This window comes from Homo sapiens, chromosome 20 (genome assembly GCF_000001405.40).
Source record: "Homo sapiens chromosome 20, GRCh38.p14 Primary Assembly".
Taxonomy (NCBI): domain Eukaryota; kingdom Metazoa; phylum Chordata; class Mammalia; order Primates; family Hominidae; genus Homo; species Homo sapiens.
Window position 1 is genome coordinate 11,224,930 of NC_000020.11, and position 72,089 is coordinate 11,297,018.

A 72,089-nucleotide genomic window follows, 5' to 3' on the forward strand; every position below is an offset into this window, starting at 1 on the left:
GCATAAAAAAAAAATATGTGACATTTAAGACATACAGGAGAGGCTACGGTGGAAGGGATTTTGCATGTGGAAAGTGTTGAGTGATAAGAATTGATCAAAAATGAAATTTAGAGTGGGCGTCTATTGTGTCGTATCAAAGAAAAGGTATTATATGTAGTTAGAAGGCAGAAAGAAGTGGCATTAGGAAACTCTGAAGAAATGCTGTCAGACTTTGTGGAGACAGAGGGCACCCACAAAAGAAGAAAAAGGAAGCAGAACTGAGGACTACTTTGCATTTGTTTAGACACAATTGTAAAGGGTGCCAAGAACATGGTGTGAATCTGAACAAACAGAGTGGGGTGCCCAAGTCAGTGATGAACTGGATGCACCTTCACTGATGATAATGATGATAATGGCTGGAGAATGAGAGAACCACAGGCAGAGGAAAGAAGCAGCAATCAGAGGTGCTGTGACCAGCCTGGAGGTTGGTGGGGAACTCACAACCCCATGGCTCTCCACAAATAATTCTTTTCACTGGTCGCTCCCTTTCTACTCCCTGATTCATCTCATCTCTTTCATGAAAGTGAGGGGTCCCATGATGTGAAACGATCTCTTGTAGCCATTTCTTTTGAAACTCTGCACATTCAAGTTTGGCTTCTAACTAACCAGCCTCTGAGCACCTTCGTGGCTTTGCCACCAAGCAGCTTTTCAGCCACCAGAGGGATTTCATCTACTTAGGCCTTGTCTAATCTACAAATAAGGGTAGACTAATATAACGCAGGAAGGTTAGACTTCCTTCACCATAAAATATGTGATGAGTTTCACAGGTTCTGATGTTTAAAAATAAAAATACTTGAGAGATATTTGAAAACCAAAGATCTGGAGCAACCAAAACAAACCTTTAGGTGGTCCCAGTCATTCTGCTTCTGTTAATGAAATTGTTCTTGGCCATAAATAATTTCTGATTTATTGAAGATCTCTTTCCTATAATAATCAGGCTGAACCCTCATCTCTTGATATGTTGCTGCTATGATGGCATAGAAAGGACCAGAAGTATCAGCCAAAGGGAGAGAGAAATGATGTCCATGATAAAGGTTTTATCTTGATTTTACAATAAGTTTGTGGGGGAAGGAAAGAGGTTTCAGTTCACACTAGCAAGCAGTAATAGTAAATGGTAACCTTTTAACATAGCACTTACAATGTGCCAAGCACCAGGCATACAAGAATTCATTCCATTCTCACAGCAAATTCTATAAAATAGGTATTAGAGCCCCATTTTACAGATAAGGAGACTGAAGCACAGAGTAGTCAAGTAGGTTGACCAAGATTATGCAACTATTAAGAGATAAACCTAGGATTTAAAACCAGGAATCTGTGACTTGATTCAATGGGCATAAGATGATGGTAGGATCATTCACTTTTAAATGTCTTGGTAAATATATTATTAGGACAGAGAAATTTCTCCTGCATGTCAGTTCCCTTAAGATCAGGCTACTAAACATTCAGATTACATTCCCAAACGACACTGCAGAAGATCTGGATTGCTAATTAATCTAAGAGTTGGCACTGTATGGGAAACTAATAAAAAGAGTTCTGGTAAATTCTGTTTTACTTTTTCTGATCTTGTAATTACTCTGGCATGAGAAGTGCCTATAGAAAAAACTATTTTAGAAATCACTAATATATTACATTTAGTATTACTTTTAACTTTAACAAGCACCATCCTTCAAAGAACTCCCTCTGGACAGAGATGGAAAGTGAAGCCAGAGGGTTATAGTAAAGTGACTTCTTCAAGCTCCAAAGTAAATGATGTCACAGAAAGATCAACACTCAGATTTTCTGACTCCAGATGAAAGATTTTTTTATGAACTACATTGCTTCTGTATTTCAATCTCTGTCTCTCTGTCTGTTTGTCTTTGTATCTATATTTCTCCCTCCCTCTCTCCCCCCACTTTCAAATCAATGATCTTAGCATCTGTATAACTCAGAATTTCCATGGGAGTCGAAGCAGAATGCTTGAAGGCATTGCCTAGAGAGGCAGAAGACTGAGCAACCGTGTCCTGCAGATTCTTTTCCTAAAGCTTCCAAGCAGCTCCTGACTGCCTCTCAATCTCATGGTCACTATCTCAACTCAGGACTTCATGAAGTCAGCCCTAGACCTCCACTTCGGGTTCACCTGCCTCTATGCTTCCCCTTTGCCCAGTCCATATCCCTGCCGCTTGCAGTTTTATTTTAACACTCCTCATTTAAAATCTTCATGGATTTTTGTTGTCCTGAGGCTTATTCCATAGGTCTTTGTTGTGCGGAAAGGCACTTGGGGTTTACAGGTAAGGCTAATTTCTGCCTCTGTTTCCCTGTATGCCAGGCTGTCTATATAGATACTTTAACAGCTGTTAGTTTCATCAGTATTCTGAGGAACAGTACACATTTGTGAGAAGTGAGCACAGTGTTCTTATTAAAAACATAAACTTAAAATGTAACAGCCTGAGCTTCACTTCCAGCTCTTCTCCCAATAGCATGGGATGGCTGAAGGGTTAGTTGGAGGATGCTTGGTCACTCTTATGTCTGGCAGCTGACAGGTATCAGCCAAGGGCTGGCTGACTCTCAGCTGGTCCACCTTGGATCTCTGCCACAAGGCCTTCCATTTCTAGCAGGATAGCTTGGGCTCATTAACGTGGTGGTCCTAGGGTCTCAAGTATGCAAGAGAGCAAGCCCCAATGCACAAATGTGTTTTAATCCTCTGCCTGCATCACATTTAGTAATGGCTCATGGACCAACACAAGTCACATGGCTGAGCCAAGATTTAAGGGACATGAAATTGACTGTACCTCTTGATCAACAGGGAGGAATCTTGCACAATCTACCATGCATTCTAAGTTTTAGTATCCTTACATGAATAATGAGGTTGCTAATGTTTGTTTCTGAATCATAAATTTGGAGTGAGAATTAGATGGCATGAAATACGTTAAGTGCTCTGTACAGTACTTGACAACTAAACCGTACTTAATTGATATTATTCACTGCTTACGTACAAATGTGAATCCTGCAGCAATTAAGAAACAAAGAACATTCTTTAGCATCTTGGAAAACCTGTTTTCACTCCATTTTTGCTATACAGTTTTAATTCAGATGGCTTCTCCTTCTCTTTTACTACCTTTATTCCAGAATATTGATGTGTGAGTCTAAAGGATTTACTTGATTTCTAGTGGGGGCCAGGTTTAAACAACCTAGGAGGCAACATTAATATATGCAGACATCACAATGGACCACAATAGGTTAAGAAACTATGGTTGAATTGTGATGATAAAAAGTACTTCAGAATGTCCTTTGGATTTATTGGTTTCATTATAGATGAATTATTTGGATAGGATTTTCGGTTAAATTCACACAGCCCATGTTTTTATTTAAGTCAATTTATCAGAGTTGTGAGAGGCTACATCTGGCTGTGTTCTAAATAGTATGGAAGATATCCACGAATTGGTCTTATGTTAGAATAAAAAAATGGCTGCAGTTATTCCCCTCTCTGTATCCAGACTCTCAGTGTGATTTTGCAGTTCATCCAGTCAAGAGAGGTAATGTCCATTTCCCTACTCCTTGAATCTTGGCTGGTCTTGCAACTTGCTTTGGCCAACAGAATGCAATGGAAGCAATGTTCTGTGAGTTCTGAACCTAGATACTGAGAAGCCTTGCACACTATTGCTCTTGAAGTGAGTGAAGCAGCATCTGAGTGAACAAACCTGATTTTGCCTGCTGGAGAATAAGAAGTCATGTGGAAGAGGAGCAAGGCTTACCAGCCGACAATCAGCCAGCCCTTGGCAAATGGCCTGCCAACTAGGAGGTATGTGAATGAGGCCATCCTAAACCAGTCAGTTCCTAGCCAAAGCAGCAGCTCAACACAGGCTGATGAGTGAGCACAGCCGAGATCAGGATAGCCTGCTGAGCCTAGGAAAATTGCCCAGGCAACTGTGTTTTGGGATGGTTTTGCACATCAGAATCTAATTGACATAGGACTGATGGCTGCAACTCTCAGCATTCTCCTTGGCAGGCTTCATGAGTAACCTGATACCTCATGAGACCCAGATGACCGAATATTCTAACTCGACTTAGTGTATGGATGTGACTTGGTAGAAGAAGAATTAAAACATGTGACAGATAACACGGCGAAACCCCATCTCTACAAAAAATACAAAAAAATTTAGCTGGGCTTGGTGGCGGGAGCCTGTAGCTCCAGCTTCCCGGAAGGCTGAGAGGCAGGAGAATGACGTGAACCCGGGAGGTGGAGCTTGCTGTGAGCCGAGATCGAGCCACTGCACTCCAGCCTGGGCGACAGAGCGAGATTTTGTCTCAAAAAAAAAAAAAAAAAAAGTGCCAGAAAATTCTGTCATCTTTTTTTGTCACAAGCACGGCAGAGGGAGTTTCTATCTGCATTCCTTTTTGTGCATGTATAATACACCCATGGACTCAATACACAGATGCTTCCAATGTGCAAACATACCACAAAATGTTTCTCTATGGACAATGTGCCACAAAATAAATAGCATAATTTTCAGTTAGAACAAACTAGGTTTCTACCTATATTATTATTGTGTGACCTTGAGAAAAATTATTCCATCTCTTTGAGGCTCAATTTTTTTCCAAATGCAAAATGAGAAAAATAATACTTGCTTTACCATATTAACCGGCACCTTGGGATTACTAAGTTAAAGCACAATATTTGTATCCTGGTTTGAAGTTGGTCTCAAGCTTTTTGAGCCTCCTGCTATTGAGAAGGGTAGTCTATGTCCTGTTCCCTTGAATCTGGGCAGGTTCTGTGTTTGCTTTTACCAACAGAATAAGGTGGAAGGGATGCTGTGCCAGTTTTCAGGCCCAGATGTTAAGGCACTGGCAGCTTCCACCTCCTTTCCATCAGCTTTCACTTCCTGTCTGTTGGAACTCACTTTCAGAGCCCTGAGATCAGCCTTTCAGAAATCCCCACTAATGAGCCAGGCATGGGAGGGAAGCCACCCTGGACCTTCCAAGCTGGTCCAGCTGCCTGCCAAATACCAAGAGTGACCCCAGGTGACGTCACATAGAGCAGCAAAATCAGCCAGAGAAACCCTGCTTGAATTCCTGACTACGAGTCATTACATATAATAAGACAAGTATTGTTTTGAGCCACTCAGATCTGCGGTAGTTTGTTACACAACCATAGATAAGGAGAACAATTTGGTGCAGGGCAGGCCCTTGGGACACAGAGTGACTGAGCCTGAGGAGTTTTCCATACCTAGTGCAGGACTTTCAGTGCTCAAACCTATGAAGTCCCAGGTAAAAGGGAATGAGTTGGTCTCCTTAATATGCTAGAGATTATCATTGTGTTGTACAAAAGCGAAATTAAACAACTTTGTGGTAATTTCATTTCTAGCAAAACTGCACAACGGCCACCGTGAAATTTGATACCTTCATAGGAGATGAGAAATATTTCCTGATGGAAATACTGCATGATGCCGTGTTTCATAGAAGGCAATCTCCTGAAAATCAGTTCTACTTGATTTTCTTATCTATGAGAGGCAACTTTTTGTTTAATAGAGGCTTTCTTTAAAACCCTTATACATGAATAAAAAACAGCAGTGTGAGTCCCCAACAGCATTTCAAATTTAAGTATCAGCAAAGCATTTTTACTGAACATTTGAAATAACTTTTACTGATAACTATCTCCCAGGTCCTGCTAAAATTAGTATCTTTTTGATTGTTATTTGGGAAAGGCTTTTATAATGTGTATAATTACTACCTTATTTTTTCCTAATATAAATTGTAAATTTATTTATATCATTAAATAGTTTAGATTCTATTTGTATAACTGCCAAAATAATGCTCTGTGTTGAAAATTTAGAAATATCCAGAAAAGAATAACAATATGAAAATATTTTAAATAGACAAAGGCATTTTACCTTTAACTGCTCTCCAGTCATCGTTAAAGAAAAGAAAAACAAAAGAAATAAAAAATAAAGGAATCTGCATTGCCAATGACATTGGGAGTTCTTTAAGTCTAAAATGAAGAAAAAGTGTGAAAAAAAATTGATGAGAAGAATGATACTTTGATACTTGGGCAAAATCTAGGGAGGATAAAGGACACCAGTATGTGTCCCTCCCTGCACAGCCCCATGCAATGTCAAGATTTCTACAGAAGCAAGCGAGAGGCTCCTGAATTACATACCAGTGTCTTTTAACTAAATGATGGAAGCCCAAGATTGTGAGTGGTTCATTCATGAAACAGAGGGTTTCCCTATAGACTTAGTCCTACACTGCCCAATGGCAGGAGGCCAAGAGACTCAAGGGGAAACTCATCTTTGCAGTAGACATACTAGACAAAAGTATGCCAATATTTTGAACACTTTTGACTTCTCCTGCCAAATTGCTTCCCAGATGGTTTGTAGTGATATAGATTTACATAAACCATGTTTAATGAGTTGCATTAAGTATTATCATTCTTTACATCTTTGCTGATTAGGGCAAAAAATACAGCTTTGCTTTTTGTATTTACAAGTGTATTTTAAAATTAGGAGTGAATTTAATTCATTTTCCACATTACTAAGAGATTTATATAACTTTTTTGTTTCTGATTTGTCTACTTATAACCTATACTTATTTGTGTTTTCAGTGTCTTAATTAAGTTTATATTTATTCACATGTTATTTGCCAAAATTATTCTCGGGTGGCTTTTTTCTCTAATAGTTGTATTTATTTATATTTTTAAACCCTGATTGCTTCTTCTTTGGGGTGATTGGAGAATTTAGCAGAGTAGAGAACTGGCATGATTTCCAGAATGTTAAGGGATTCTGCAGTCTAGGCCTCAGCTCAAATGTACTAGTGATGCCTGTCTGTATCCAAAAACCCCCATAATAGAAAACCTCTCTTGAAATTTCTATTGTTCTATTCAATTCTATTATCTCAAATTGCATAAGGTTTTCACTTATGCAAATATAAAGACACTAACTTTCATCTCCAGTACTTTGTGAAAATGCTTCACACAGGGGCAGCCAGCCCGGCCTACTGGCCAGTTAAGAGTCTGCAACTAACTGGCAGCCACGTGCCCAGGATGCTACTGCAATGGTAGAATACTTGCTTTTAGTTTGACCAGTTTCTCTTTGTTCTTTTGTGGATGCGTATACTAAATGCCACAAAGGAGGGTGCAGGGACTTTGGGTCTGAGGAACCCCTCCTGTGGATGGATTGGGCGTCAGGGGTCTGTGAGACTCAAGCTGGTGTCTGGCTTTATCACTCCTGGAGTCTAGGACTGCACATAAATACCACCCTGTGTTCCCAAGAAACAGTCTGCCCAGTCTGCCCAGCCTGCCCAACCCTCAGGGAGTCTGGCGAAACTGAACCAGCTCATGGTTGCTAGAGAATTGCCTGCTTTCCCATCTGAACTCCCCACCCTCAGCTGGTAGGGTTTTAGGGTGGGTGTGTATTTCAGTTTGTCAGAAAGAGATCAGTTCCTGTGCTGAAAGGCAAGCTCGGGGCAGTATTTGACAGAGCTGGGGACACCAGGAGGGACAATGACCATGTAAGTGGTTCTCACGCCGGACCTGGCATTGGGTGCCAGCTTGCACATTAACTCCTTTGACAGTACTTTCGCCAGTTTACTCAACATTCTCAAGGGATGGCTTTGTCAATTGTTTCTCTGGCTGCTATTTTGACAGTCGATAGCCCCTTGATGCCAGCTTAGGCTGTCTAGTAAGAAAGAGGCCAACGTGAAATTTTAAACCCAACAACTGCTGGATGTGGTGTGGGGTGGCTCCGGCTCTGTTCTCTCCCTTTTTTCCCCTCTCCTGAATGGTAATGGGTCTTTATCAGTGCACTTTTTTCCTCATTCCCCCTGGCTTTTGGGAAGGGGAATCATGCATTACCCTAGGTGGGTCAGCATCAGAGGGGTGTTGAAATTTCCAGTGGAAACTGACAGAGGATGGTAAACAGATGCAATTTATGATATTAAGAGGATTCCAGACAAATGTCTATGTTTGGGTTATTCTTTATGTCAATTTCCAATAAGCAGCAACAATAGACTGGATAAGAATCAGGCTCTGACATAAACAGCATGGCTCCTGGAGAGGGAATTTATGAACGAAATCTCTTTCCTGTAGTCGCATCGACAAGACACACAGACGTCACACCTCCATGTTATTTGTAAACAGTGGCAAAAGAAAGGAACAGAAATAAGAATGTCTTCCTTCTCTAAATCCCCTAGTTACGCATGTATCTTAGCATTCCAGCAAAAGCACGTTCCTGGCATCCCTCTTGTGTCTATTTACGAGTCAGATCCTCTTTCTAAGAACAAATCTACAGTCTGAAACTAGCTACCTTAATATTGCCTTGATCTTTCTAAACTGCTCATATTGCAAATTATCGATACAAGTTATAATTTTGACCCATTGAATCTGTTTTCATTTTAGCTACCACACTAAGCACCATTTTGTATTTTACCAACTGAAACAGTTTGGAAGAAATAAGATGTTCATTTTTCTTTCACTGACTCTTTAGCCCAAATTAAAATGCAAAAAATTGAATGTTTTTACTTATTTTAAAAACATGTTTTTGCTCTTTCAAAATCAAATGTAGTAATTTTTCTATGCTTCTATTTTACAACATAACTTCTGAAAAAATTTTTAGTTCTATAGAAGTATTAATTTAAATTTTTAATTCAAATTAATGCAGATTTTTAAGTATGTGATTGCTAATATTTCAGGGTTTATCATAGTCTACTATTTCAATTAGTAAGAGTAGTAATTGATGTATAATTTTTTATTAGCTTAGAGGTCCCAGAGTTAACATATTTCTGATCAACCTGAAAGCCACAGAAAAGCGAAGGTGCAGAGGTAACTCATTCCAGAATTTAAAATGTCCCTCTTAGTTACTCTCCTTAATTGCCCTGACCACACCCTCTTTTTGGGAAGTAAAGAGAATAACACACAAACCGGAGATTAAGTTATAGTCATCTGATATTAAAGGGGAAGAACATTTTAAAAATGCATTTGCTGATCATTGCCACTTGCTTTGCAGAACCTAATACATCCCTCTCTGATAACATCAAAGGAATTAAGGCCCTCTTTATGTAGCAAATGCTTTTCACAGTTCAATAACCATTCCTGTTGCTGCTATAATATTTCACTCACATTTCCCCATGCTCAGAGTAGGCCTCGGAACTGGAACTGTTTCATTGCTATTGAAAGCACCTTCATCTCTCCTTACCACATCGTACCGCCTTTCTCCAAATATTTGCCAGCCATAATCATTATATTCCTCAGTAAAGTGGAAAAATAATTCCTCTGTTTTGGAGTCTATTTTCTGAGATATGGAGAATAAAAATGACGTGCTCTGGAGTTATCACCCTTTTTCCTCTGTCTGTCTAGAGAGCCAAACCAAGAGGCAGTGGTGAGTGGCTTGACACATGAACCAGAAACAAACAGCAAAAGACAGGAATCAAAAGCCCCAATGTGACTGCAATAGAAACCATTGTTCAAGGCACTTCCTGGGAATTATTTAGGGATTATAGTGTCAAAATTGCTTAATCTGTAGGAAATACCCCAGGCCTTCAATTCACATCAGCAAATATGTATTAAGTGCTTACTCTGTGCCCAGGACTGAGTGAAGCACTTAGGGGAACAAAGAGAAAATATAAGTGCATTGCTGTATAAGCAAAAAGTGTGAGTGGACTCTACTGAAGGAAGTAAAAAGGGAGGTGTGTGCCTCTGTGCATACATTATCTTCTTCATATCTTATTAATATTGAAGGTAGGCCTTCTCAGCTCCACCCTAGATCCCCCTTAGACAAAAACCAAGCAAGAGTTTTTCTGCAGATTGGTTGTTTCAATTATTAGTTTCAGGAACAGACACACTGAAGGTTTTGAAACCTAAGAAGGAGGAATCATTAAAAATCAACATCTGTCAGAGAGAGCAAAAACGAGAGGAGGCAGGACTGAAAAAGAATCTCAGATCCTTAAAAGGACTGTTATGAAGACCTAAGGGGAAAAAAAAAGAAGAATGGGAAAGTAAACTAAATGGGATGTAGTTTGTATGTTTTATTTTAGCAACACCAGAGAGGAAAAAAAAAAAAGACTGATGGATACTCTCGAGTCTCTAACATTTAGAAATGTCTTACCCATGTTTAGTTTTCATTTTTTTATTCTACAAAATCGAAAGACCCCAATCTAATTGTTTTCATTAAATCACCTAGATAACTCTCAGGTTTCTAGACCCATTCCCACCCCCCTCGCAAGGAAAGATTCAGCCAAGCTTGTTGTTTTAAAAGGTTTCTAATCACAGGAGAACCACACTCAACTTTGCTCATTTCCTGTGCCAATTAACAGCCAGGAGTGGTTGTCTCCCCACTGTTACCACAAGGAATTCCAGGGACTGACCCTTTCAAACTTGACTCCCGGTCCCTGGGAAAGTGGCATCAGTTTTGGAAAGAGGCAGGAAGTTGGAAATCCTGAGGAGTTACAGCCCAAGAGCCTGAGAACCAGAGGGGCAGGGCCCCAGGAGTGAAGGAAGCTTTATTTTTATTTCTGAATTTTATTCTGTAATGAAAGTCTGGGTCCTGGGAATAAAACAACAGCAAAAATACCTTGTTTTATTGGGCACTCAAGGAGATTCCTGGGTCTGGTGAGCACTATATAAATCTGCCAAAAAGGCCCAAGTGTCTTGATCCCCAGAATTTAGATGAAGGGAAAGAAAGCTCCCAAGTTTGGCTCAGCAGAGCTGGAGCAGAGAGAGCAAGAGGCCCAGGATTCTCATTCAGGCCTAGGCTCCACACTTACAGCCTCTCTGACTTCCTCAGAACCAAGAGGAACAAAGTGAGAAAAGCAGGCTAGAAGAGAAAGAGAGACAATCTAAAAGAGCCAGTATTCTGATTGATAAATTGGAATGGCTGACGCCAAGTCAGGAAAAGCTATTTTCCCTGCTTGGAATGATTACCCTAGTTCTCTCTGCTTGACTAAAGCTTTGAAGCCCTTCCTCCTGCAGGAAGATGTCTCTGACTATTCCAGTGTATCAATTATCTATTGATTCAGTGATCCTGTGTGATAAACTACCAAAAACTTAGTGTTTTAAAACAACCACCATCTATGAGGTTTCCAAGTCTATGATTGGTCTGGGAAGTTCTGCTGACTTGGGCCAGGCTGGGATGATTACACTGGGGCTCAGAACATGATTAAGGTCAGTAGGTAGGTGCCAGCTGGTCCAGGATGGCCTGGTAGAGAGCCACTCAGCTCTGCTCCATGTGGTCTCTCATCCTCCAGTGGGCTAGCCCAGTGTTGTTCTCATGGTGATGATACAGTTCTCTGGGAGAGAGAGGAGGGCGCAACCTCTTGAAGCCAGATTCAGAAAGACACAACATCACCTCCACTGTATTCTAGTTGTTAAAAGGAGTTGGAATGCCAGCCCAGATAGGGCAGGTATTGAAATAGACCCTACACCTTGATGGGAACAGATGCAAAGTCACATTGCAAATTGTATGGATATATGAAGGTTCTGAAGATTGGGATTGTTTTTGCAATCAGTCTATTACAACCAACCTCTGCAAATTTGTTGAGGCCAGAAATCCTGCATCATGTTTACCACACTGTCCCTTGCTTTCAGTAGCTCTCTAATTAAGGATTACTAATGTTGCGGGACTTTTCCTTAGTTCAGCTAAAGACAAGGTCCTTGTCACACAGCCATGAAAATGTAGGCTAACAGACCATTTGAAGAGTGAGAAAAATGGGATTTATTGGACAAAAAGGAAGAAAGGGGGAACAGAGACTCTTAGTGAAGTGAGAGAGTGTTTCCTGCCTGTGGGCTTCCCACATTGTAGACTGAATTCCAGGTTTCACCCAGGAAGAGAAGGGGCCAGGGTCTTCCCCACTGCAAATGGCGAGGACGTCTGTGGCTCCACCCTAGTGCACAGGCTGGTTGGAATTTCTCTGGGGACCCCTTCCCACCTGGCTATCTCACTAATAAGAGCACTGACTGTATCTCCAAATTAACAATAAATACCTGGAGGATAACAGTTTTCTTTATTCCTGTACCACTTACAAGGTTTAACGTTGGGCTAATCATTTTCTTGCTAATTTTTTTCCGTTGTTGTTTGAATAGGAGTGAAAAATGACATCCAGAAACTCAAGACCTTTTGTTTCCAGAGACACTATTTTTCTAGTATTATGTTCATTTTACTTACTGCCTGGTACTTAGGATTAAGAAATGTACTGAGCCAAGCCCAGTGGCTCATGCCTGTAATCCCAGCACTTTGGGAGGCCGAGATGGGTGGATCACTTGAGGTCAGGAGTTCAAGCCAGCCTGGCCAACATGGTGAAACCCCGTCTCTAATAAAAATAGAAAAATTAGCTGAGCACAATAGCAGGTGCCTGTAATCTCAGCTACTTGGGAGGCTGAGGCAGGAGAATCTCTTGAACGTAGGAGGCAGAGGTTGCAGCGACCTGAGATCGCAGCATTTTTCACTCCAGCCTGGGTGAGAGAGCTTTTTTTCTTAAAAAAAAAAAAAAAGAAAGAAAGAAAAAGAAATGTACTGCCTGGGTTCGTGCACTTAAGAAACCATGAAGACATTTTGGCGTGTAAAATTCAGCAACACATTTCTTTATAATTTTTTTAAATAATCTCAATCCCAATTGGCTAATTGTTTAAATTTATTCACAGATATTTTGGAGGTTCTGATATCCTCCCATAAAAATTAAAATATCTATAGAAAGTAGAGGAATTCTGGGTTCTATTTTGTCACTATTAAATCCCATGTGGTCCCTTGGAGTTTAACAGAGCTCAACTTCTCAGCCAGATATGGGAAGTGGATATCTAAACAGCATCCCCGGGGCACCCACAGCCCTGCCTCTTAGAAGCGTAAGCCTTCACCAGGGCATTGTCAGGAAGAACAGTGTGAGTGCCTCCGCTCATGTGGGTAAAACCTGTGGACACCTATTCCTCTTTGGGGAAGAAAAACTCATATTTCTGTTTCCCCCTTTGTTATCCTCAAAGGCCTGCATCCTCTTCCAACACCCCTACCTCAAGGACACCAAGCTCAAAGACAGAAGAACCACAATCTTCCCATAAATTCTGCCTTCAGGCTGCCAGAAGCTCTTGAGGCATGCTTCGACACAGCTCAGCCACCTGCTTTGATTGTGGGAAGGAAAAAATCTAGGGAGACAAATATCCAAATTTCTATCCCAAATCACCCCGCCATGGCTTGTATTTTCAAAGAAGCGTGTGGTATTCTTCAAAGTGTGCACTAGATCTAGATCTTGTTCTCATCTCCTCCTTCCTAACTTCCTTCCTCCCTTGCTGTTGCTCAGAAAGAAGCAGGTGAATTCCAATCAGCACTGTTAGCTCGCAAAGGGAAGGTCACGGTAGGTAATAATATAGGCAGGCTCATAACAAGTTGTTTGAAATACACCCTAGAACTATCAGATGAAGTAGTGGATACTAAAGTGTATTCTCAATCCCAGCTCTTTGTTTAACTTCAAGTACAGGCCAGCTGTTCAGCAGCCTTGGGGAACAAATGCAGGAATAACTAATTAAAGGAAGATGTTTCCAGGCTGAGTGAGAGGAGGATGGTGTTTTGAGGAGAATGGTGTTTTGATGCACAAATAGTTGGCCTCTGTCATAAAACCTTTCTTCCTCTCTCTGTACCACAACCATTGTGAGCACCACAATCCAAGTGGAATCTCTATAGTCACTCAAGATGTTATAAAGGGTGGTTATGACTCCATTGTTTGGGAGTCCACACAACAGACCTGGCTAGGGGCATGTGCTTCTAAGAGATCTCTTGCACGATGGGACTGTGACTCTCAGGCCTCCCAAAACACGTCTACTGAGGGTCTCCCATATGCCATGGACTTACCCCTGAGTGAACACTGGTGAATAAAAGACACTTGGCTCTTGCCCTCAAGAGCTTACATTCTATGGAGACTGAACCCTTTGCCTGAAACTTTCTTTTGCCAAAATAGCTTGAAAATTTATTACCTAGATGATAGGGTTTGGATCTGTGTCCCCACCCAAATCTTATCTTGAATTGCACTCCCGTAATTCCCACGTGTTGTGTGAGGAACCCAGTGGGGGATAATTTGATCACGGGGGCAGTTTCCCCCGTACTGTTATTGTGGTAGTGAATAAGTCTCACGAGGTCTGATGGTTTTATCAGGGGTTTCCGCTTTTGCGTCTTTCTCATTCTCTTTTTTCCTGCTGCCACCCGTGTAAGACAGGACTTGCTCCTCCTTGTTTTCTGTCATGATAGTGAGGCTTCCCCAGCCACATGGAACTGTAAGTCCAATTAAACCTTTTTCTTTTGTAAATTGCCCAGTTTCAGGTATGTCTTTATCAGCAGTGTGAAAACATACTAATACACTAGAGTAGACATGAAACTGGTGCCCCCTTTTGTTAGACTCTCAAATATGGAGAAAGTCTCCTCTGTTCTCTTCTCCAGGATAGTTTGTCTCCCCTTCTAAGACCCACATCATCTTACATTTCCTACCACTCTTGACTAATTTATGCTTTTACGCCTATTATCACTCTATCAAATTTCTATGATGTTATGGTAAAGAAACAGGAAAGCCTTTGCCTCACTTTTACTTTAAGGCATCGGATTGCAGTAGTCACTGGATATATCCACCATGATGATTTCATTCCCTTTGCTGTTCTCAACGTTTGGAGTAAAGGAATTGTGTGATAAGATTACTATAATGTATTGAAGGAGGAGACATAAGAATCAATGCCTACAGAGGCCAAGCAGGAGATGAAATGATGTGATATGAAGTGAAATTTAATAGGAGTTGGTGGGCACTAAGGTGAAATGAAGGTCAAATGCCCCACATAAGAGGTTTAGCTGTTAATCCCAGCCAGTTATCTCCATGAAGGATTGTGGTCCTATTATAGCCAGCACTTTCAAATTTTTCAAAGGCATACAAAAATCTAGATTTCATGTAAGCTCCCTCAAGTTTTTTAATCTTGAGGAATAATTAAATGTGTTTTTCTTTCCCTTATAAACAATGTGTAGGCCACACAAAACATGTCACTGGATGAGATATGGCTTTGGGACAGCCAACTGTGTCTCCAGAACAAGGAATCTAATGCTGTGCTGAGATAAAGCCTCTATATCTTCTCTTGCATGGAGATGCAGGCCAGTTGAGTAAAATGTGAACCAGAAGGTCCTTTCTCCAGCATGTAAAATCCAGAGAAGGGCCCTATAGCTCTACCAGTCCATATGAATCTGTGTAGGAGGAGGCAAAATATCCCTGAGGCATGGATGTCAATATGCCAAAAATCTGAAGCATGGATGTCAATATGCCAAAATCTTGCTTTGCTCCATCTTTGTGTTATGATTTTCATTGAGGCATTTGAGTTTGATGAGATCACATGTGCACCTTGCTGTGTCTGGATGGACTACCTGTGTACTTTGGGTTGAGCCACCTCAATGTGCATCTGGAAATGGTAAGTTCCTGGGTTTGCCTTCTGTAAGGGAGGCAAAAAAATTAGTCTCACCAGAGGTGAGCTAGGGTTGTTGGCTGTACTCCAAGGAGTAAGACTTCAAGCTGGCTTCGAATTGTTTCCCAAAGCAATAGATCTATTCAGAGACTCTTTTTGGTTCAGTTTAATGAAACCACAGAAAAATTTGCAAACTAATCTCACCAAGACAAGATGATAATAGAAAGCAGACTTTTCTTCTTTGGATGTCACAGCTGATGGGAGCATCTTCAAGGCGGTACTGGAGCAAACCTTGCTTTGTATCCTAAAGGTCTGGGGGAATGTGGAGCTGGCAGGACTCTGCTTTGAGGAGTACACATTACGCATGCTCCAGAGCCTTGGTACTTTATATTCTTCACTGCCTAAAATGCTCTTTGGCTCTCATAATTATAAAGACCTGCTCCTTTAAGTTTTTTATGCCCCTGCACAACCTCCTCACACAGCGCTCCCTTTATGAACTTATCTGCAATAGCACCTGCCACTACACTTCTTTCTCCCATCTGGCTTGAGTTTACTTCATGAAACCTCTCACTACCTTCTGCTGACATTTCTTTGCATATTGCTTGTCTTCTCCACTAGAATATAAACTCAATGAGGGTAGGTATTTATTCATAGATTCACTCCTGTTTTCTAATGCCTAGAAAGTGTGCAGAACTATGTAAATACTCAAAATATGTGGTCATTGAATGAATCAATAGCTTGTTGTGTATATAGTAAGGCGGCATGTATTTTGAGCTAAGCAGATTATGGCTGGGTCTTCCCAAGCATCTTTTTTTCCTGTGTCACATTAGGTGTCAGTAGTGAACACATGTACTTTCCCATATCTGTATCGCACTGAAAAGCTCTCATATATTCTTTCATTTACCTTAAATTTTGTCAGTTTGATTCAACTACTTTTGGTAAAATGATGCTTCTGATATAAAAAAAGGAAGACTTGGCCAGGCCCGATGGCTCACACCTATAATCCCAGCACTTCGGAAAACGCTGAGGTAAGTGGGTCACTTGAGGTCAGGAGTTCAAGGCCAGCCTGGCCAACATGGAAAAAACTCATCCGTACTAAAAATACAAATAAATTAGCTGGGCATGGTGGCATATACCTGTAATCCCAGCTACTGGGGACAATGAGGCAGGAGAATTGCTTGAATCCAGGAGGCAGAGGTTGCAGTAAGTTGAGATTTTGCCACTGCCCTCCAGCCTGGGTGAGAGTGAGAGACTTTCTCAAAAAAATTAAAAAATAAATAATAAATAATAAAAAAGAAGACTTAAAATACTTTTATCTAAGTTGTTCAAAATATACTTGGGCCCTCAAAAGGCCTTTCTTAAATTAATTTGATGGTTTAAGTGTGCATGGATGGAATAACATTTCTTTTCACAGATGAGTAGATCTAAAATTGAAGGAAGATAAATTTGTAGGCTTTAGTGATTATTTGGAAAATAATAGCTTTGGCCATTGGATCAGCTTCCTATCTGTACAACTCACCAATTTCTAATACCAGCATTTCAAGTTTTTGTATCCTTTATTTTACCCATTCATTTCCCTGTCTTCAACACGAATTCCAATTACTTTTCTTTCTTTTTGATAACTGAGGTAATTTTTAAAGCATGTTAATGAACCAAGAAGAAATACTGTTTCTAGGCATTTTCCAAAGCTAGAGTTCCAAGATTTAATGTTACTCTAAAACAAGCAGGCAATGTGAAAAGAAAAATCGAACATATCATCCCCTTCATTTTATTTCCCACACAAATATAAATGTTTTTGAAAGTCAACATTGCATTCCAATACATGCAGGGAGGTAGTGGTAGAAAGAGGGAATTAGAGGATAGCTGGAGCTGGGCAATCACTTGAATGCTGGTTTATGGCAACTCTTTGTCAAATGATATTGATCTTTGGTTCCAATCTCCAATTACTAAATAACGAAATTAGGCACATATTCTTTAAATGACTCTCTCTGTGCTTGTATGAAAAGAAGGACTGGAAAATATACCAAGAAAATTACCATCCCAAATGTGTTTGGCTCCAGCATTCCACTAAAAGAGCTCTTGTTTTTGTGGCAAAAGACTTCCTTACTAAATCCAAAGACTATTTCCCAGTCATTACCTTTCTTCTCTTCTCAGCAATGTTTGCACTGTGACTCCTCTTCCTTTCTCGGTACACGGCCAACTTGTAGCTTCCATAATTCAATGGTCTAGTTTTCCTCCTACCTTCATGAAATCCTTTCTCTGCCTTTGGTACTGGCATCTCTTCTACCCACTCACTGGATGTTGGCTTTTCCAAGTCACAGGTCTAGCTCTCTTCTTTCAATCAATAATCTCTTTTCAGGAGGTCTTAGCTACACGCTTCCTTTCAATTACCCACTTATTATGAGCTAGAGTCTTATCTCCAGCCCATATCTTTCAACTTTTAGACATTTACCCACGTGTTAACTTTTATTAAAAGTCTCAAAGACAATCCAAATCTAACTAGTCCAAAACCAAACTTACAAGCTCATAACCTGAACTTCCTCTAGTCTTTACATTCCAGGTTATGATGCTCACATTTATCCTGTAATGCAAATCACAATTGAATCCTCTCTCTTCTTTATCCCTTCTCCAAACCAACTCCAAGTTTATTTATTAATAAATCTCCATTTTGTTCACTTCTCTCCAAAAGTATAACCACTACTCTAACCTAAGCTATCACTTTATTTTTATGGAAAACTGCAACACACCAAATGGGTCTAACCTCACCTATTTTAGCTCCTACCTTCCCCCAATCTACTCCCTTGGGGAAACTCAAAGTAGACTCGTTACCACCAGCTTCAAATACATGCATGACCTCTCACTGCATTCTGGATAAACAGCACACATTTAGACCCCACAGAGGCCTTCTCCGCCAGGTCTCTGCCCACTCCTCAGGCTTTGTAGTGTACAGTGAACTCTCTCTTCCCCCATGTTAGCCATACCAATTTTTTTTTCTTTTTTTTGAGACAGAGTCTTGCTCTGTCACCCAGGCTGGAGTGCAGTGGCACAATCTCAGCTCACTGCAACCTCCGCCTCCCGAGTTCACGCCATTCTCCTACCTCAGCCTCCCGAGTAGCTGGGACTACAGGCGTCCGCCACCATGGCTGGCTAATTTTTTTTTGTATTTTTAGTAGCGACGGGGTTTCACCGTGTTAGTCAGGATGGTCTCGATCTCCTGACCTCATGATCCACCCGCCTCAGCCTCCCAAAGTGCTGGGATTACAGGCGTGAGCCACCATGCCCGGCCAGCCATACCAATCTTTATTTCCTTTTTCTTAGTACTCCTTTCCAATACAGGGTCTTCCACGTGGTCTGGTGTTCCATCCTTCCTAGGTTTTCTCCCCTATACCTAGTTAACTCTTAGTTTGTTCCTCAGATTTCACCTTAATGCCTACGTTCTGAATTAAATGTCCCTTACTTACCTGACCAAATCAAATCCCACAGCACCTCTTCTTTGAGTAGTTAACTCAAACACTGTTTTATTTTTATTTGTGATAGTATTTATTATTTTTTTGCTTTTTAATGTCTCATTAATTATTTATTAATGTCTGCTCTTCTCATAGGCTGCCAGTTTCATAAAGACAGAAGCCATATCTAGTTTTCCCAGTATTCTATGTTTACTGTGTAGCAGGCACATCACTCATAGTTGTTGAGTGAAGGAATAGCGGGAATGGCAAAGTAGTGTTTACGTTTAAACTTCTTGTCAAAATTATAGGCAGATTTAGGGTCTGTGTATCTCTGGGTCCCTAGAAGAGAATAAAAACCAAGGCAGTGGTTGTGGCCTGGATTTAATGCCTCTGATCCTCAAATGTGAAGATGTTCTGGAACTGCAGTCAGTAGACTCAAGCTGAGAACGGAATGGAGGATCCATCAGAAGTCACAGGAAGTGAAGAGGGATGTTGCCCAATTCTTTTCCTCCTCTACTTTATGAGGAACAGATAATTGTCTATCAGCCTGGTGGATTAAATACATTCTCTCTAAAAGTTTCTTTTCCCCTGATAACAATCACTAGAGATTCAAAACAGGAAACACAGTTTTGTTGATAGGAGTGGAAAGGGGAAGGACACTGAATTTTACTGAGAAAATTGGTCCTAATATCTAAAAACTGGAAGATGAAAAGCATTTACCAAAGGCAAATGTGAAAAGTGGTCTCTACAAAATCTTAGTAACTAACTGCATAAACTTCCTGTGAGCTGTACACATACAGCCACTCCGATCCTGGATTTCAAATAACCTCTCTGCCCTTCCTATAAATCCACTCCAAAATCCTTACACTATTGGCATCCAAATGAGTTCTCTCAGGGTATTTCTTACATTCAGAAGTGATACAAGAAACCTCTGGTGGACTATGTGCAGAGATTTCTGCTTCAAAATATAAAGTCACTGTATACATACTGTTTTTTCAGGGTTAGATAAATAACTGCCCTGATGTTCTTATTTGGAACAAATTGAGAGCAGCCCAATGTAATACATAGGGACATGTCAGTAAACAGAAGACATTTTTTAAATGTAGAAATATAGTGAACCCTTGTACTAGGACTAAACTCAGAATGCAATCTTTCTTCAGAACAACACATCTTGAAAGGTTTTCCCAGTTCTGCAGGATACAGACTCATCCAAGCTCTAGCACTGGTCTTTGTGAATGCCTCTTCATTTCATGTTTTTGCTTTTGACCTGCTGGGGTGACTGGGATGAGAGGGACTGGCTCAGATAAAAATTGCACTGTCCAAGGTCATTTTTATTTAACATATGCAATATTTCTAAAGCATTGTTTTTAGTTGCCAATGTCTAAAAGTTAAAAAAAATTATATAAAATTCCAGATTCTCAATCTCTTTTAAAACATTGGCCTGATGACAAGAATTGTCTATGCGTGTGTTGCACATTTTACTAAGGTATGTGTCCCCAGGGTGCCACAGTCTTCACCACACCGTATTTCCTTCATTGATTTGTCTGTGCTACCAAAATCTATCACCGACAATAGAGATATTTATGACTTTTTTTCCCTCAAATGATAAACAGCCCAAAGTTTAAGCCATAAGGAGTGTATTTGAGAATTCTTAGTTGGCTTCACAGTAGTTTTTGAGGTCTTTTTAGCATATAGCCACTAATGAAGCTCTTTAATGGCCTATGGCTACATCATGTCTTTGTCACACTTTGTATTCCTGGGACTCTACTCTGAACATGTGTCAGCAGCAAACAATTCTCTTGTTCTACCCATTACTAAAGTTAGGAAATAACTTTTAGGGATGACCTTCAAGACAATAACCACTTGTTGGAAGTGGAAGTCATGAGCTTGTCCAGTGGTACAGAACATTTTTCTCTCATTGAGAGTTTTGAAAATCTGTTGCCTTTATGTACAATAGAGATTATAGGTACAATAGAGAGAAGAATGGCATGCATCTCAAGCTTCAATCTCAAGAATTTATCTGGCATTAGTGAGCAGTACAATCTTATCTTCTCTTTAATTTTGTCTTTTTTGAACTAACTTCTCTCATTGTTTGATAAATTATATGGTTTGATTGTGTATGTCACATGAAAATATATTTGAAAGATATTTAGATTCCTCTTTGGAATTAAGTAAAAGAAGCATTTGGCTATAAACATGTGGTAACTGGGTCTGAGGTCATGTACATACATTCTTTTCTAGTTGCAGCCAAAATCAGGTTTGGGGGTTTCTGATGAGCTCTTTTGTGGTTATTGTTATTAAAGAAAAATGGATCTTTCTGCTGCATGCTTAGAAAACCAGATATTATCACCACTTGATTATTTACTTACTGGTACAGCTTGTTTCACTTATTAAAGAAAAGACAAGGTTGAAATTGGATCTATTCAATGCATGTTCGTGGCTTTATGTGTCTGTAGATAATAAGCAGCCTTGGGTGTTTGTTCAGGGTTGACTTTCTAGGCTATAATTGGCATCATTTTGATTTTTCTTTGGATGAGCCCACATCGTTATGGAGTCTGTAGCTTTAAATAAGAAAACACCTACAAAAATGAGAGGGGCAAAATGTTCCCTTTGGAAGCAGTAGGGGAGGGGGCAGGAAGGGGAGGCTTTTGTTCACTCATGGAAAATGGACGTGTGTCTCATGGTAGCCGCAGTTTAAGTAAACATAAACTCTGAACCAGAGATCATACCCGCCATTTCCTCAGCACTAGCAATACCAAACCAAAATATAGTTTTATTTGGCTAACCCCAAAGTAGGATGTGGGTGCCAGCCTTGAAAACCACATGATCGGGTTTCCAGCAGACACCACCAGGGCTATGCTTTTGTCTTAAGCAAGAAAGTCACAAAGGCAATACTCCTTGTAGTACCATCATTATGTTTAGCAAACAGATGCAACCATAACAACAGTTAACTTCAGAGACAACAGTTCACTACAGAAAAAGGTCAAGAGGGTCTTTTACTCTTCATGCGTAGAATCTGAGCTATCCCATATTACAACTCTATTGAGAGAAGAGGCATTAAAAGAGAGACAATGAGAACCTAGGGCATAGGCTCAGGTAGTGGGGCTGGGTGGGGAAAGAATCCTCCCATCTTCTTATGAGTTCTAGAGTCGGCCAATCTGGAATCCATGTTTAGAAGCATCACCTTGACTTCTGTGGAAAGTCGTTTTTTCCAAACAGTAATCCAGCAATGAGCAAAGCATTAAATTGTGATTTTGACATGTCCTCATTTTGTCTTTTCTCTTATAAAGAAGATTCTTCAGGGCCCAGGGTCATTCCAGTCATCCCAAGTTCGGTAAGCATCCAGTCAGGGCTTGCTGTTTCAGAGGTTTTCATGGTGTGGTTTCATTTATTTATTTACCATGAAGCTGTTGTTTTTCTCCCTTCTCTGGAGCCAGGGAGGGAGGGGCAGATGATAGAGTTGGGTGCCCTGAGTTAATGACTAGCCCTATATTCACAAGCTCATTTACTTTTGTCCTCACCTGGCGCCTCAATGCTGCCAATGAGTGGGAATTAATTTTATTGAGGGCCACTCAGTTCCTTAAAAGAAAACTGCTCACTTGGCTGGAAATGCTTTGACAGAAGGTAGAGCAGCCGGTCACATTTGAACACTGTGTCTTCTAGATTTGGGGGCAGAGGGGGAGTGGCAGATTCAGAGGGAGAGGGGACCAAGCAGTCATTTCACATGAGCTATTATGGGGTGGCCGGAATCCCAGCAGAGTCCATCAACAGACTCTCGTGCTAAAGACACAGCCTGTTGTCTCTTTATCTGCCACTCCCCACTAAATCTGTGCATGACCCCCCAGCACCCTTCTCAACAATCAGCTGCCCGTAAGAAGGTAATCATCTTATGGTGAATTGGAGAAGAAGAAAAGACACTCTAGGAAAATGTTATGATAATAGAAAACTCTTCAGTGTTGTAACCATCTGGTGTGCTACGGTGACAAAGAAGCCGATAATTGAGTGCCCAATAACTTCTTTTGGCCTGAGATAATGGGCACTCACCCTGATTTGTGTTCTTCACAAGAGTAATTCGCCATCATTTCACACCACATCTGCACCCCATTTCCTCCATCAATACAGCCTTACACATAAGTTACCACACTTAATTAAGTCCACATCATTCTCCTCCAAAGAACAGAAAAGTTTGAGCAGATCCCCGAGTGGCCGAGAGGCACAAATGAGGTTTTAGTGACTCTTGTTTGGTGGGAGAAATGGAGATTGATGAAGAGCTCATGCCACCAAGGTTTGGCTCCCGGGTGGGGCAGGGTAGGGCTGCGTCTCCACAGCTCTTGGCTGGGCAACAGCTGTGGATAAGCTTAGGCAGGCAGCCCTGTGGCCAGGCATGCTAGGGGAGGGGATGCAGACCCCATTGTCACATAATCTTGCTTTTGAAATTGTGCTACAATTCATTCCATTTGATTTCTAAGGTGCTGTCACCAGAGCATCATTAAAAGTCCTTTAAGAAACTGGAGAATAGACTAGATCACCAAAGGCGGCTTTGTCAGCCCCTTCTCTCTTTCTTTAGTGTGTGTTCCCTTCCAGCTGACAGAAAAGGCAAAGCCTGTAAGCTCAGGACAATTAACAAGGATAATTTCATTTTTCTTTAAACAACAATGCAAAGTTACTGGGAGAATCAAAGCAATTACTGGGAGAATCAAAGCAATGCTCGCTGTAAGAGAGAGTTTTAAAAAATCTTTATTTCACCATCTTCTTGAAGTGAGAAGAATCATTCCACATTCTTATGGTTGGCGCTAAGATTCTCTTTACTAAAAGGTTTATTAGGGGGGTGTGTGTGTGCATGTGTGAGTTTTCTCCTACAAACCACTCCTAGAGGCTTAAAAGTTTCCTCTTCCTAAGAGGCTTGTAAGCAGCAGACAACAAGGAAGACTGAGCCTAATGAGAAGGGCATTAATCAACCACCCAAGTACCAATGGATGAAAGCAGAGATTCCTCCAGTCTCCCAACTACCTTAGCCATAAGTAAATTAGCAACTCTTTATCCTCCCTTTAAAAGATAAGGAGGGATCCGGTGCAGGGATCTTTAAGATATTTCCCACAACAAGTGTCAAAATACGCTGAAAGCTCCCAGGGGTCCAACTCCCACACACAGTATGCCCTTCATTTGTTTATCTAAATGCTGACAAATTGCAGTATTTTAACAGCCTATCTGTGGGCTTGGCTTCATTTGCATGGCGTGCCCTCTATCTTTGAGCCGATAATGAGGCTCAACATAAAGCCCTCATTGAGGGCTCTGCAGAGGCTGACAGTGATGAATACAGAGCAGGAGAATTAGGTGGTTTAGAGAAGAATATGCTATTGTGTACAGCCCTTATCCCTTTCTCTTCCCTGCTGCTCATTTTCAGGTCTTTCAAGGAAACTGCCTCTATACCCTTTCTAGCTAGTGTCTTTTACCTTCCTTTCACTCTGAAAGGGGACCATCTTCCAAATCGTCAGCTCAGCCTTATGCTATTTTAGTCACTATAATTATGTTCCCATTTTATCCTATGAAATGCTAGAGGTTTCCTTTCACTATGCAAACCACTGAGAAAAGCTGGAAAGCATTGTCCTGGGAACATGCGGCCCCTCCACCCACTGAATTCTCAGATACTCTATTTTACAATGCAGAATCCAGCCACCTTCTGTCGGAAACATTCGGCCACTGTTGCTAGACAGAGCTGTCACTGAGTACGCTGTTGAGATGTGGCTGATGGTTGGGGAAGTTACAGAAATTTAGCAATTCAATTTCCTTCAGAAATGTAGCAGTCTGAAGGTATGTGCTCAAACAGCTAATTTTGGTTAATGGTGTTTATGTTTTTAAATTGAACACAGAGAGGATTTAGCTTGGTCAGAATGAGTGATGTTACATAGGGATTTTCTCTAGGGAAGAGTGAATTTCCTGTCTTGGAAGGCAATCCTCCATGTGATGTGTGACAAAAGAAGCTTTTGGTATAAAACAATGGGCTTATGGCATAATATGTTTGGAAAAGATCTTATGGATAGATGGATCTGACTGATCACTTCATTTCTTCTAAGGGAAGAAACACAGAAGGGGAAGTGGTTTGTCCAAAGTCACACAGCAAGTCTGTGAACTAACCCTTTCTCATGCAAAGGTCCAGGAAAGAACATGATCTTGCTGAATGAGCTCGCAGAAAGATTCACATACGGGTGCACTCTACTGCATCTCAGTTTCTGTTATCCATGGCTCTCAACTTGTTCCATTTTGATATGCTTTGGCTCATAAAATCACTTCTTTTACTAGAATCTTTTAAAAGGATCATCTGTAATTCTCAGACCTCTGCCTCCCCTGACTCTGATTCTGGGATCCAGGATTCATTCTCCCTAATTCTCTAATAATGAAGTGGGTTATCCTCATTTAATCTGCTTTCTTCCTGTTTTTCTGGTTAGTTGACCTTTTAGGTACACACTGAAATCCTAGCTTTTTGGACTTCCCTGCTCTCCCTTACACACTGTCTAATGGGATGCACAAGACCTTGAATTTACTAGAAGTCATACATGGTCAGCAAAATTATGATGCTGATGGCAAAGGGCCTACTTTGCCTAAGAAATGGCTGAGATTCCATCCTACTCTCTTTTTTGATGATGCTGTGGAACTATAAAAGTTTCTTAGAGCCTGTAATCCTTAAATGTCTGTAACAAATTTGTGTCTACGTCCGCTTCTTTTAAAATAATGCCTTTTATTTTCTCTAATTATTAATTTAAATACATGCTCATCCTAGAACGTGTGGAAATTAGAAAACTGTATTTTAGTCCTCACCGTCTCTAGTTCATCAATCTGATCATTATTAATGTATTGCTATGTATGTCTCTTCCCTTTTTCAAATATACCAACATTCTATTCTTACTATAATTGTCAGGTCTACATATTTCTTTCCATTGACATAACTTTAAAAAAAAAACACAAACACTATATAGTACATATTATGGGCCTAAGAAGTACTGTTTACATAAACTGATAATAAATGGCTAGCAGGTCCCATGAAAGAAGGTGAACAACAATAATTTAACATGTAATGATTGGTTTGTATGCAAAGGAAAATGGAGAATTGTTATTACAGAAAAGAACACAGTTATATAATTGCTTTAGTTATAAAGTCAAATGGTTTCTTGTCTTGCATTTTCTGTATGTAAGAATCCTTAAGATATATAGCATAGGGTCAAACAGAATAAAGAGCACATGCTTTCAAATCTTTGCTCCATTCCTTATTATTTAGGAAATTTTCTTAGTTTTTCTGTGATATCATTTCTTCAAGATGGATAACAATGCCTTCCAAGATTTTCATAATAATTTACCATAATGCATTTTAGCCATTTAGCATAGTGCCATTTGCAGAAACAAGGAAGAGTTTCTGCAAAGATAGGAGTTTGATAAACGTGCTTGTGAAATCTTCTGAAATTCATATCTGTGATGGATTCTCATACCTCCAGGATAGTGTTGGTGTAGTCTAAGTCTTCCTGATGCCCTGGGAGGAGACCAGCTGATCAACTTCCATTGTAAGGATGTATTTGCCACCCCTCTTCCGGGGGTCCACCCCCGGAGCTGCTTCAAGGGCCACTGGGAGAATGGTGGTGAAAACCATCTGCCCTACTATGATGGAGAGGTGATTGATAAAATTTTTGCACATGTCCCTTGTAAGTCAATGACTGGGGTCTATCTGTGACTGGATATGTTGCTCCTACAGGCATTCAAGCGGGCATATGTAGGGGTATTTAAGTGCTAATTTTTGCTTCGAAAAGATAGGGAAATTTGCATTGGAAACATTATTAAAAACACAGATTGAGGACGTAACATATGGAAACTAGATAGTAATCCTCACGGTTCAGCATAATAGCACCACTCTCAATGTGGAACTCACGAGAGCATATACATTTACTGATCCCACTTTAAAAAAAATCAAAGAAAAAATCCAAATCATTTGAAAGTGTATAATGCATTCCAACAATGCATTAGTGCATATATAATAATGTGTAGCAGAATGCCTTCCTATGATGGTTAAAAACCTAGTGTTAAACTGATCGAGGGTTCAGTTTATTTCCTTGGAAACTTGGTGACCATGGACTACTTTGAAAATTGATTTTTGTAGTTGTTGACTTAAATATCATATTTTCAAATGTATCTTGCTATGAAGTAAAGCAAAGATCAACATAATACTAAGAGTAGATTCAATGACAAAACTTAGGAGGAGACCTAGGATATAGTTTCTGTTTCATTTTGATCATGTTTGTATGAGACAAATCTATATCTTTCAGATGGCAAATGACACTGTTAGCTTTGAACAAAAAGAGATCTTTACCTGCTGAATCAAAACCCCACAAGTTTTCCTCTATATCTGTTTTCACCTTCCTTAGTAATATAATTTCCAATTCAGCTAGGCAAATGGCTTCCTAAATAAAGACTATATTTTCTAGCATTCCCTGTGATTAAGTGACTATATAATTAACTTCTGCCAATAGATGTAATTGGAAGAAATATATGCCCATCACTGAAAGTGTATTTTGACTTATCTTCTCCTTTTCTAGTTGGAATGTGATAGGAAAAGCAGGCGCTCCCACTCCGCATAGCCATCTTCAACCATGACATACCTCACCAATGATATCTACATGCAGCAGAATGACACAACAGAAAAACATTGAGTTCCCAACACCATGGAACATCGTACCATAATTCTAGGACTAAGTTATATTCAGAATTTTTTAATGTCAAGGACAATATACACCTGTATTTTCTGTTATTAGAATTGTTTGCTTTTATTTTTCAGATTGAACTTAAGCTTGACTAAAATATCCACACTCAGCATTCCCTTCTGAAATTCAATGATTATCAGGTTTTCTGGAATCTTCCTGCAGCAGCATATCAAGCAGTGATCTGTATTATGAGAGTGTATCTGCTGCCTCTTTGTGTGAAACCCAGGGACCCACTTCCAACATTACTTTGAGGAAGATGGGGAGGGGGTGCAAAGCCCATTACCATGTGTTTTCCAGCTTGCACAAAACTCCACTGTGACTCTACACAATTCTTCTGTGCAAGGATAAAATATTTATTATTGGATGTTACCCCATACAAAAATGGCAGAAGGTCCAGTTACTCCTCACTCATTGCTCAATTAGCAGGCACTGTTTGGAACCCCTGGTTTCTGGTGAGCACTGGGATAACAGTATTCAAAATATTCAGGAGACTTTTTTTTTTAATTAAATGAGCTTCATTGGGAAAGTCAGATAAAGATGAAAACCAGGAGTAATGGAAACTTAAACTGAAAAATAGGAATGTAAATTGTAGCACAAGTTTCTGAGGTGGGAAGATCTGGGTGAGTCACAGTGTTAAGAGTAGTCTTACATAGAGAAGCAGAGATGGTAGTGGGCTGTAGAGGTTTCATACAATAAATGGGAAAGAAGATATCAAAAATATATAGCCACAGGAATCCTTTCATTTACTTAACAGCCTTGAGTTTGCAGGGCTGTGCTAGTTGTTTGGATGAAAACGTTAACCTCAAGCAAGTAAACTTACCTTACTAGAGCTTAGTTACCTTATCTGCAAAATAGAGATAATAATAGAGTTCTATCCAGGATTAAATATGTCAATACACGACAAGCACTTAGAATAGTGCCTAGTATGTAGTACATACTGAATAATTACAAGTTATCATTATTGTTGTTATTATTTGCAGAGGAGCTCAATGTCTAATGGAGGTGACACCCTATAAATATTAATGGTAGCGGATTGTAATGAGTTTTATCATAGAAATGTAGATGCAGCACTCCGGAAAACACAGGAGGGGGGAACTAAGAGTTGGGAGGAAGCATTTGTGACTCCTCCCCAGTTAAGTCATATTAGAACTTAGACTTGCAGAGGGGTTCATGTTATAGTTTGACTTGCAAAGGGGTTTCTCCAGATGACGAAGAGCATTGCAGGCTGGTGCGCAGCTTGTGTAAAGGTGAGGAGAGGTTGGCAAGTTAAAAGTTTGGAAAACTAAAGTTTGGTGTATTGGGAAAGGCTGATGATGTTGGGGTAGACAGACAGAATGATGTAGTGGTACACGCTGGTATAAACATAGCAAATGCCAACAGCCAGCATCCATTTTGATAGGGTCACATCTGTTCTGACTGGCTGGTACCCGTGCTGAACTGAGCAAAAATAATGTGGAGGATAATGTGGAGAATGTCAACACAGGCTTTGTAAATCTTGGTTTAAAAAAAATCAGAAATAAGCCCCAATTGTCAGTTCACCACTCTGCAGAGAGACATCACTTCACAAAGACATTTGCTACATTTTTTTGGCCTCTTTATTATCAGTAATGTTCTTGTGTAAAATTTCTTAATATTGTCTAATTAATATTAGATAAGCAATTTGTACTAAAACAAATGAACAAAAGAAAACATAGATGGTGTGCTGTGGCAGAGTCTACACTGTACCTTTTGTTGTCTGAATGATGAGAATGTGCCTCATGGAAAAGTGGTAATGGAAGTGGAGCTGCTCATGGAATTGCCATCTACACTTCCCTACCTTTCCCAGCCAACAAATAATTTTTCTTTCCAATGATGAGTGAGTAGAGACCATGAGTATCATTTCTGGTCATTTACTAAGCTGGTCTATGGTACCTATGTATTCTGTTCCCCTGCTATGCCACCATGGAGTATTATGAGAACACCTTTGTTGGACATGTGGAATGAGTAATGTTTGTCACCTTGATCAACTTTGTTTGCAAGGTTAATTTGTAATCCAGACATCATCTAGCACTACCCTAACTAATGACAGAACTGTTACCAGGAGTGGGGTGTTAGATATCCAAACCCTAAAATATGTAGCTTTGGCTTTGTGACTTTCAGCAGACAGTGATAAAGCTTACCTCACAGGCTGAAACATGGCAATCCATGTTTTGCAGGAACAAAATATTTGGTAAAATTGTCATCTGAGGAACTTTACTTGGAACCAGATGCTGTGGGTTCTGAGCCAGAAACTCTCAGGAAATAAGTCAAAAAAATAGAACCTTAGCATTGCTGTTGCTTTCCTTTGGCTAGAGTTGACAAGGAATCACTGATTTGAAGGGGGTGATTTTAGAGAGAATTTAAAGGTTCATAGAAAAACTTAAATGAAATAGAAATAGCACAGAAATGTGGGGCCTTGTACTGTGGGAAAAACTCTCAAGCCATAGAGGTTGAGATTTAAAAGGGGTTTTAATGCCGATTTACCAATAAGATCTTTCACAGAAAATGTATTTTTTAATGTGACTTTTTCACTACAGCCAAGTCTCTAAATAGCCTCCATTAAATTAAAAGCTAGATACTCATGCTAAGAAGGTGAGGAAATGGGCATTTTAGATTACATATAAAGTGACTTTCAGTGTGATTATTAATATATGGAACTTACTAGAAGTGAATTGGAAGCCTATTGAGTTTTTGAGAAAATTGTATTGCCAAAGAAGCAGTAAACCCTGTCTAAAAACATCTGTGACTACTGAGGTTTTAAACAATTCTTGGTCCCCCAACCATGCATGGTCAGGAAATAGGCTGAGAAAGTTGGGTAGTCTCAAAGGAGGGCATATTCCCTAGTTCCATTACATGTGACCAAGGAATATAATAGACAAAGAATAATTTCCTGGAAAGAGACCCAGGGACACTGAAGAACAATGGGCAAGGGGTCTCCTTCCAGAAAAGAGAATCAGGATCTAATCAAGAAAAATTCTGCATCTTCAGGTTCTCAAACATCTGCCCAGAAAGAATGAGTAGACAAATGGTGAATTTGTGTCTTCCATTATTCCTGTTTTGTGGTTAATTGTGTTCTTCTCCATTATATAATGGAGAGTCAGCAGAAAATGTGTTTATAGGTCATACATTTCTGAACTAAGAGAAACTGCATTCAGACATGATAGAGATATTATTATCTCATGGATATTCTGGATTTTGAACCAGATACCGTAATAAGATGTATCATTTCTTGTGAGGAGGGATTGAGTGATTTCTACATCTAAGCCTATCAGGCAGAATTCCTATAGGAAACAGGAGGCACTCCCAAATTAGGATAAACTGAGGAATACTTACTGACAAAGAGATTAGTTAAAAAAAAATGTAGGTAGAGTGTTGAGGAAACAACAAGGTATACTACAGAAACCTAGGCCATTGTCATCCATAGGCCCAAAGGAGGGTGTGAATGATTACCAGGACCTGGAAGGGGAGAAGACTGAGTCATTTTGTCATGTCAAGAGGCTCAGAAAGCCAAGGTGTCCTCACAGGGAAAGAACCAGGGCATAAATACCCTGACCTCATTCTCCTCCTCCCCATAGGTCTCCTGGGTCTTTCCTTTTAGTAGTCCCAGCTGTAAGCCAGTGGGCATTGAAGCCTTTTTTTTTTTTTCAAGATAAATAATTTATTTTATGTTTTAATATTTTTTATTTCAATAGTTTTTTGGGGAACAGGTGGTGTTGGTTACATGAATAAATTCTTTAGTGGTGATTTCTGAGATTTTGATGCACCCATCACCTGAGCAGTGCACACTGAACCCAATGTGTAGTCTTTTATCCCTTACCACACAACCCTTTCCCCTGAGTCCCCACAGTCCAATGTATCATTCTTATGCCTTTGTGTCCTCATAGCTTAGCTCCCACATATGAGTGAGAACATATGATGTTTGGTTTTTCCATTCCTGAGTTACTTCACTTAGAATAATACTCTCCAGTTCCATCCAGGTTGCTGCAAATGCCATCATTTCATTCCTTTTTATGTCTGAGTAGTATTCCATGGTGTATATATATATATATATATATATGTGTGTGTGTGTGTGTGTGTGTGTGTATATATATATATATATATATATATATATATATATATATATATCACATTTTCTTTACCCACTCATTGATTGATGGGCATTTGGGCTCTCCATATTTTTGCAATTGCAAATTGTGCTGCTATAAACATGCGTGGGCACTAAAAACAAAAATCACATGATCATCTCAATAAATGCAGAAAAAGCATTTGACGAAATCCAGCATTCCTTTGTGATTAAAACCCACAGCAAAATTGGCATAGAAGGGACATACCTTAAGATAATAAAAGCCATCTACAACAACCCATAGCCAACAATATACTGAATGGGAAAAAGTTGAAAGCATTCCCCCTGAGAACTGGAACAAGACAAAGATGACCATGTTCACTTATATTCAACATAGTACTGGAAGTCTTAGCCAGAGCAATCAGACAAGAGAAAGAAATAAAGGGCAACCAAACCAGTAAACAGGAAGTCAAATTGTTGCTGTTTGCTGATGATAGAATCCTATACCTAGAAAACACTAAAGACACATCCTAAAAGTTCTTAGAACTGGTAAAAGATTCAGCAAAGCTTCAGAATACAAAATTAATGTACACAAATCAGGAGCTCTGCTATACACCAACAGCAACCAAGCTGAGAATCAAATCAAGAAGAACTAAACCTCTTTCACAGTAGCTGCAAAATAAAATAAAATACTTAGGAATATACCTAACCAAGGATGTGAAATACTGCTACAAGGAAAACTACAAAATACTGCTGAAAGAAATCATAGATGACACAAGCAAATGGAAGCACATCCCATGCTCATGGATAGGTAGAATCAATATTGTGAAAATGACCATACTGCCAAAAGCAATCTACAAATTCAAGGCAATTCCCACCAAAATACCACCATCATTCTTCACAGAACTAGCAAAAACAATCCTAAAATTTATATGGAACTAAAAAAGGGCCCACAAAGCAAAACTAAGCAAAAAGAACAAATCTGGAGGCATCGCATTACCTAACTTCAAACTATACTTTAAGGCCATAGTCACCAAAACAGCATGGTACTGGTATGAAAATAGGCACATAGACCAGTGGAAATGAACAGAGAACCAAGAAATAAAGCCAAATACTTACAGCCAACTGATTTTTGACAAAGCAAACAAAAACACAAAGTGGGGAAAGGACCCGCTATTCAACAAATGGTGCTGGGATAATTGGCAAGCTCACATAGAAGAATGAAACTGGATCCTCATCTCTCACCCTATACAAAAATCAAGTCAAGATGGATCAAAGACTTAAATCTAAGGCCTGAAACCATAAGATTCTAGAAGATAACATCAGAAAAACCCTTCTAGACATTGGTTTAGGCAAAGAGTTCATGACCAAGAACCCAAAAGCAAATGCAGCAAAAACAAAGATAAATAGATGGGACTTAATTAAACAAAAAGCTTCTGCACAGCAAAACAAATAATCGGCAGAGTTAACAGACAAGCCACAGAGAAGGAGAAAATCTTCACAATCTACACATCTGCGATTGAAACCTTTTGATGCGTTCTATAAATAACTATTCTATGCACAGAGAGCTGGATACAGAATAGGGACAGCAAGTCCGCCGGGGCAAAGAGAAAATATATGAATAACATGGGAAAGAAGGAAAACAAGGGTGCTTCACTGACCAGAATAAAGAAATCAGGCATGTAGTCTTCTACTTACACCTTCTTCCATACATTGACAATTCAATTTTCAGTGGGGAATAAATATATACTATGAGCAACAGACATTACAATATATGTTACAGATTGGTAGGGTTCAAAGCCTCAGCATGGGATAATTGACCTCTGCATTCAGTTAATGAGTGGTTGATCTTCGCCAGGACTCAAAGTTCATAACTTCTTTCAGGTTATCATGTGGCTGCCCCAAGACTAGTCATAGACTTTTCAAAAGTGAGTAGCAGGGAGTAGAGTATATCGAGTTGACTGTGTATAACTACTTGAAGGTGATCACTCCACGTTCTTCACTGCTCCCACTTTGATTTATCATTACATTAATGGTGCCAATTCTTTACCCCTCTCTATATCCATGCCCTTTACCATGTGACTTTATAGTTCTTTTCACTAACAAGATAAAGCCTGTTTTACCAACCCTTGAAAATAGGCCACCTTGCAATTTGCTTTGGCTACATAGGAGGAGGTAAAAGTGATAGTAAGCCACTTCAAGCCTCAAGAACCATGAGAGCATTCCCTAGTTAACCTGCTGGAGGATAAAAAATACCTAAAGCAGAGCCAAGTCATCCTTGTCACTCCAGCTAGAGTCATTATAGCTTCAGCCTGCTAAACTCTACATGTGGGAGCAATAACGGGCAAAATCATTGGAATCTAACCTGCCTGAAGTTTATTCAAGATATTTGACTATATACAGTTATTTTGTATCCATTGAAGTTTTTGTGATCGTTTGTTACACAGTACTGTTGTTGTAGATAACTGATACACTCTCATGTCCCTTAGCCACATAAAATTACAGCTTCATAGGGCTATTGTACTTTAATGACAGCTTTGACTGCAAAATGATTTTCAATTCAATTCTCATGAATAGCAATATCAACAATGCTTTTTTTCTGCTGCCTTTACGAGAGGTGTTTAGACTCTTATTCACACTCAGATTTTTAATCACTTTTTTTCTCTTTTTTTGAGAGGGAGTCTCACTCTGCCACCCAGGTTGGAGTGCAGTGGCGCAATCTTGGCTCACTGCCACCTCTGCCTCCTAGGTTCAAGTGATTCTCCTGCCCCAGTGTCCCCAGTAGCTGGGATTACAGGGGTCCGCCCCCCCACCACTCCTAATTTTTATATTTTTAGTGGTGGAAATGGGGGTTTCGCCATGTTGGCCAGGCTAGTCTCAAACTCCTAACTCAGATGATCCACCCACCTCGGCCTCCCAAAGTGCTGGGAATACAGACGTGAGCCACCACACCCGACCCTTAATCACTTTTTAGCTTTAATTAAACCCTGGCCGAGAATGCATTAGCCCTGGGCTTCAGTTCCAGATCTGCCTTTTAACAGCTTCAATTGTGGGTCAACTAATTCAACTTGCTAGGCCTCAAACTTCTCTTCTATAAAATGGGAACAAACTGTTCTGAGAACTAAATGCAGCAATGTGTGTAAAGCTTTTAGCCTAGTCCTTTATGGTTTCACAAGTTGATGAGACTGAATCACAAGATAAAAGATTGTATCTACTTCTTGCTATCTCACTTGGAGATGAAGTACAGTGTGTAAATTACCATACTAAATGAAAGAAATAAGATAGACTGTACTTACAGTCACAATTTTTATTTCTGCCTATTGTTTGTTGCATTGTTTTCAGGGGAGAACAGTTTTAATGAGAACCAGTAACCCTAAAAATAAAAATAAAGAGGACAAGAGTCCTTAGTTCATTTATGGTTAGTGTTTACATATTCCCATGAGGGCGGGATTGCAGTCTGCTTCATTAAATCAACAAAGTTTGGGGCAAGCAGTGTGCTGAAGCCAGCCTGTACCTGCTGGTAAGAGTCAATTATTCAATTTTCAGTATTTTTTTAAAAGCCAGTTGTTACATGCAATTGCTATTAAAAATTTAATTTTTAAATTTAAAATGAAATAAGTTATATTAAAAACAAAGATAGTAAATCCTCAAAGCTTATTGCTTCCTAATTATTTTACTATGTTTTGCTATTACCCATGCTCTTGAGCTTATTTACATCAATTGTATCTGCATGGTGGAAACACTACATAACAGTATGTAAACAGGGAATCTTTTCCCCACTCAACCTTCAGTGTTGCCACACTGGTTGATTACAAGGGCCATAGAGGGAGTATACACCAGAGAATTCATCAAATTCTACAAATCATGTTTTTTTGTTGTTGTTATGACAAACAATTCATCAATGTGTCCAAGAATACCTTTGGGTGATTCTGCCAGTTGCACTTAGAAAGACATTACTGATTTTGCACTTGTTTAGAAATGACATTATCTCCTATCTACTTTTGCTATGATATTGGGAAGTTGGCTATAACTATACACACTTCTTCAAGAAAAAATAGTCTTCTCCAACAATCTACTGATGAGTCAAACACACTTAAGAAAAAGCCATCAGATTTAACTACAGAATGGGGTCATTGTAATTCTTAGCTACGTCATGGTCTGGCAAGGGATGGAATGAGAACACTATAGCGGGAATGAGGCAACCTTGGAAACCTGGTACAAATATTTTCTGAGGAGGCTTCCTTTAATCTGACTTGTTGGCGGACTGTGCTGTGATGGAGGCAGAAAACTAGAAGGCCAAGCCCAGCTCAATTGCCTGCTGTCTGGTGACCTTGTTCAAGTCACTTTCACTCTCCTGCACCTCAATTTTACTTACCTAGAAAATACAAGGATCATATAGGTAATATGTAGGATCTTATATAGCTCTCAAATTTCATGACCTCCAGCTCATAGACGAAGAAATCCAAGAGAAAAGAAACACTTCTGAAAGACAGTCCATTGTATCTTCTCCATTATCTTTGTTGACAAAGAGAATTTCAGGGGGATGTGGCCAGTCTGAGAGGTGCTGTACTTTAAAGGAAGAGAATTTAATATAAGGCAAAAGATTTTTCATGGGGAGATTATGACCCATGCCTTGTAGCTTCTTACTTTGTTACAGATCACGTTGAAAAGAAAATGTTGGCACTTTAAGTTCCTGTACAATTTTAAAGAATGCACACACAAATTGTGCTTCAGCAGGTGACCAGAAACAAGCTGTTTTGTTCAAGTGTAGAGATTGTTGATCTCTGGAAAAACATCCCAGCAGGGGGTAGGAGTGGCAGAGATGAGAGAAAAGGGGCCTCAGCTCTTGTTGGGTAAACAGTTACCTGGCCTGGTCAGTCCTGGCAGTCTCCTGCTTGCCTCCCCTACACTGCCCACCCTCCTGCTCCGAGGCCAGAAGCTACCACTGCCTCTGCCTCCACTTGGCTGAACTGGGGCTGGGCTCTCACCTCCTCAGAGCAGACCAGGGGGCACTCATCACCCTGAGTCAGATACAAGCTGCAGGGGATGACCGATCCTACCACAGAACTCTCACCACACACACTTTAGAGTCTGACTCAGGCCCACCAAAGCAGGACAGTCAGAATTCTGCGGCCAAGGTTCCCTCACCTCCTCAGTTCCCAAACCCCCTTGGGGGATCAGTCCGCCCACCTTGTGAGCACTCCTGCTGGTGGGAAACCCCAGGGCTTTGGGAGGATTTGAGCAGAGAAAGAAGCAGTTTTAGCCAGAGGGAAACGGGTTTTAAGATCAAGCTGGGAGTTGGCACTAAGCCTTCAGATGAAAATTGCTTCACACTTTGCAAACAATTCCTAGCATCCCTGGGCTTTGACTTCTCATAATTTTGTGTCTCAACTTTATTGTAGGGCCCAGTAGCCTCCTTTTTCTTTTGTTTCTATCAGTGCCAGTCACAAAGGGGCTCTGGTGGGTCCCTATGACTTAATAAATCTTTCACTGTGAGGCCCTACTGTTCCAATGTGTGACCCCTCTGGGAGATGGTCATTGCCTGTCTAGTGATGTGGCTGGGGCTGCGTCGGTCAGTGATGCTGGCTCAATCCTACACTACAAGTGAGATCTGCTCTTCTGTAAACTCACTTGATAATATAATATGCTTCAGTGGTCAAGATAACTGTGTTTCGTCATTTCCTTTTCCTCTATGTGCTTTAGCTCCATGGTGGAACCTATGTTTTAATATATAATTTTGTCGACATCTCTAGAGTTTTGCACAAAACCTATCTAGTTATGTAAGTCATTATCAGCTAATCTGTTAGCTCTGATATGTGGGGCCATTTTGAGGATTTCTTCTAATCTGAGACTCTTTTTTTTCTCCAAGTCATTCTTATATTTGTTTTGTAGTTCTTTGTTAATTGATTCATCAACCCAGATTAGAGAGTTAATTGCTACTATTTGATCTTGGCAATGTTAGTATTCCCTATCATGGGATTTAAGAGCCAATGTATTCCACTCCTAAGTGTATACCAAAGAAAAACGAAAACATATTTCCCACAAACATTTGCACATAAATGTTCACTGCAACATTATTTATGATAACAAAAACTGGTTAAAAATAGTACATCAACTGATGAGTAGCTAACTAAATTATGATATATCTGTAAATGGGATATTATTTATCTATAAAAATATGTGAAGTACGAATACATACTACATGGATGAATCTTGAAAACACTGTGTAAGTGATGAACCAGCCACAAAGACCACATATTCCATTTATATGAAGTGTTCAGAAAATAGGATAGTGCTTGGCTTGGGTTGAGAGGAAGGGTGGAGGAGAAATAAGGAGTGACTATTAAGAAACCCATATAGGGTTTCTTTTTGGGGTGACGAAGTTTCCAAAATTGATCATGATGATAGTTGCACAACTCTGTGAGTATATTATAAACCATTGAAATGCGCACTTTAAATAGATGAATTGAATGGTGAATTCAATCTGAATGTGAATCATATCTCAGGAAAGTTATTATACTAAAAGAACTAAAGGGCCAATTTATTAAACCTCTATTTTTATTTTATAAATTATTTTTTCTCCTTTGTATTTATTATCAATGAAGTGTTTCACTGCTGTGTAATTAAGAAAAATGTAACAGCAGTCACCTTATAGAGAAACAATAATACAATAAAATCATTATCAACAAGAGTGATCACAGGGTCTGTATTTACATGGAGTAACTTTATATGGAACAAGCAGGGAATACTATGTAGTCGAATGTGGTGGCAACAGCTATTATTATTGCCTTTTAACAATTATTGGCATATGTGAAAATCAAGGTCCTTTTAATGCTTCCAGGGGCCTACATGGCCTGCTTTCCTGATTCTTCTTTGGTTTCATCTCCTACCCCTCTTCCTCCTTGCTCAGCAGCCTGCAGCTTGCCCTCTATAACAAGCTTGGCATGCTCCCACCTCAGAACCTCTGCCTTGGCCTTGCTCTTTGTCTAGAGTGCTCCTCCCACATGTATGCACATGGCTTCACATTCACACTCACTAATTCAAGCTCTGCCCAGAAGTCAACTTAGTGAAGCCTCCCCTGACCACCCTAGTGTATCCTTCAAACACATTAAATAATTCATTTATCAGTCAGGTGCAGTGGCTCCCGCCTGTAATCCCAGCACTTTGGGAGGCCGAGGTGGGCTGATGACCTGAGGTCGGGTGTTTCAGACCAACCTGGCCAACATGGTGAAACCCCATCTCTACTAAAAATACAAAAAATTAACTGGGCATAGTGGCGCATGCCTATGATCCCAGCTACTTGGGAGGCTGAGGCAGGAGAATCGCTTGAACCCGGGAGGCAGAGGTTGCGGTGAGCCGAGATCACGCCATTGCACTCCAGCCTGGGCAACAAGTGCAAAACTCTGTCTCAAAAATAAAATAAAATAAAATAAAATAATTCATTTATCATGTTTACATTTTATTGCGTGTCTTTTCTGTATAAGTTCTTTGAGGTGAGAAATCTTTGGCTGTTGTATTCTCTGAATATGTACAGCGGTGTCTGAGATATAGTAAACGCTCAATTAATATCTGCTGAATAAATAAATGATCATAGATGATAGCAGTGCAATTTGAGGTATATATTTCTGTTCTTTGTTAGTTAATTTGTCAGTCAGTACATCTCAAGTTTTAGACATTCTCCTAACTTGGGAATGAATAATCAAAAAGAAAAAATAACTAATTTGGAAAACAGGGAAAATGTATCTTTAAAGAGTAAGGAGACAATACTTTAAAAATAAATCAATCTATAACAGGAAATAGACTATATTTTAAAATACCTAGTCTGCAGGTAAATGATTATTTTAGTAAAAGCATTTACAGATTACTTCGCTTCTCTTTAAAGGTAACACCATATATTAATTCAGCAACCATATAAATATTAATTGAGTACTTTCTGTGTGCCAGGCACATGATGTTAGTGATGAGCCAGTGGCGCTTACATTGTCATGGAAAGACTAACAAAAACCAGCCAAACGAGTACATATAATGTCAGTTGGTGCTGACAGCTATAAAGAGAAACAATTAAAGTAAGCAATAATAAATTAAAGGGGTGCTGGGATGGTTAGCAAAGGCCTGTCTGAGATGGTGACATTTGCACAAAAGCATGAGTTAGGTTAGGTAAGAGTGCACCTTCAATAAAAAGAGTGCACCAGATAGAGGAAACAGCCAATGCAAAATTCTGCAGCAGGAATATGTCACCACGTTCAAAGAAAGGCAAGGTGTGATGAGGAAAATGAGAAGAAATGATATTGGAGTAGCCTTCAGGAATCAAGTCACCCTAAGGCCTTGTGGTTATAGGACTTACAGCTTTATTCTTGGAGCCAAGGTTGAACTGACATGATCAGTTCTGCATATGTGTGACATGATCTGGTATACACTTCAGGACTATTTTGACATTGGGGGGTAAGAGTATAAGCAAAGCAATAGGATGCATGGTATATGGAAGCCAGAAAGAAATCTGAGGCTATTCTCAATCTGGAAAGCAGCAATGAGCCACAAGAAAAAAGAGCTAAGTTGATTCAGCCCTATCTTGGAAAGATCAGACTCCAGATAGAAGTTTGCCTTCATCCTGGGGGCTGCTCTGTATGATGGTCAAGCTGGCATGTGTCTAGGGAGTGAACCAGACAGTAAGAAGAATGTACCTCTTGGAGTGAGGAACTCTCTGCTGTGTTGTGGATTCTGTCTCCACAAAAGCAGGATCCAAAAATATCTTGAGACATACTCTGGTTCAGGATGTAATGTCAGGATGCTCCACCAGGTTCCCAAAGTTACCTAAAACAGAGGGTCTTAATTGAGTTTGCTCCTTTCTTTGATTGGGGTTCCCAAAAGCCATCCCTGAGATAATATTAATATATTGGGGGAAGTAGAAGAAAATCAGAGATGGGAGAGGGAAAGGGAGAGAGAGAAAGGAAGGCAGCCCAGAAAGGATGTTTCACAAAATCAGCTACTGCTGTGAGCAAGTGGAACCTAGACTTGCTGGAGACTGCTGGAAAATGGGGTGAAGCACCTTTATCCTATCCAAGTGGCAAGGAAACCGGGTGTATATGCAAGACTCCTAGCAATCATTCATCTGGCCTGCCATGAGTGGCTAACCTAGACTTAGATACCAGAGACTGTCCTTAGGCAAAGAGTAAGTTGGGCTGCTCTGCCCTGAAGGAGTAAGGCAGGAACGAGTAAGGAGTAAGAGATGTAGAGATGGTACCCACAGTATCTGCTGCAACCACCCCTCAGGGAAATTGCTGTTCACTCAGGCTACCATACAAATAGCACCCCTTGGGGTTTTGCAACATGCATCTTGTTCATTCTCCCCCTTCTTGTCCCCCGCTCCAGTCCCATCTCTATGATATTTGTTGTGCAGGATGAATTCACGCTTCTCAACATCTAAGCCTTCGGCACACCCTTTGGTGGAATTCAAAGTTTCTGCGGAGCAGAGAGCAGTAATTAACAGTGAGACCTTATGATGAGCAAATCACAGGTCAGTAATAACTCAGTTCTTGGGGAATTCAGTCATGGGGAAGCAACAACTCATAGCTCAAAGTCAGATTCCCTTCTATTTGTAACAATTTCTGGGTGAAGAAGCTTAAGAAGCTAGTCGCATTTTTCCCGGATACTGGCAGCCATTGTTTCTCTCTTTTTCTTTCTCCATTAAATAGTACATCCGGGGCACCTGTGTCCCACATTATTTAACAAATGATGTTCTCATTTTGGCAGGCAACACAGAAAAATATGGTTCCTTTACAGGATTTTCCTTGTGAGCTACAATTTTGATCCAACACCACCATTGATCTGGAAGAAAATTATGTATAATAGAGTTTTAATTAGACTCTGAAATGAAGTGTGTGTGTGTGTGTGTGTGTGTGTTTGGGGTTCGAGTGTGGATGTATGTGTATCCATACGCTCGCATAAAAATGGTGACCCAGTTTTAACTCTACTGGTACAAGCGAAGCTGTTGTAAGACAGAAATGACTTCATCAGGAAATCCTCATTCAGACTTCCAAATATACAAATAGATGCCTTTTATTCCACTGTGAATCAAAATGATGCCATGTCCTGTAATTAAGGATGTTATTGACCAGGTTGAATGGGCGCCAACCATGCCTTGCCTTTGTTTCTATGACAGTCATTTCAAAGTTCAGCATCTTAAGTCTGATAGTCACCTTATTTGGCAAACATTCAGGAATTCTGCTTCCAGGTTTATTTCAGGGTGACAGAATTTTCATTTAATCTTTATCTCATGTTAGGAGACACGTTAATTGCTTGAGGCCAGACACACAAATATTTGTGTGCTTGAGGCAGGTTACTGTGCAGACAAAAATAGTCATAGATGAAAGAAATATATATCCTAACATAGTGACTTGAGCTAAACTATCATTGAGCCGAAGGTTTTTTTTTTAAGTTGTCAAATGTAAATATATGTGGGATTGAGTCAATAGATAACATTAGCTTATTATTTCTTTCCTGTGGAAGCCATATGCAACCATTAGTCTTTTTAAATATTAACTTCTCAAACTGACCAGGTAACTAGCTCCTGTGGGTTCTGTATAATGGTAGGATGAAATGGTCCGTTGAACCAGCATCTTGGGTGGGAGGGGAGCAGAAACACATTTAGAGCAATGATACAAACACCTCTGAAATCAGCAACTCAACTCTCAGATACACAGGGCCTGTGTGGAATCTCCTCCTTCGGGGGCACTCTGCCCAACTTCCCCAGCTGCAGGAAAGAAGACATCACCCTAAACACTGAGAGAATGCCTGAACTTGCCGTGTCTTCTCTCTCGCCTGCTCGTCCACCCCCATCAAATTCTATCTTTGTTTTAGGCCATGACTCACAACCCACCCCCACCCTTCAGTCAGCTGTGACTCATAGCAGAGGCCAGATAAACTGAAGGCTGAACAGCAGGGGTGGGAGAGAGCTGCAGTGGTTTTTTTTTCCCTCTTGCTTTTTTTACCCAGTGAGAAAAGCTAGGTCAAATGGTCAAGTTGTGGGAATCTTTGAGGGTTTATGTGTATGTGTGTGTGTGTGTGTGTGTGTTTAATTTGGGGGAATTCCTGCATTGACTGGGGGATTCAGCTAGGTGTACTCTTTGAAGGTAACAATAATATTGTGGTTCCAACTTTTACCATTGAGAATAATCTAACTTTGATTGCAAAGATGGCCTCCAATTTTTTTTGAAACATTTTTGGGATCCTTGCCTTTTGCAATGTGACTTTACTCCCATTAAGGCATCGGGTCTCTTTTCCCTCCTTTAGAGTCTGGGGTTGGACATGTGACTTCCTTTGGCCACCAGAATGTTGCCAAGAAGTAAGTGATGCACCAGTTTAGGGCCTAGGCCTTAAGAAGCTATGCGTTTTCCTGATCTCTCTTTTGTGCTTCTGTTTTGCTGTGATAGGCTAGCCTGCTAGAGGATGGCTGCATCGTGCAGCAGAGCCAGGTCACCAAGGCCAGGGCTGTCCTAGATCAGCCACACTGCAGCAGACAGACCAGTGGACTCTAGAAAATTGAGTGAGCCCAGCTAAAATCAGCCAACCCTGGTTCATTGATGAGGACCCAGCTGAGCTGCCCAGCTGACCAGTAGCTTTGTGAGGACCCAAGAGCGAGCTGTCCAGCTGACCTGTAGCTTTATGAGAAAAACAAAAATAGGAACAAAAACAATATTGTGATTTTAAGCTACTGTGTCCTCCCTTTGGCCCTTACTCTGTAGAGACTTCACATGATTTACTTCGCTATCTTTTTTTTTTTTTTTTACTTTCTTTTGAAAGAGTTCCCTTACCCTATGACTTCAACACTGACCTTTCTCTAAGGAGGATGCTCTCATACGTATCTTTATCTGTCCTCTCCCTTGCAAGCGTGTCCAGCCCGTGGCCCATAGGCCACAGGCAGCCCAGGATTGCTTTGAATGTGGCCTAACACAAATTTGTAAACTTTCTTAAAACATTATCAGATTTTTTGGTGATTTTTTTTAGCTCATCAGTTATTGTTAGTGTATTTCCTGCATGGCCCAAGATAATTCTTCTTCTTCCAATGTGGCCCAAGGAAGCCAAAAGATGGGATACCCTTGCATCTTGAGTTTTCATCTCATGTCCCCAGTTACCTCCTGGGCTCTTTCTGTCGGCTGTCTGGGTACTGCTCATGGAAGAAATGTCAGCAGGAAAAGGAGAGGTCTTGTCTTCAACCCACTGCTGATGCATTTCATAACTTTTGGCTTCTCAGGGTCTTTGATGTTCCTGTAAAAGACATGCCAGTTAACAACACTAAGTGATCACACAGATAAGGGACACTTGTAATCAGCCTCAAAATCACTGGGCCTAATTCCCGTATTGAAATGGAAACCTGTAGAAGCATACGTACCTGCTCCCTCACCTGTCTATGCTTAATTAAAATAGAGATTTTGAGGCTCTTTCTTGGAAATTCTATTTCAGGAGGTATGGGTTAGTTTTCCAGAAATTCACTTATCATTTGGACACTCCATCCAGACCTCCTTCAGGATGAAACTCATCCTGCCTTTCAGGAGGTGAAGAACCCTGAGGTGGTAGGTTCAGGCCTCAGAAGTCTTCACTGCACAGGAGAAAGGAGGGACTCCTCTCTTGGTGTAATCATGGCTTTAATCGATGAATGCTTCCTTGTAAAATACTCTGTTGCACCCTCCTACATTAACACTGGGCTTATCCATGTGGCTTGCTCTGGCCAATGGAACAACTTTATATTAATATTATGTAATATACGTGTGTGTCTATGTATGTGCATATATATATATCTTACACACACACACACTATGAGAAAAGTGTTAAGATTGTTTTGGACAAAGAAGATTATGGATGAGTACGGTTAAGTTCCTTTTGGTTTTATACTGCTATCCTAACCTGTCTATTCAACCAATCATCTATCTATCAATCCATACATTAAATATTTACTAAGTACCAACTACATGCCAGTCCCCATTATAGGCCCTCAAGTTACTAGTGTTCTAATAAATAATTTATTGAAGCCCTTCTCATCCTTTACTAATCCGTTTTAACTCTAATACAATATGCTGAGATTTTACTGGGACCTGAAGTGTTCAGATGTGCTACAATAAATCAGGTTTGATTTCACTTCATGTGGATACCTGGTTCTAGTTTTTACAGCAGATCTGGCCTCTTGTATTGGTGGGAGGATTTACTGCCTATATATTTTAATTTAAGGGAGGCTTAGTAGGCTTCCTTTTTCTCTTGACCTCACCCTCCCAGCCCTCTCTCAATTGTTAACTGATGGTTTGAAATGTACATGTGTTCATTCAAGTTCTAAGGTTTTGTTTTCTATTAGACACGCCATCCAACTTTTATTAATATTTTACTTTTTTACAACTCTACCATTTCCTACCCCCCACTCACCCCACATCTTACCTAGAATGGGTTCCTATCTATTCCTTACAGAAGCCACACACACATATATATAATGCTACACATATATATAATGCTGTGCCAAGGCCCAGTAGATACCAGTAAGTCAAAAAGTTAAACACAAGAAGTCAACCTCAGGGAATGGGGTGGCTGACTGTGCAGTGTTGTGAAAGAGGAACACAATCAAGAAACGACTGTACAATTGTTATTGCCAGGCTTACACTACTAGCTGAAGTGTGTGAAGCAGACCAGGCACCCTCTCTTCACTTGTTCTCTGCCATGGGAGGCTGACCCACATGGACTATGCCGGCGGGTTTTGTCTTCAGTAGGTTCTCCCAGAAGCAGGCCCTGTGATAAGGACTGTAGTGTGTATGATTTACTTCGGGGATAATCCCAGGAGGCACCAACAGAGAAGCAGCAAAGTGAGACAGGGAAGGGACTAAATCCAATAATGAGTGTGTAATCAAGCAAGTTCTCATTGTGGGCAACTGTTGAGGATCCTGCTGGAACTCAGGGAGATGGTGCAGGGTGAGGAAGCTGCTATTTCTTCATTTCTTCACTAACGTGTATGAGTTATGGGTTTCAGGTACATCAGCTTTCTGATGCATTTGCTGTGCACATGGGCCAAACATGCTTGTCTGCTAGAAAAACAAAAAACAAAAAACAAAAAACCCTCAGGCCAAATGCCTCAGAGTAAAAAGCCTTCCCTATTTATGTGAATGACAAGGGGATGTGGGCGGGGCTGCTACGTAGTTCAGGTGATGAGTGGCACCAGCAGGAGATTCGGAGAGTGGGAGGAGAGTGAGGTCCTGGGATGGGTTCTCAGAGTATTGCTCTCCCCCGCCCCACCTCTCCTCTTACCCTGCTTTAGCTGCACCCTGAGGAAGCCCACAGCTTGTGTCAGGGTGTCCTTCCCCCTGCAACTCCATATCTGGTTTCCAGTAACTGCTCTCTGATGTTGCCCCTTCTGCCCTGGCACGCTAACCACTCTGGGATGTCGAGAGCCCTGGGATACTACACAATCCCCTCTTGCTTTTCTTAAACCACACCTGCACCTTTGTAAAAAGTCCTGTTACTAAACAATCCTTGATTCACCCATTAAAATGTCCCCTTTCTTTCCTGCCTGATAGAAGTGATACCTTTATATCTGGGTAGTCTCATTAATACCTCACAACAATCCAGTTGTTATTATTTTTCTTCTTTTGCAGAAGCACAACTCTGAAGTAAGTCACCTAAGGCCACGCAGCTAGGAGATAAATGAATCAACATTGAAACCCAATTTTGTTGCTTAGTATCCCACATTCTCAAACTATATTATCTGTCCTTATTGTGAATAAAAAGTGTTCTTATTAACACTACATTCTTGGCTCAGTGCTAAGCTCTGTGGCCCATTGTCCAGCACTTGACCAGGTCCCCGGCAGGCACTGAGCCATTTGATGCAGAGGAATGCTGAGCAGCGTGAGGCCAGGCAGGCCCAACTGGCCAGGTGACGCCTGGCCAGATGGTTCCTCCCCCCGGCGCCCCCAGAGGCCACTATTGAAAACCTGAAAGAGACAAAAAGCCTGTGGAATCCTCCAAGGGGACCAGATGCTGCTTAGGGAAAACCTCTCCACACTGTGGCATCAGGGAACGGGTGGTGCAAGAGAAGCTTCAAGAATGATGAACAGAACAAGAAACTGCCTCACTTGACAATAAAATAAATGCCCACCACCTCCTGTTTCCTCGTTAATGATTATTAAAATGATCCTGGTACAAGATTAATATTAAAAACTGATGCTTAGTAATAAACTTCTCACAGCTATCTTCAAGATTTCCAGGGAGTAATAGCTGAAAGGGAAAACTGAACAAGAGGAGTCTTCCTGTGTGTTGTAGTGCCTGGGTGTGTATTTCTTTCCACTGCTAGTACTTTTGTTGGCAAATAGTGCACGCTGTTGGAGCCTATCCCCCAGACCTTAAGTAGGGGCAGTGGGTCGTGTGGGATGGAGCCCTATCAAATGGGGCTGGACTCTGGTTTTGTCTGCTGTGACCCCGGGGGTGCCCGCTGGGATCTGTGAGCAGGCAGAGGCCGGTGGGAGCACCCTCCGCCTCCCTTTGTTCCGCCGGGCTCCAGCCTGCAGCAGCTGATCCGGTTATTATGCTCCTGAAAAGAATTTCTAGGTGGCCACAGTGACCATAAGGAGCAGAGAAACCACGAGGGCTGCAAGCCACGAAGAGCAACACATCGGCTATTGAGCACTAATCCCACCCATAATTAGAGGATCCCTTCAGCCTTGTGGTGCTCACAGAAATCTGAACTAAGGCAGAGAGGAGCCGTCTGAGGTCTGTAGGCCACCGTTTACCAAATGTGCTGTCATCAGCGCAATTAGCTTATTTGGTGGGATCGGCGTTTTAAAAAGAAAAACAGAAAGCTGTATAGAACATAGACTTGGGGCAAAAACTGAATTTAAGATGTAGTTAAAGTCACCTTTGATTTCTCAGCTTCCTTCCCCCACCCCATTCTTAAAATCATGCATTTTAATGAAAATTTGATCTGCGTGGGTCTGATTTGTTTACTTGGGACTCATCCAAATGCTGTTTTGTAAGAGCGATTTCATATCTAACAGATTTGCATAACTTGGGCTATACTTCTCAGAAAGAAAAACTCATGTTGGGCCCTAAATGAACAGATTTATCGCTCTGAGACTTGTCCAGGCTTTACGGTGGCAGTTGCTCTCTGCCTACTCTGCTCTCCCTTGTCTTCATCCCAGGCATCCCAAGGTTTCTGCTATACTAAAGAAAAGCTGCGCCCATCATCTGAATCTAACCTTCGTGGGTGCTCAGGAACCTGTCACCTGTTCTAAAATTCCACCTGCTATTTTAATTCACCACATGCCGCCCGTTGGCTAAGTGGAAGAAAATGAACATCTGATCACAAAGTCACTAATTATGTTTAATTACTGGCTAAAATATTAACTTTCAAAAAGGAAGATAACTTTTGAAAGTGATATGAATTCACCACTGTTGTAATCTATTTAAATTCATGTGTTACAAATAAATTACAAGAGAGAGGAAGATGATGTATGAATCTATATAATGGTCTTCATTTTTTTTCGAACCTATTATCTTGTTTGATTTTCCTAACAACATCATGAGGTACATAAAGGCAGATTTTCTCAGTTTCCTTTCATAAATGAGGAAACTGAGGTGCACATTTTCCACAAACCACACCAAACACTTGGGATTATAACCTGGATTTTTAATAACTTATTTGTGTTTATTTATGAGATGAAATCCCAAGCAAGGGTTCAAGGCCTTACCTTAGAGACCCACTTGTCCAAGATCCAGTAATATCTGCTCATGTCTGGTCCTGCAGATTAAGAAGAGAGTTGGAGAATTCTAAATGCTAATTGTCTTAGGTAAAACTGCTGTTTCCATGGTATCTGGGTGAATAAAAATATGGAGGTGAACTTCCACTACTGACCCGGAAGGATTTTCTTCATGAAAAGATTGTCACAAATCCTTTTGGAGGCTAAGAATAAAAAGTGAAGATGTAAATGTGCCTCTCTAGAACACTGTAGTATCAACCTGAATTAATCTCTCAAGCACATATTGCAAACACAGCTAACCAGGCCAGGAAAAATCATGGATAAGGGTCCTCTTCCTAAGCAAGCATACCTCGGGCCCCAATAGATGCAAATATAAGCATGGAATTTGCAAGAACATTGGAGATAGAAGGACTGCAAGTTTTACTTGAAGCTTTTTTTTATTAAATAGCTTGAAGCAGATATGTAATGCGATTGGTTAGCAAGCAGGCAATTTTAAGTACTTATTGAGTATTTCATTCTGATTGAGAACAAATTGGTGTTTTAACAGGATATACCCTTGAATTAGAGGTAGCATATAAGTAGTCAATTTACATTCTGTTTATAATTCCAAACCAGAAAGAAACATTGAATAAAGATACGTTTACCACATTTGGCTTCACCATGCAAAGGTCCCGTTGAATAGCAAAAGATTTGCACATATTTAAATTAGATTTCACACAATCTGTAAAATGACAAAGTATTAGGGAGGATTAGCCTAATTAAATGAGATTGTGAGAAAGCCTCAAAGAGATCCAAAGTGCAGATACCTTCCAAGTAGGATCACAGTGAAGGCTTCCAGAATCTATTTTGCCTCTTTCCCAGCAATCAGGGCTCAGATTACCCTGGGCGACAGTAGCACACTTGTGTATGCAGTGACATCTAGTGACAAAGAAAATAAAACCGGCTCCAAGGACACTTTCTTCACCAGACAGACTCCACAAAAATGACGCAGTACCTATCATTACTGTAGATTCGTGCATAGTATCCTATAGAGATTGCAAAAGAGATACACCAGTTTCTACACCAGATATGTTCAAAGAGGTAATACAAGAAGTATCAGTAAGGTTTGGCAAACAGCCGTGGTATCAGAATCCAAACAGGTAATTAAAACAGATTTATTTCTGTCTTATGTGCCCATAGTAAAAACTGCTGTTAATGATTTGGACACAGAGTTCGTGTGGAATGTTCTGAAGAACCACTGACATCTTCCAAGAAAAGAATCCATTAAGATGAATAGAATTTGCTACTTGAAATTCATGTCCAAAAGTTTAGAAAATATACATATGCAAGTTACTCAGGCAAGACAAAGATTTAACCAACTCTCCAAGTTATCTTAATCAAGCTGAAACCCACTTTAGATTAATTGGAGTAGGCCATAATAAAATATTTCCTGTTTCCTTTTGTCAGATTTTAGGATTTTAAGCAAAATGAATAAAATATATACAAAATCACAACTTTCTCTGTATAACAGGAACTTGGGGTCTTGTCTTCGTAGAGTTAGAAGAAAGTGAAATCTACAGATGTTAACTAGCTACACTGGAGGCAGGTTAGTGCTGTCCCGCTGAGGACTCCAGTTTTTAATCACCATCCTCACCCCACAGGACCTTTCAGGAGGCAGTGATAGTGCAGCCTACACCTGGAGGTCTCTCAGATTCTGGTGATCTTCAGTGAGGCCTTGGAGTCGGAATTTTGAGCAAACGCCCAGGTGATTCTTATGCAATTCTGCCATATCCTACCTTTTCTTATATGCTCCAGTGCAAAAGTAAAAATACCACTTGGGATATGGAGAGGGTTTAAACTTTGTAAAGGTATCCACAGTTGCCTGGGACTCGGACTGTAAGTAAACCATGAACCAGTTTATCCATGTGTGGCTACAACATTATTAAAAACAGTGTAATTGCCAGTATATTCTCAAAATGGGTTGCAAAGTGGCTGAAAAAAATAACTGGTTTTGGCCGGGCTCAGTGTCTCATGCCTGTAATCCCAGCACTTTGGGAGAATGATGTGGGTGGATAACCTGAGGTCAAGAGATCAAGACCAGCCTGGCCAACGTGGTGAAACCCTGTCTCTACTAAAAATACAAAAATCAGCCAGGTGTGGTGGCGGGCACCTGTACTCTCAGCTACTCGTGAGGCTGAGGCAGGAGAATCGCTTGAACCCGGGACACAGAGGTTGCAGTGAGCCAAGATCACGCCACTGCACTCTAGCCTGGGTGACAGAGCGAGACTCCACCTCAAAAACAACAACAAAAACTGGTTTCCTTTTTTTCTCCCTCCCTCCCTCCCTTCCTTACTTCCCTCCCTCTCTCCCTTCCTTACCTCCCTCCCTCTTCTCTTCCCTCCCTCCCCTCCTCCTTGCTTCCTTCCTTCCTCCCTTCTCTCCCTCCCTCCCTCCTTTCTTTCCCTCCCTTCCTTTCTTTCTTTCTTGCTTCCTTTCTTCCTTCCTTCCTTCTTTTTTCTTTTTTCTCCTTCCTTCCTTTCTTCTTTCCTTTCTTCCTTGGTTCCTTCTTTCTTTCCTTCCTTCTTCTCTTTGTCCCTCCCTTTCTCCCTCCTTTGTCTGTCTTTCTCTCTCTCTCTCTTTCTGTCGCTCTCTTTCTTTTTCTTTCTTCTCTCTTTCTTTTCTTTTCTTCTTCCTTCCTTTCTTGTTTCTTTTCTTCCTCGCTCCCTTCCTTCTTTCCATCTTCTCTCTCTCCCTCCCTCCTTTCCTCTCTCCTTTGTCTGTCTTTCTCTCTCTCTCTTTCTTTCTCTCTCTCTTTTTTTCTTTTTTCTCTTTCTCTCATCTTTCTTTTCTTCTTTCTTTTTTCTTTTTTAATGATTGTCATTTCTATATTCAGGGCTCTCTTTCTTTTCCCCCATGGAAAAATTAAGTCTATAAGCAATAAACTCTTTTAAACAAATTAGGCTTAAAGTTGTATCTTTAAAATACTAGCTATATAGCATGGCTTAGCCCTGATGAAGGCATTCTGAGTTTTTCTGAATTATTGATTGTGGATTCAATGCTTGGAAATTTAGTAATTGCTGATATAGCAAGGGAGCCTGCATGTAAAGAATTCTCAGTAAATTCTTTAGTCGAGTTGTACAAAGAAATAACCAACACATTTATAAAAATCCCACATTGTCACAAAGTAAATTATTAGTTGATTATTCTCCTTATACAAATTTGTATACATATATATATGGTTTATTTAAAGCTGGCAATTCATGTGGACATTTATAATAAAAACTATGTTTCTGTTGCATTTAGACATTCATTTACACTCTGCCTTAGAATTTAGATTTCAGGGCTTGCTGTTTTTGTTTGAATTAAGGTTGTTTTTTTTTTTTTTTCTCATTTGTATTGGTTTCTCAATGTCTTTCCTTTGAGGTTTTGAACGTAAACTAACATTGCCAGGTGACTTTTTCACATATAATTCTACTATCTGAAAGACCTGGGAAAAGCTCTTTGACATTGATTTTCTACTGAATGGAGATTTGAGCTGGGGTCTGCAGAGCCTCAGGGATCTGGGGCATGCTTCAGGTGCTGCAGGGAGTAGGGGGTGGGTGGAAGAAGTTTGGGGCTGCCCCAGAGTCCCCTCAAGCAGAGTCTTGGAATTTAATTTATGAATTTTGACTCAAAAAAAGGTTTCTTCCACTTTAACTACATTTGCAAAATACTAATTTGGAGGTTTTCTTGAAAAATTATCACCCCTCCCACTACCCTCCACTACTTCGTTTCCTTTTTATTAGCTCATTGGTTTAGTTTTGTCCCGGGACCAGTTGTTAAAAGCTTTCACAGATCCACAATTCCAGACACTGTGTGTGGAGACTGGAACGACTTAACCCATAATGCCCTATGCTCAGCTGAGACCCAGTAATGCCCTGTGCTCAGCTCAGAGGCTTGTTTGTCCCCACTCTGTAGTTTCCATATGGGTTACTGGGACCTCCTACTCTATTTTATTTTATTTTATTTTATTTTATTTTATTTTATTTTATTTTATTTTATTTTATTTTATTTTACTTTATTTTACTTTATTTTACTTTGTTTTATTTTATTTTATTTTATTTTACTTTATTTTATTTTATTTTGAAGGCAAGCTGCTTTAATGATAGCAGGCCATTCACTCCACTGCTTAAGTATAACCCTGCAACAAGAAAGTGCTGTTAAAACATTGTTTAAATCATGCACTTTCTCTCCTCAAAAATTCTTATTGGCTCCTCAGTTAGAAATTCAAATTCCTTCATAATTTGACAATTATTTAGGTCTCCATTAGCATTTTTTTACTCTATCCTGACATCCACCTTGCCCTTAATTTACATCGGACTATTTGTGAACCAATCATTTATTTTTACATCTCTGCACTTGGCTCCATCTTGTCTTTTAACTGGGCTTCCCTCTGCCCATGCAAATCCCTTTGTAAAACCTCCACTTTTGCCTCAAAACACACTCAAGTGGCACCTGCTATGTGCAGGATCTCCTCCAGCACCTCATATCCTCCCCAAGTTTAATTTCCTCTTGCCCAAATGTTCAGCTCTCCTCCACCTCCCTGGTTACTCCTCTGTCTCTGGCATCGTTTCCCCCACCTGTGATGTCACAGTCTCCCAGGACTCTGTCCTTGGCCTCTTCCTTCTCTCCCTTGCTCATCTCACCCAGTCACATGTGTTTAAATACCCACATTTTCATTTCCAGCTGAAACCTCTCTCTCCTTGACACTTCACTCAGAGATTTAACAGACGTTTCACATTTCACATGTCCAAAAATAGACCTGATCATCCCTACCCCACTTGCTCCCTCCTAATTTTCCCATCTCATTGATGACTTCATCGTTCCAATTATTCAGGCTAAAACCCTTGAAGAATAAATACCTCAAACCCCCTCCTCCTCTCATAGCTCACCACGTCCAGTCTGTATGAAAACCATTGGTGCTTTCCATTTCAAAATATCCAGTATCCATCATTTTTCATGACCTCTGCTGTCACCTCCCTGGTCCAACCCCCATCTTTCTCATCTGGATCATTATAATAGGTTTCTAAGTGGTCTTCATTTCTTCCCTTATTCCCCTTTAGTGTACCCCTAGCCAAGTAGGCAGAGAGATCCATTTAACATATGAGTTCGATCATATAGCTCTTCTTCTTAAAAGTCCACAGGAATTCTTCATTTCACTCAGAAAAAAGGCCACCATCCTTGGGCCTCAGGGCCTCAGGGCCCCATGTAGCCTGGTGCACTTCTATGACATCCTCTATCCCCTACTCTCTGCTGTAGCCAACCTGGCTGGCCCCCTTGCTCTTTTGCAAATATGCCAGTCATTCTCCCACTAAGGACTTTTGCACTAGTTCTGTTTGCCTAAAATATTTTTTCTCACAAACAGCCGCTTGGATAACTCCCTCACTTCCATGGCTTCACTCAAATATCACCTTCTCTGTGAGGCTTGCTCATATCACCCTATGTAGCACTGCAAGTTGCCACCACCTACAAAACAGACCTCCTGATCCTCCTTACCCTGGTCTTGTTTGCTTGTTTTCATGCCACTTTATCAGTCTCTAATATGCTATCATTAATCATCTATCTATCCATCTACCTAGCTATCCATCTACTTATTTATTGTTGCTGGAACCTGAGTTGGGATGGCTTAGATAATTACAGATGCCTGGAATGTCTACCCTGGGGCCATGCCTTGAGCCTCATTTCTGGCTGTCACTGAGTTTCCTCTTTTCTTCTCCGTGAAGTATCTTCTAGAGGTTGAATATTCAAAACAGCTGTCCTGCTCACATTTCTGACACCTAAACTGGGATGGCTGAACTATTGGGAGCTTGCTGGGGGTCCCTTTTTTCCAGCCCCTTCTCCATATGGCTAGTATGAGTTTCCTCCCAGCATGGCAGTCTCATGGTAGTTTTCCTTGTTACCTGGAAGCTCAGGATCCCCCATCAGTGAGAGCTTCAAGTGCCCTTTGCAGAGGCTGCCAGGCTCCTCCTGACCTGCCTCTAACAGTCCATGGCATCCCCTTGCACCACACTGAATTGGTCCCAAATCAATCATGTAATGCAAAGTTTGTAAGATTCATTCATATTCTAGTATGTCTCAGTACTTCATTTCTTTTTATTGGTGAATAATATTCCATTGTATGGATACGCCATGATTTGTTATTCCATTTTTCTGTTGATGCTCACTTGCATTGTTTCTAGCTTTTGGTTGTGAGCAGACTGGTGGTTGTCAGGGGCTGGAGAAGGGGTAAGAGGAAATAGAAATAACTGCTTAATGGGTAGGGGCTTTCCTTTTGGGGGTGAAGAAATTCTTTTGGAACTAGATGGGGTAATGATTGCACAACATTGTGAAAGTACTAATTACTCACTTTTAAATGGTCAATTTTAATTCATGTGAATTTCACTACAATAAAAAGAGAAAAATAGTCAGTTACAAATCAGCCCAGATTGAAGAAAAGAGGACTACTCAGGGTATAAATAAATACTTCGTGGTCTCACAAACAGCCACTTGGGTAAATCCTCACCTCCATGGCTTCACTCAAATATTAGTTTCTTTGTGAGGCTTGCTCAGATCACCCTATATAGCACTAAAAGTTGCCACCACCTGCAGCACAGCCCTCCTGATCCTCTCTTGTATATACAAGCATGTATACACAAGTGTATATATCCACGCTTGTATATACAAGCATGGGGGCGAGGAGCTCTGCCTATTTGTGGAATGGTTGCATTCTATGTTTTTATCTTAGTTCCTCATGTGAAGGTGATTTTCCCCACTAGCCTCTCTCACAACATTAAAAAAAAAATAAGGGGCTGGGCACGGTGGCTCACGCCTGTAATCCCAGCACTTTGTGAGGCCAAGTTGAGCAGAACACAAGGTCAGGATATCGAGACCATCATGGCCAACATGGTGAAACCCCATCTCTACTAAAAATACAAAAATTAGCTTGCTGTGGTGGCACATGCCTGTAATCCCAGTTACACTGGAGGCTGAGGCAGGAGAATCGCTTGAACCTGGGAGGCAGAGATTGCAGTGAGCCAAGATGGTGCCACTGCAGTCCAGCCTGGTGACAGAGTGGGAAAAAAAAAGAAAACAAGATATCATAGCATTATTTCTCATAAAACTAATATAGTACTTGGTAGGTATTATGGACTCAGTTAATCATTTTTATTCAATGCCTACGGTTTTGTTCCAAAAAATCTTTATGAGTTGGTTGTTTGATACTCAGTGTCTGTTTTTCTTTAGGAACATTGGAAGCAGTAGTTAAGATTCTATTGTAGTGTAGTAACAAGAGTACTAGCTTTGTAGTCAGTACCCCTCTCAGAAAACTATGTGCCAGATACTGTTTTAAGCTTTTCATATATTATTTAATCCTCAGAGCAACACTGTGAGGAAGTTACTGTTCTGTATTCATTTTATAGATGAAGAAACTAAGGCATAGAGGAGTCAGGTAACTTGCCTAAGTTACATTATGTGTAGTAAAGATATTAGGATTCAAACTCAGACAGGATAGCTTCATAGTCATGCTCTTATCCTCTCTGCCACAGGCCTCTTAGCTTTGATGTGTAAACTCCTAACCCCTAGTTTCTTTATTGGAAAAATGGGAATAATCTTCTTCCCAATGTTACTTTTGGTTTTAAATTAAGATATGTATTGGAAAATGTTTTGCAAACTTTAAAACAGTGTATAACTCTTGCTTTAATGCATTCCTCCATTTTTTCCATTTGTTCAAGCATATTAATTGAATAATTACTTCAGATGAAATAAGATTGAGTTCTTGCTTTCAAAAAGAACGCTGTCTACTAAAGAGACAGATAATTAAACAACTAGTTGTACTACAGAGTGATGAACTTTCTACAGTAAGAAAATGGTAGAGGGGATTGGAGGTTTGCGCCCAAGTCCATTATTGAACCTCGCCAGAGATATGTAATTAAAATAATTCTAAAATATATTTTGTAAGTAACAAAATATTTTTAAAATTATTTAGCTATAAGATGAATGGTTTGTTAGTAGTTTCTATTTGGGTTCCCATCTTCTTACGGGACCTATATTTTGAAAGGCAAAGAAATCTGTGGGTTGACTGCATTTGGAAAATTTCCCAAGTCAGCATAATTCACAGATGAACCTGTCAGGGACCAAAACAACATCCCCAAATGAATATAACTCAAATTATTTTGAAGGTTTAGTCTTTACCTGTGTACTATGCACATGGCATATGATGTTTATTGGCTTTACTTTGATCTACTTTAATCCTGTTTTTTTCCTAAAATAAATTCTCGCTTTAGGGTAATGTGGCTTACTGACACACTTCCTATGCACTATGTACACAACTACTGCACCTGTTTAAATCATTCTTTTTAATGGGATGCATCCTGGAGTTCTGAAACGGATCATTTGATGGGATTGCTAGAATGTTTGCTTCCACTGAACATTTTCAACTTAAGCCCTTAAAAGAAAAACGTTTTTATAACAAAGTAATCTAAGGTAATTGTAATTTTATTTGATTGACTGTGTTTAGTCCAAATAAAATTGGTCTGGTGTTCTATCAACCATCAAGTAAAATAGGCGGGATAAAATTATTCTTCTCATAATGAAATAAAAGCATGTGCAAAGAGAAATGCTGACGTAGGGACTATAAAAGGCATTTCAAAAAATGATAGAAATACTGAGTTGCTGAAAAAAGCATTTCTTATGTTTGCATTATAAGGCTAGTCACTTGAGCTTTTGGGAATAGATATGTCTTAGAAGCCGCAGTCACATTGTTAGGGATCCTGGGATGGCTGCCTTTAATGATTTAAAAACTCAACAGGAAATAATTGCTTCAAAAAATTCTGTATGCTGTTCAACCCAAGAGGGACCCTGGCCAAATTCTTATTCTTGGGACTTTCTTGGAAATGGATTAAGGAAGATGATGAATAACATTGATCTTTGCTTCCTGCTCCAGGTATGAAAGGCGAGAGCAGTCTTGAAGGGTAGAGGAAGCTGCAGGGCATCTGTGAAGGGGGAGTGTGGAAAGGGGAATGGTGGGCATACAATCAGTCCCCTCCTCTGTACACTCAGCAGATAACTGGAAAGTGCTCAAACTAGTTCGGGGATGTCTTCTGTTTAGATTGCTCAGTGGGGATACCCCTCAGTGGGGTTTGTCAGATTTTCATGGTGATTTTAATAATGCACTAGAATAGTAACTTGGACAAATCTTGAGGAATATCTGTGTTTAGCAGAATGTGTATATTTACACAGAGAGACACCCATGCTGCAAAGTTTCTTATGACTGCACCTGCAGGGTTGTTTATATTTGTAGATCTTCTTAATGGAGAATTAAACTGAACCAATGGCAAGCAGTGAAGCATACAACAAAAGCAAAAATAAACAAATAGAACTGCATCAAACCAAAAAGCTTCTCCACAACAAAGGAAGCAATTAGCAGAGTAACAAAATGATCTACAAAATGGGAGAAAATATTTGTAAAATACACATAGGATAAGGGTTCATCTTCAAAATATAGGGGGAACACAAACAATTTAATACCAAGAAAACAACCCAATTAAAAGATGGAAAAAGGACCTGAATAGATATTTCTTAGAAGAAGACAAGCAAATGGCCAACAGGTATATGAAAAAGAGTGCAATATGATTTAATAGTCATCAGAGAAATTCAGATTAAATGCACAGTGAGATATGACTTTACACTGTTAGAAGGGCTATGATCAAAAAGACAAAAAATAGGCTGGGTGCAGTGGCTCATGCCTGTAATCCCAGCACTTTGGGAGGCCAAGGCAGGTGGATCACCTGAGATCAGGAATCTGAGATCAGCCTGGCCAACATGGCAAAACCCCATCTCTACTAAAAATACAAAAATTAGCCAGGCGAGGTGGTACACATCTGTAATCCCAACTACTCCAGAGGCTGAGACAGGAGGATGGCTTGAACATGGGAGGTAGAGGCTGCAGTGAGCCGAGATCGTGCCAACACACTCCAGCCTGGGCAACAGTGTGGAGAAAAGGGAACCCTTGCACATTGTTGGTGGGAATCTAAATTAGTACAACTGTTATGGAAAACAGTATGGCAGTTTCTCAAAAAATTAAAAATAGAACTACCATATGATCCAGCAATCCAATTCTGGGTGTATATCCAACACAAATGAAATCGTTATGTTGAGGAAATACCTGCTCTCCCATGTTCATTGCAGCATTATTTGCAATAACCAAGATGACAATTCAATCTAAGTGTTCACTGAGAGACAAGTGAATAGATTCATGCAGTGGATAATATTATTCAACCTTTAAAGAGAAGGAAATTCTGACATTTGTGACAACATGGATAAACATGGAGAACACTATTAACAAAAGATGCCAGGCACAGAAAGCCAAATACTGCTTAATCTCACATGTGGAATTTTTAAAAGTTGAAGAGTAGAACGATGGTTGCCAGGGGCTGGAGGAGGGATGGGGTCAAATGTTGGTCGAAGGGTACAAAATTTTAGTTATGCAGCATAAATAAGTTCTGGAGATCTATTGCACAGCATGGTGACTATAGTTAATAATAATGTAATGATAATGTATAAAATATTATGTACTTGAAAATTGCCAAGATAGTACAGCTAAATGTTCTCACCACTCACACAAAGATAACTATGTGAGGTGACATGATAGATATGTTAATCAGGTGATAGATTAATAGATTGATGGTGGCAATCATTTTGCAATGTATAATGTGTCAAAACTATCACATTGTACACTGTAAATATATGCAATTCTTATTCATCAATTATACCTGAAAAATGTGGAAAAAATAAATTAAAGAGTAGAAAGCAATGAAGTAAAGATCATTCATTACTTTAATGTTGCCATATGTGAAGATGAGGCTGAAGTTTCACACCGCGTGGGGCAGACATGAAACATTTGTACCCACATTTTTGGTATACAATCAGGAAGTGCGAAAAACAGAAGGGGGGATTGTGTAGATATTTCGGACATATGTCATCTACATAAACTATTGTTTTATTCAAATTAATTTAAACTAGCAGCATTTCTATCAATTTCCTTAAAACAATTCAAAATTCACTTTCTTGAGTAGCCTTTCTGTATTGCATTAATTCAAAGTTCATGATGCCCTCAATTTCATCTTTGATGTCTGATGTCATTATAACTGTACAGTAATAGGATTAATTATATCAACAGGCATACCTACATAAAAGTTTTCCCCTTCATATCTGGTGTCTTAAGAGGCTTTCCCGGTCATCTTACAATGCACTGAATCATTCATCGAAGAGTCTGGGGGATTCTAGTTAGCATATTTCATGCATGTATTTGACTTCCTTTAATGGTAGAAACTATGAGTTGATATATTACTAACAATTACAATCCATTCAGGGTCAAATCCAATGAATACAATAAATCAGCAACCCGTGGATATACCTGAATTTATAAATAAATATGACTTGATTTCTAGGACATAATAGATAATTTAATATAGCAATCTAATTTCACTTTATTTGAAAACCCTACAAAAAGCCTAAAAATGTATTTAATTTAAGATCAAATTTGCTCAAAAAGGAGAACAAAATTTATTCTATCCTATCTATCTAGCCACTACAAAATAAATTCACTCAGGAAAAATATTACTTTGGAATGCAATGTTAGATAGTTGGAGAAAGTGCCTTCACTTTTTAGATTAAGTGTAAAATTTTATATTAAGAGAGAAGCAAAATGAAGTTACACACAGGGAAGGTAAACGATTTTAAATCAATGTTTTTAGCCTTTAGTCACTGGTTTTGGAGATGTGTCCAGACTGTTTTTCTAAGATGTTTGAAACAGAGTTTGATATGTTAAATTTAAGAACAATGTATCTCAATCAATATTTAGAACTCTGGGGAACAAATTTGTTCAATTTATAATACTTTTACTCTTTATATTGTATGTCAATGAATAGAGAAATGAAACTTTGTCCTCAATTAACAAATTAGATATTGAAAACACATCATACTGATAATAATGATGTTAAAATATTGCCTTGAAATGATGTCATAGATTTTAATATAATAGTAATGCCAACAATTATAGTGATGAAAATAAGCTTAAAGTATTTGCTCATTTCCTTTGCAGCAGGCAAATGGGTCATGAATCCCCAAAACATCTTAAGCAGCAATAACATATCTGTAATGGGAGCAGAAGCTCCAAAACAACCTGTTTTGAAGGACAGCCTTCCTGGGTCCATATTAACTCTGTTGTTTGATTATAAAAAATTAGAGTCATATCACTTTCTAGTTACATTTCATGGGAAATTTCTACATATTTTTATCTTGATTACACTTACCATCACGACAATTTATTCAACTTCCTTTCCTATTTCTAGGCCAGGGGCTGCTCTTGAAGAATCTTTTGAATCCTCCAACCCTGATCCAAAATAGCATGTACTTTTGAAGATACTTATGCTATTCTGAGAGCACATTTTAATCAGATGTTAATTCATTGCTTTCCACTTGTGGCCTTGACCTATCATACAAAGATGAGCTTTGGTTATTTTGTTTTCTGATCACCCAACTTCTATGTCTTATTCGGCAGACCTGGAGAGGCAGTAAAGTTCCCATGGGGTGCTTTCTTTCTGGGAGCCCCCTGACCTCCTCAGCTTTTGGTTCAGATGAATACTTCTTTAGTGTGACTGAATGTCACCATCCCTCCACTCAACTGTTCCATACTTTGTACTTGATAAGAGTTTGTTCCCGACTGTAACACAAATAGTAATATAAGGGGGTTTCTGCTGAGGGAAGAGGTCACATGCTCTCTCTGAAGTGTGGGAGTGGAGAGGAGAGAACAGCTGCTTGGGAACAGCTTTCATAATAATCCCTGGACGGCAATGCCAGGAGCCATCTGGTGTCCCATTGGCCATCAGCACGCCCTTTAATTTTACCAATGGCCTTGATTTCCTGTGACTTTTTTTCATATATATTTTGAAATATTTCAAACATATACAAAATTACTGAATATAGTACAATGATGTTTTATAAATCCACTATTCACATTCAAACATTATTAACAATTGGTTCATTTATTTTATTTATAATCAAATATATTTTAAATCAATGTTCATTCACCTTGGCATTTCTAAAATTATGAACTTTGTAAAAAACATTACCCGTGTACTATCTGTCATGCCTGATGAAACTAGCAATTACTGTCTTTATTGGTATTATCTAATACCCAAAACATATTCACTTTTTCCTTATGTCTCACAAAATGTCATTTTGCAGTCTGTGTGATTATATCAAGATCCAAACAGGGTTTATACATGACATTTGGTTGTTTATTCATCTATAGTAGTACTCACTATATTTTTTAATATCAATGGCTTGCAGACACTGTCATTCCCGTATAGATTTTAACATTCTGGAATTGTCTCTTTACTTGCTTGTAGGTTGTCTATGTTTCTCCATTTCCTGTGTTTTCTATGAAGATATAGCACTATGTATTAGTTCTAGAGGTTTGATTAGATTCAGGTCTAAACTGTTTTGGCAAAAACTCTTTCTTTGCTGTTGTCATGTGCTTCACCAACATGAAGCACATCAGAAGGCACTCATTGCTTGTCACACATTTGGTGATGCTAAGTGGGTGAACACATTGCTATGTTTGTCATCTCTTCAAGGACTTTGCAGTAGAAAGTGATTTTTTATCCTGAAGATATTAGATGCAATATAACTGCATTTTCCCAATGTATTATTTGCATTCTGCTCTTCATAAACTGGTCTTTTTCTTTCAATATAGTCAATATTTTACCTGGCATAAAGTGACCATCTCACCTGATAGGTGCCGGCTATCCCTTTACAATAGATTTTAGTTAAGTACACTGTGTTTTACAGAAAAGAGCTGAAATTCAGTTGCATGACTATAGCCCAATACTCTAAGGGAATGCAGATAACACTCTGCAATATTCATTAAAACTGTGATGGCAGCTGCTCACTCTCAGTGAACAATTCTACTCAGCATAATTGAAATTCTGTAAAATAGCAGGACTGCATTGAATTAACCCTGAGTCATGAGTTTCCATCTCATTTCAGTTAGATTAGAAAAGGAAAACGTGTTCCTTACATCCATCAGGAAAGACATTACTATGGGATTAGGACTGAGATAGAAGAGGCTAAATGAATGTTTATCACCAACAAAATAGTTGTACTCACTGTTTTTAGCATGTTTTAGAGCACAATTTTTAATAATAAACTTGTTTTTCTTTCAGAGTTGAGAAACCAAGATTTTAGATGCCCTAATGGATATAATTATTCTAATAAATATAAAAGATTTGGGCAAAATTTCAGTTATAATGTATTGAATTTTCAGTTTCCAATTATGATAAATAGTTTCACTAGAGATGAATCAGAGGATGGAGGTCACAGTTGCTGAAATAGAATTTTGCTGATAAATCTCCTTTTCTCTTTCTATTAGTTTATTGGTTTGTTTAGTTATCAATGAATACTCTAAAAAATTTAGCCCCTTGAATCACCAGTAGCAACATTCCTAGAGCTTAGTAGAAATGGTAAAACCTGGGCCCCACCTTAGACCTACCGACTCAGAATCTCTGGGGCCACCCCAGAGACTTTTAGCAAGCCTTCCAGATGATTCTCATACACACGAAAGTTTAAGAAGCACAGCTTTAAATAACACAGCACACAGGGATGAGCATTCTGAGAGTGATTAGGGTGACAGAGAAGGCACACAAAAGGATTCCTGGCAAATTAGATGGATCCTTGTGACCTGATGACCATAATAATCCATCTGGAACAACTTTGCTTGATAGATTGCATGTTGAGGAGTAGAGTCCCACTAGGGCATTGATCAATGGTTCTGTTTTGGTCCTCATTCTCTAAGTTTAAGGCAATGATCAATGGTTCAGTTTGGGTCCACATTCTCTAAGTTTGGCACTAAAAATCCTATGTCCCTGGAAATCTCTCAGTTCCAGGCAAAGTAAGGTCATTGGTCACCCTAACCATCATGAGGCCAGCAAGCCAATGTCCCAATAAATGAAACAAGGGCTCTTAAAGTCTCCTGCTTCCTCCCTGATGTTATAACATTGGCTTTGTGAAATGTCACAAGGAAACTGGGTGGCCAGATGAAGTTTTATATGGAAAATGTGGTAACTTCCAGCTTACTATGTAAACAACTTTAGGCTCATTTCACTAATTTTTGTATTCAGTAATGGTTAAGAATATGACTGCCCCAGGCTTCAGCATTAGAATTTTGTTTCTTTTATTTTCTAGCTGTGTGGACTCTGACAGACAAATCAACATCCTAGTGTCTCCATTTCTTCATCTGTGGAATGGGAATACTAAAGTACCCATTCATAATGTTATTGGAGTATAAAATGAATTCCATATTTAGAACAGTCCTGGTAGACAATTAATTTTACATATTATTACTAGTAACCAGGGAACTAATATTGTACACTCATCAACTTTGAAAGTGACATGTAGCACTGAAACATCTTGAGGACTTCATTTAGTTTGAGAATCAAAGAGACACTTTGGTCAAGAGAGCAAGTATGTTCAGTTTGCATTTCATGTCCAATCAATTGGTGGTGGCCAGCTGGAATACAATGTTCAGAAGTATTCTGAAGCTGCATCTGATATTGTCAGGAAAGAGTAATGCTTTTGATTCATGTTGTCTCTGTGAAATAGTGTGCAGAAGGAATGTTATTTAATTGCCAATGTTATGGTCAAGTATCAAGGAAAACTTGGCAGAATATCTAGACGTGTAGATTGTTAAGAGTTGTTCTATGTCATATCATAGCTGTATATCATAAAGGTTTCAGAGAGATATACCAGACTGGTTCCTTAAGTATATGTTTGATATTATATTATTAAAATTATATTTGCATTTTCCATACTTATGCATTTAGGTGAAATGAATCATGAGCTTATGTATATTATAACCAAAATTCATTTTGGACTTCTCAATTATTGAGTTTGAGTCAAACATACAGAGATGTATAGTATTTTGCTTGTGATTATATGAAATATACACATACATACATACATACATACATACATATTTTGAAAGAGTTGAAATAATTAAAATAATTGATATTTGTATTTGTTTAAAATTATTGACTCACACTGCAGTCTTATCCATTTATAGCTTAGAGTTCTTTATTATGCATGCAGTAGTAGAAAAAATAAACATCGTTCATACTTTCATGGAAATAAGGGTCTAATGTAAAAGCTTGACAACAAATAAAATGTCATACTGATAGCTGTATAATGACAATCAGAGTTGATTGCTGTGGGAAGACAATTCTCTATTGGTCTCTTGTGTTTCTGCATGCCTTGTGAGCAAGGGCACTGACTGTCCTTTTCTCTGGACTATCTCTTCAGGATTGTTTGTATAGTGAACAGCTTTGGGAGGTAGTGTCCCCCTCTAGACAAAAGCACAGGCACACTGTCCAGTGTAATAAAGAGAATGTCTCCTGGAAGAAAGAGCAAGCAAGCCTTTGTCCACTATAAAACATTCAGGCTCCCTAAGCTCAGGGCTCCCCTTCTGTAATGCAGCACACTGAGTGTTTGTTTGGATGTCACCTGGCTCTCTTTGTATCTCCCTTTAGGAGCTGGGATTCAGAAAAACCATGCAAAAATACTAATATTCTGGCTATTGCTATGACTGTGAGTAAAGAACTGTTCTGTAGCTCTTATGCAGGAGTAGATTGTAGACTCTTCTATCAGCATCTGTAACACTGTTGCACACTAAATTGTTTGCTTGCATCTAGGATAAAATCTGATTTTTACCTTAGGTTTAATGGACACTCTCTCTCTCTCTCTGTCTCTCTCTCTGTCTTTCTCTCAGTAACAAGATTAAATGTGGGATAATTTCTGCACAAGAGCTTGTAAACATTATACATTTCACTCATAATATGAAATTCATATTTCTGAGAAAGATAATTGTTATTTGCAAGTAAATTACATCTTGGTGTGACTCACTTGCAAATAACACTTACCAGAAAAACATTTTTTATTCCTACAAGTATCTTCAATAAAAGATTAAAAAGATGAGTAAATATATGTAGAGCTTCAAGAAGTTTCAGGCCTATACAGAAGAATTTGACCAAGAAAGTTCTGGAACATCCATAGTTAATGGAAAAATAACTGAGCAGCAGCCATTCTCTGCTGTTCCTGATTTTAATGAGGAGGCCTCTGGTGTTTCACTGTTATATATTGAACTGGCTCTATAATTTAGATTTATATCTTTAATCAAGTTGAACAAGAACCATTCTAGTTGCTAGTTTGCTGTTATTAAAAATGGGTATTAAAGCTTATTAAATATCTTTCCAGCAGCTATTGTGGTGGCCTCTTTCCTTCAATCACTTAATAATATAATACATTATACTAATAGATTTTTCTAATATTAAAACTTCTTTGCATTTCCATTTGTCACTGCAAACCATTATCATATCCTGTTGAATTAAATTTACAACTTTTTTCCAGTATTTTATATTTGTTCCTATACTCCTTTGTAGACTCCACTATGAAAAATGAAACATTTGTTTATACTTCCTTCAATTTGACCTCCTCATTTCCGTTTGTTAATTTGTTTATTTTTTATTCTCCAAACGGTTACCTTAGTAATTGTACAACTATGGAAAGTCAAAAAGAGAACTAAATTGAGAGTCAGGAGGACCAGGTTGTAAATAGAGAAAGATGCTCTCTGTTCGTGACCTGCATTTAAGCTAACTTCTTCTAAAATATATTTTTTTTCTTTTGTATTCTACAGTTGTACTTTGAAGACTCTAGGTATGTCTTGGAATCCTCTGTGGTCTATTTTCAAATTTACCAGATACTTTTATGTAAGCTTTTAAGCTTCACTCATGTTTTAAATTTGGTCTTTTATTTCTTTAGATACAAATACTTTGCATTCTGTATTTTACATTTGGTAAATCCAACTTCTACCTTCTTTGTGGGTCTGATACTAAAGTTGTTTTGATTTCTCTTTCTCACAAGGTATTGTTCCCGTGGGTGCTTTAAGATGGTGTGTGTATATGTGTGTGTTGGGATGGTGTGTGTATGTGTGTGTGTTGGGATGTTGTGTATGTGTGTGTGTTGGGATGTTTTGTGTATGTGTGTTTGTATGTGTGTGTGTGTGAGAGAGAGAGAATAAATATTGAAAATTTCCCTGTGGAAATTCTTTGAGGAAATATTTATGCTTACTTCTTCAGCGCTTGGGGGCATCAAGTATCCATAAAGCCCTTAAAATTATTATTCTTGGCTGGGCATGGTGGCTCACATCTGTAATCCCAGGGCTTTGGGAGACTGAGGCAGGAGGATTTCTTCACTTGGGCCCAGCAGTTTGAGACCAGACTAGGCAATATAGTGAGACCCTATCTCTACACATACACACAAACACACATACACAAATAGTCAGGCGTGGTGGTGCATGCCTGTAGTACCAGTTACTCAGAAGGCTGAGGTAGTAAGACAGCTTGAGCCTAGGAGTTCAAGGCTGCAGTGGATTACTATAGTGCCACTGCACTCCAGCCAAAAACAAAACAAAAAAATCATTAAGTGTGTGTGTGTGTGTCGTGATTTCAAGACTATTCTTTTTAATATCATTGCAGAACTCTTGGTCACTCACTTTCCTCCCCCATCTTGCCATATGATTGCATTTGTGATTGGTGGTGGTAGTTTGTTTTGTATCTGTAGGTGTCTTTATTTCTACACATCTTCTCTGCCACTTCACACTAACAGATGTGGCTCAAGATGCAACAAACCTTGCTGCTCCTTACAGTAGAGGGGGCTTTAGTATGGACTTTCTGTCTGTAGATGCCACTTTTAGGTAACCATTTTGTGTAGACCTGTTTTTCAACTCTTGGCTTTTTTTCTAAACCAGATTTCTTTTTCATTGCACTTTTCAAGCCTTCTTTCATAAACTGTGGTCTGAGATTTTGCTGCTTACTAACTTCTTTGAAGGTGTAGTTTTCTATAATATTATCATCATCATCATTATTATTTTTATGTTTATTTCAGGAAATTGAGAGGGGCAGAGATGCCTTCAACAAAGGATCTTCAGCTGAAATTTGGCTTAGATAAGCTTCATCAGACAATGATACAAATTTCTGAGCTCAGAATTGAAATTGGGTCAGTGAATGTTGGAAGTTATATAGAGTAGTACTCAGTTTAACTTTCCAATAATTCATTGTATTATTCTACATCAACAACTCCCTAGGGTTTCAATACTATCTAAATCACATCTTTCAATCTCTCTGCAGATCTGCAATTCTGTGACAATTTATAATGATTATGCAAATAAGTTTATTAATTATAATTGCTATTATGCCAGAAAACCAAATTCAGCTGATGTTTGGAAACTTCTGATCATCTGAATGTAAAAATGGATTTGACAGTTTTGTAATATTTGAATTTATTGGATGTCTACAACTTGGATAATGTGGGCGGTAAAGACATAGCTTGTGGGAAGAGCACAGTCTACCAGCTTTTCTGTATCTCTGGGGATTCCAAATTTCAAAATATTTTATTATTTAGATGAAAAAATTAAAAATTGATTATGCTAATATTGAATGTGAAATTATAAATTGCTTTGGATAATTTTGAGTTTCTTAAAATTATTGAACTATTTTAATTTGTGCCCATATTGAGTTTTGTAAACTCACCACCTCTCATGATAAAATTAAGTACCTAAAGTCCTGTAATTATAGGTGTTCAGACACATAAATGAGCCTGGATCACTCAACCCGGTTTTCAGCATGCAATTGCATTTGTCATTCATCATGGTTCATAGGCACAAGCAAGCTCAATACAAAAGCCACCCTGCATTATTGTCCATCCAGTTTTCTCTCTCCTGGTGTTGTTAAAGATACCCCTTTGTCCTCACCTGCAATTAGAAGACAGAAGGATTCAGAGAACAAGAGTGAATTAAAACAGGGTCATCATGGGAGTAATTAAATCCTCTGTATGTTAGAGAACCAATCATAAACTCTGGTTTTGCCCCCATAGAACCAATTGTGGTTTTCATTAAACAGAGTTCAGAAATCAACTTTTGAGGGACCCTTTCACATATTTTCTGCTTCAGCATGTCTATCTGAATGCTGTATATCCTTAAGCTAATGGGTTCTCCTGTGTGATTCTGGATTTATGAATGTGAATGCCAAGTTGAAAAATTAGTTTGAACTAAGTGAATCAGTACCATGTGGGTGTTCAGACAAGAAACAAACTTTAAATTTCTAGATTCTATGTATGTTCTTCCAGTGCCCTCATTGCGAAGTATTGACTAAGTCAACTAATTACACTGTGCCTCGGTGTCCCTGAAGTGATCTGTGATCTTTTCTGTCTTCTGAGGCAATGCATCTTGAACTGTGAACTTTAGTGTGCACACAGATCACCTGAGGATCTTAATAAAATGATGATTCTGATTCAGTCGGTTTGGGGGTGGGCCTGAGATTCTAAATTGACTAACTAACTTCCAGAAGATACTAGAGCTATGGTGTTCAGGTCCCACTTTAAGTAACAAGATCTTAGAGCTGTATGTCCAGTATGGCAGCCACTGCCTCACATGTAGCTATTGACTGCTATAAATGTGGCTAGTGAGATAAAGGAATATGTTTTAAATTTAATTTAAATTTATTTTAAATTTAAAAATAATACTTGATTCAGTTATCAGAAAACTATGTTTAAAACCACTTGGATATGTGAATCTATCTTTTCAACCATACACTGTATGATGTGTAAATATAGATCAAGTAGTATTGATAAAAATTTAATATCTGAATAGATATTTGCTGTAATCATAAATTATGTAACAGGTTTAGAAGACAGTACAAAAAAAGAATGAAATATGTCATCAATATTTTCTATTGATAACATGTTGTAATGGTATTTTGACTATACTGAGTTAAGTATATTATTAAATTAGTTTTGTGTGTTTCTTCTTACATTTCAAAAATGTAGCCACTAAAAAGTTTAAATATTTTATATATATATACATATATATAGTCATATTGTATTTCCAGTGGAGAGTGTTGGTCTAGAGGGTTGTCCTCAGCCCTTAATTCTAACATAGCTCAGTTATTCATAAGGTCAGGTCCCTAAAACCTGCAGAAACAGTCCTCAAACAGTGTCTCTTCTTTTCTTTTTCCTTAATCTATTTTCCTTTTCTCCCAGCACCATTTTGATTCTCTCTTCCCCTGTATTCTCTCTCTCTCTTTCTCAATAACTGCATATCATCCTGGAGTCTTCTTTCTCAGTCATCTTTTCAGCCAATCAGTTCTCTGTAGATTTCGCCTCATTAATTTCTCTTTTCCCATACCTACCTCCATCACAGGCATTTAGGTCCTCATTAGTTTCTCATTCCACTGGGCTGTCTTCTCACTCCATTCATCTCCTCACCTGGTCTGTCTTTTTTCCTAGTACTTGAGTAAGTAAAAAACAAAAAACCTAAGTATTTTATTTATCTTTTTAACACCCTCCAATAAATTCACATATGCTTTCTGGAGGAAATTAAAATTCTAGATCAACATAAGAGGCCCTAAATGTTCTATCTCTGCTTTCTTTCCAGACTCTGTCCTCTTCTCCACCCCCTACCACGTATCTTGTATCCAGTCACACTGAATGACTTGTAGCATCCATTGTGTGACATGGGATGTCTGGTTTGGTGTCTTCACACATGCCTGTTCCTGGTATGTTCTTCCCCTTGTGAAGTCCTGCTCATCTTTCAACACTCAGCCCATGTCACTTTCTCTACATCTGCTTTTCATGTTGATTTAAATGCCCTTCATTTGTGCATTTCTCTCACTGTAACATGTACATAGTTTTGTTTCTTCCAACCATTATTTTTAACTCTATTCTATTGAAAACAAAACAATGCTGAAATAATTTACTATTTTGATATGACTAACCTTCAGATATTTGGAGTTAGTTCTCTGACTTCCTTGGCTCATTTATTCTCCAGAATTAACAGAATCCTACAGCTTTCTAGGACTCATAGAATTAAGAATACTTTCCCTCCTTGAGCAAGACCATACTTTCATTTTTCCTCGTGTTAAAAAGATTAAAATTACAGACCTAAAAGGCAAAGCCTGCCATAGAAAATACAATGCTGGGCAACGTTTTGGTATTATCCTCCCTGACCCTGCCTTCTGCTTGAAGAAGGAATTTCCCAATTGCTTAAGCAGATCTGGACTCAAGCTGGTGAGGCTCACCCAGCAATGGGGCTCCCAACAAAGTCATTTTCCATGAGACCCTGACCAATGTGAGCTCTGGGCACCAAATGAAAGTAAATGAGGTCTTCTGATCCCCCTTCGTTATTTAACTCAGGGAAAAAAATATAGACTCATGATGACAAACAATTAAAACTCCATTACTTTGTGGACCTATGGAGACATCTAACCAAAATTGTATTACCTCACATGGGGCAGTGGAAGATAGGTTTTTAGGTTTTTCTTTCTTCTGTTACAGAAATATTAAAATCCAATAAGACTGATGTATTGCTTGAAGTCAGCAGTTTGAGACCAGTCTGGCCAACATGGTGAAACCATGTCTCTACTAAAAATACAAAAATTAGCTGGGCGTGGTGGTGGGCACCTGTAATCCCAGCTACCCCAGAGGCTGAGACAAGAGGATCACTTGAACCCGGGAGGTGAGGTTGCAGTGAACCAAAATCGCCCCACTACACTCTAGCCTGGGTGACAAAGCAAGACTCTCTCAAAAAAAAAAAAATCCAATAAGATTGATATTTAAGAAAAGAGGAAATAAAGAGCTAATTTGCAGATATTTCTTACAAATATGTGGATTTGAAGGGGCTCAAAGACCCTAGCATAGATAATAGAAAATGGTGATCACGAGTAACTCTGATTTCCTTAAGTAGGAGGGCTTGGGTTGTCTTAGGTTGGGTCCTCTAGAAGCAGAGCCTGAGAAAGAGATTCATGTGCAGGTGGTTTATTAAGGGAGCCTGGGATAGAAGAAAAAGCTAAGCAAGAATGTGGTATCAGCTGTAATCTGGCTTCTGCCTGATCCCATGGGGAGCTCTGGAGCATGAAGAGCAAGCAGAACTGTCTCACCTTGAGGCAAAGGAGCTGACAGTCATATGCTGCAAACTGTCCTCAGAGGAAAGGGTAACATTTCCTGGGGGCATGGCTAGATGCTTTCAGCAGTTGATAAGTACTTGGAGAGGGAGCAGTGGTGAGCCTATTGCAGCACTAGGTAGATGAGTGTTCAGGCCTGATAAATGGATCTGTGTGGGGAATCTGAAGTGTCTGCTACATGAATGCGTCAGAAGGGAGGATGTTCTCCCATAAAACCAACTTCTCTAATGACAGTTTCCAGTTTTAGGAACATGCAATTTATCTTTATTTCACTGAATATCTCTAGTTAAGTATGGCATTCAGAATTGAACCAAATAATCTAGATCAAGTTTGATTATTAAACATTGTAGTGAAACTTAACCTCATTTGTTGAGTCTTAGTGAGAGAAGACAGCCCCAAGATCAGGTATAGGCACTGCTGGAAGGTATTGGCACAGGTATGGAGGGCACTGCTAAGGTACCTAGACCATAGTCCTGATAAAGAGTACAAAGAACTGTAAAGAAAGAGGCATGATATAATGGAAATTGATTTTTGTAAGTGACAAAATCTAAAAAGAATCATTCTTGAGAGTGGGGTAAGACCAACAGAGGTCCCAGGCAAATGGGAATAATTT

General features: G+C 39.4%; 2 long non-coding RNA genes across 2 annotated transcripts, besides 5 other annotated features; one reads left to right on the plus strand and one right to left on the minus strand.

Annotated features, from left to right (window-relative positions):
* Positions 23,733 to 24,279: an enhancer, noted in NCBI's record as "NANOG hESC enhancer chr20:11229310-11229856 (GRCh37/hg19 assembly coordinates)". NCBI's record gives its function as "activates a minimal SCP1, AML or CMV promoter by ChIP-STARR-seq in naive H9 embryonic stem cells {active_cell/tissue: H9 hESC(naive)}" and the evidence as "EXISTENCE:reporter gene assay evidence [ECO:0000049][PMID:30033119]".
* Positions 36,201 to 36,701: an enhancer, noted in NCBI's record as "H3K4me1 hESC enhancer chr20:11241778-11242278 (GRCh37/hg19 assembly coordinates)". NCBI's record gives its function as "activates a minimal SCP1, AML or CMV promoter by ChIP-STARR-seq in naive H9 embryonic stem cells {active_cell/tissue: H9 hESC(naive)}" and the evidence as "EXISTENCE:reporter gene assay evidence [ECO:0000049][PMID:30033119]".
* Positions 36,702 to 37,202: an enhancer, noted in NCBI's record as "H3K4me1 hESC enhancer chr20:11242279-11242779 (GRCh37/hg19 assembly coordinates)". NCBI's record gives its function as "activates a minimal SCP1, AML or CMV promoter by ChIP-STARR-seq in primed H9 embryonic stem cells {active_cell/tissue: H9 hESC(primed)}" and the evidence as "EXISTENCE:reporter gene assay evidence [ECO:0000049][PMID:30033119]".
* Positions 41,114 to 46,818, plus strand: LOC124904960 (uncharacterized). The gene is made up of 2 exons (XR_007067724.1): positions 41,114 to 41,203; positions 46,317 to 46,818. It is a non-coding gene; the product is annotated as an uncharacterized LOC124904960 (long non-coding RNA).
* On the minus strand, positions 41,730 to 48,454 carry LOC339593 (uncharacterized). The gene is made up of 2 exons (NR_038972.1): positions 48,405 to 48,454; positions 41,730 to 43,953 (listed from the first exon to the last, which is right to left on the minus strand). It is a non-coding gene; the product is annotated as an uncharacterized LOC339593 (long non-coding RNA).
* Positions 41,817 to 43,016: an enhancer, noted in NCBI's record as "BRD4-independent group 4 enhancer chr20:11247394-11248593 (GRCh37/hg19 assembly coordinates)". NCBI's record gives its function as "activates an origin of replication core promoter dependent on BRD2, P300/CBP, MED14 and CDK7 cofactors, and independent of BRD4, by STARR-seq in HCT116 cells {active_cell/tissue: HCT116}" and the evidence as "EXISTENCE:reporter gene assay evidence [ECO:0000049][PMID:35650434]".
* Positions 45,732 to 46,026: a silencer, noted in NCBI's record as "tiled region #8773; K562 Repressive non-DNase unmatched - State 24:Quies". NCBI's record gives its function as "represses a minimal TATA promoter and a strong SV40 promoter by Sharpr-MPRA in K562 cells {active_cell/tissue: K562}" and the evidence as "EXISTENCE:reporter gene assay evidence [ECO:0000049][PMID:27701403]".
* Positions 48,455 to 72,089: the final 23,635 nt, after the last annotated feature.